This window comes from Neltuma alba, unplaced genomic scaffold (assembly GCF_004799145.2).
Source record: "Neltuma alba isolate B1F8T4 unplaced genomic scaffold, ASM479914v2 tig00005267_pilon, whole genome shotgun sequence".
NCBI lineage: Eukaryota > Viridiplantae > Streptophyta > Magnoliopsida > Fabales > Fabaceae > Neltuma > Neltuma alba.
In genome coordinates this window covers 58,884-130,972 of record NW_021634040.1, presented here as the reverse complement: position 1 = coordinate 130,972, position 72,089 = coordinate 58,884, and the positions used below count along the sequence as shown (strand labels likewise).

General features: G+C 33.1%; 2 protein-coding genes and 2 long non-coding RNA genes across 4 annotated transcripts; 1 reads left to right on the top strand and 3 right to left on the bottom strand.

Moving 5' to 3' along the window:
• Positions 1-920: 920 nt before the first annotated feature.
• LOC114747232 (uncharacterized) lies at positions 921-2,351 on the bottom strand. Its single transcript, XR_003740356.1, has 2 exons — positions 2,265-2,351; positions 921-1,437 (listed from the first exon to the last, which is right to left on the bottom strand). It is a non-coding gene; the product is annotated as an uncharacterized LOC114747232 (long non-coding RNA).
• A 449-nt stretch (positions 2,352-2,800) lies between these two features.
• LOC114747231 (uncharacterized) lies at positions 2,801-4,711 on the bottom strand. The gene is made up of 2 exons (XR_003740355.1): positions 3,046-4,711; positions 2,801-2,944 (listed from the first exon to the last, which is right to left on the bottom strand). It is a non-coding gene; the product is annotated as an uncharacterized LOC114747231 (long non-coding RNA).
• A 19,952-nt stretch (positions 4,712-24,663) lies between these two features.
• LOC114747220 (cellulose synthase-like protein D4) lies at positions 24,664-32,399 on the top strand. The gene is given in 6 exon segments (XM_028935513.1): positions 24,664-25,130; positions 27,047-27,445; positions 28,412-29,216; positions 30,101-30,307; positions 30,309-30,865; positions 31,442-32,399. Coding segments are annotated over 6 exon segments (3,393 nt in total).
• Positions 32,400-52,685: 20,286 nt separating this feature from the next.
• Positions 52,686-54,455, bottom strand: LOC114747223 (uncharacterized). Its single transcript, XM_028935516.1, has 2 exons — positions 54,425-54,455; positions 52,686-52,999 (listed from the first exon to the last, which is right to left on the bottom strand). Exons 1-2 carry the CDS (start codon positions 54,453-54,455, stop codon positions 52,686-52,688), a joined length of 345 nt encoding a protein of 114 aa, XP_028791349.1.
• Positions 54,456-72,089: the final 17,634 nt, after the last annotated feature.

Below are 72,089 nucleotides of genomic sequence, written 5' to 3'. Positions count from 1 at the left end.
CACAAGTAACAATATATTGTATTGAGTATTATGTTTGGTTTACATCTGAAGAAAACGTTAAAACGATATAACTGTGATATTGATGGGTTATAGTTTTTAAGTGATATATGGGAACTTTGTCCCCACAAGTAACAAAAATTAAGTAGTTTTGCATATGTTGCGGAATCTTTTCTTTCCTTGATGAGTCTCCCTATCTTTATCATGTTGTGTAAGGGTCACACATCCGGAAGTTGTAATAATTTGAAACTGAAGATAATGGCCAAAATGCTATAGCTATTAATTCTCCTTTAGGTTCGATCACGTCAGGCCTTTCAGTAAATAGTAAAACATATTCCTCTGGTACAAAACATAAGGCTTATATGTTAGTTAAATTATTTAATATAATGTTTTTCCCCCCTAAAACAATCTAAGTATCGTTCTTAGTTTCTTCTTTCCCTTTCGTACTTGATTATTGCTAATGAAATATCACACTACAAAAAAGCACCCAATTACTGACAGAATTACTAACGGAATTACCTACGAAATACAAAATTATTGACGAAATTTGCGATGGATTTGCAACGGAATGAGATTACCGATAGAATTTCTGACAGAAATCATTCTGTCGGAAATTCTTTCGTCACTAATTTCATTTGCGATGGAATCCGAAATTCTGTTGGTAATTTCTGATGGAAATTCTATCAGAAATTACCAACGAATTTGCGACGGATAGTTTCGATCAGTAGTTTTGTGACGGAATATTCCATGGCAGATTACCTGTGGAATCAGCCACAGAATTTGCCACGAAATTTCCTTGAGTAACTCCGTGGCTAATTCCCATATTGCACCAGTAATTCCCTTTTTTATTAGTTTTCTTATATTATACTATGTTATTTTGATTAATTGTTTAGTTTGTCAAGAGGAAGTAAAAAGCAATTGAATTTGTTGAAAATCAAAAGTATTGTAATTAAAAAATATATAGTCTTTCATAGATCCTGGATACATAAAATGTCAAATGTCAACTAAAAAACATACATAATAACCCAAACTGTCTAATAATAATGACCCTTAACTGTCATTTTCTAACTTTATATTGCTGCTAGATGGCTCAAATAATCTAATTCCCATTTCCTCCAATGCAGACATGATTTTGCTGTAATTTTGTTTCATCTCTTCATGCTCTTGTTTAACTTGTTAATTCTCCTGTGTAAGCTCTGTTATCCTCGTGCGCAATTCAGTTTCAACATTAGGATTTATGCCGGTGCTATTAATGGAAGGAGAAGATCCTTGAGGAGCACAAATATCATCATCTGCCTAAGATCCAAATCCATAGATGCAGCTCTTCTTGCTCTTACCACCTATAACCTCTAACTATATATTAAATTTTTCCTGATTAGATTGCACACTTAGAGAGCCTCTCTCAAAACTTAATTCTGCCTTTCTCTTTATGAACTCATCCTATAAAACAAAAGATAATAGGAGCATATGAGATAAGTGTATGTTTTATTTAAATAAGAATTCACAATCATGCATCACTAAAAAATAAATAATTCATCATGACATAATAAAAATTTAGTAGTTATGTTAAGCAAAACCATAATTAATAACAAAGAAATAAAAATATCCCATTTTTGTATGATGGAATGGGGAAAAAAAAATGAATATGATGCCATGACACATGTTGAAGGTTATCCCAGAACACATTGATTTAGTAACAAATTTCAAGACATGTTCAATTTAAAACTATAAATTTTTCTTCTAGCAAATTGGTGCAGCAAAATATGAATGCCTCATGTGTTTATATATATATATATATATATATATATATTTAAGGCAAGATCCTTTTCAACTTAATCCCAATTTTAAAAAAAATAAATCCAGAACAAGTTAAATCTAAAAGAATAAGAGTGATATTTAAAAAAACTAATTTTCAAAAATAAAATCACACCAAGAATAAGAAAGGATACCATAATTCACTAATTTCTATAGCAGATGATGACATTTACCAATTCTATTAAATTGAACAGTATGCAAATGTAACCCAAATTCAGTAACAAAGCAAAGTAGATTGGAGAATAGAATAGCATGTGTATAAGTTCTATAACTTCTAACAAGTCAGAAACAATAGATTTGAAGCCTAACACTAGTTAGCTTTAGACAGTTAGCACAATCCAAATGATTTAATATGACTAACATTCAATAAGACACATACTACAACTAGTCAGGCCTCTGGCCGTCAGCACTAGTTTAGATCCAATATGACAAACATTAGAACATATACTCACATAAGCTAATTCGCTCGCTGAATCTGCAAATTTTCCGGTTTTACCATTTAAATGGTCTCTTGAATAGTTCAAACACGATAGGATCTCTTCCTAACTCCAGCCTGAAATTATTTACAAGTATGTATTAGACATGCATTAAACAATAATGATTTAATTTGAAGATAATTCTTACTAGCCTCCTCTTATGCTCAGTATTAGGAATACTCCTACTTTTGTGTTGAGTGCCTCCTATGGTTGAGGCTCGATTGGTTTTAGTAATCTCACATTTGACCTTATAATCTTTTGATGCCCATATTCTTTCTAACTCATCCATCACTTGACGTGGAATCCATTTAGCCCTAACTTGTTTTTGATACAAGTCTTGCCTGACAGTATGCATTGTATTTCTTAAAATTTCTGCGCACTTTGTATTTCTAATTTTCTTAATGGCATCATCATACTGTAGCAACCATTTATATTTTCACTGCATAAATGAGTAACAAAAAAAAATTATTAAGTAAACATAATGAGAGGAAAAAAATTGAAAACATAAATAATTAGATATAAAATTTACCGCCCATTCATCAAACCACATTTTCTTGTACTCAAAAGGTGTTGCTTTCTAGCTAGAACATGGATGATCAAATTTTTCTTGAATAACAGGAAGAATATTTCGTACAGTAACAACAGCAACATTAAACCTAATTACAATTTTGTAAAAAAAGTCATTATAAATGTTGTTAGAATGGCTTTAATAAACTAAATGAAGATGTGAAATAATATAACCTTGATAACGACTTACGTTTTCTTTTCAGATATATCCATGTTTGACCATCTGAGAAATCATAACCCGATGGTGAAAAACTAGTAGGAGGGGCCTGTGGAGTAGGGGGATGCGAGTTTTCAATTTCAGGAGATGGGATCTGAGGAGGTGATGCACCATGTGATAATGAGGGTCTACTATCAGATTGAGTCATCATTGGAGATAATGAAGGTTACAATGAAGGTCTGCTACATTCTTCTTCATTTATAATTGGAGGTGAAGTGATCAAGTTTGCTCTATCACGCTTTAAACCACGACCTGGCATCTACATATTGAAGAACCTTGGGTTAGTAATAATAAATAATCATCACAAAATAAATCTCAAGTACAATAGTATCCCCCGGGCCCTAATTGAGTCAACGGCATTCCACTTGAACATTTGAAATAGGCCCTGTTTGACTTGGATTTTAGATCCCTTTTCTGTGATTTTGCTTACCCCTGCTTCACAAGTACAATAGTATCCCCTGGGGATAACGTGTGTGTGAGAGAGAGAAAGTACAAACTAGTTGATATATCTACCAAAAAAAACAAGAGGACGCATGGTAGCTTGAGAACTAACGGCAACAACCAACCAAAAGAGCGAGAGAATAAGAAAAAGTAGAGAAGCAGAGATGAAAGGCCCACCCCCACCGCCTGCCACAGAAAACTTTCTCCGTTCATGCTAGCTTTTGAATTAATCGCCTGTCTTTTAAGTTTGATATCACTGACTAAAAAGAGAATACTCTTATTTATTATTTAATATATAATAAATCCTATAATTATCCAATGTGATGACAACATACGGAACAGTATGGTACATATTCTATGCATTTATTATAAGTAATCTTGATCATAAAAAAAAAATGACTTAACCATCATACTTGTGGTGATTTTGTTTTTCCTGCAAAATATACTGTTAAAATAAAAAAGAAGTTGAAAATAAAACCAGATTAACAAGCTCCAAGTCTCTCTTTAGTTGAGAAGGCAGGTAAACAGTACACATACCCACACTCCGTGTAATATTGCAACCATTGAATTCTGGATATAGACAAGCATACATAGGGGAGCCTCTTTCTTCCAATAAATTAATACTTATAAGAAGACTAACCATGCAAGACAACATATTGGCCTCTTTAGTGAGAAGAGCCAAAGGTCAAATACTGGATATGTCAGGGATATCTGCCAGAGGACAAGTTATTAAAATGCCGAAAACAGAATTGTGCAAATAGCTAAATATAGTTTCTTATTTGAAATCTAGCTGGCTTTTTAATATACAAGTCAAACACTTACGGTTAAAACTATCAGATGTTACACAACACGTCAAAGCTATAAATTATAATAAGAAAGCTTCCCCCCGTCGAATAACCTCAATTATAAACAGTGCATTCATAATAAAATGTTCAAGGAACCAGTTAAATGAAGCAGTTATCTCACCTAAATCAACAGCAGATTATGAAGCAAAAGATCGCTGCATATACGAAAAGCCAAGCCCGGATTCTTATACTATTTTGAACAAGATGGGTCTGTTTCTTATACCATTTTCTTAGTGGTTAGCACGCTATTGTAGTCCAATGAAAGGTGCAAGAAATTAAACATTTAGTTTTAACATTATTGTTCTTATTAGAATTATTATAAAGTATCAGCTTTGATTCCTAAAAGCAGGAAAATAAAACCTTACTTGAAGGCAAAACCACGAAGCAGAGACAAGTCACAGTAACCAAAAATGGCTCGGGAAGAAGCTCAAACCATCAGGACGCACAATTGACCCATGCATGAACACAAGGCCGTGAAGCATAGTGGAGATGACTATGGTAGAGCGAAGACAAAGAGGAGATGCGGTGGCTGTGTGTGAAGCTGGAGAAGAAAGCTCTGACTGACTAATGATGGAGAGACAGTGCTAGATGAAAGCAACAGAGGTAGACGAAGGATGGAGAGACGATGATTTAAAGATGAAGTGAGAGACAAGATCGCCGGGCAAAGGAGGAGTGATGCGAGGCCACTGGTGGCTAGAAGAAGAGAAAGATTTCTTGCGACATATGAGAAGGCAGAACTGGGGGCGGCAACTTGCGTAGGAGAGGGCAGAGAGGAGAGGGATTAAGGCTCAATGGAGGGAAGGTCAAAATTTTTGGAGGGAAATGATTTTTCACGAAAAAAAAAGAAAAAGAAAATCCAAGTCATACTATTTAAGTCTTGCGTGTGTCAATTACATCCAGCTTGCGTATGTCAAAATTTGCTTTTATAAATGATAGGCTGAAATTTAAGTCTTAGTATTTTTCACACACAAGAATAACTATATTATAGAATAATATTATAGTGTTTGGCAACTTTTTTTTAATCAATATCTAGAAAACTTGATATTAATGCTGATATATTTTGTTGATATAATTTGATTTATATTAATTTGTATTTAACTTAAAAAAAACAAGAAGAATCAGCTTTTCAAATTAATATATTATTATATGATTTATTAAATATCAGTTTAATTTTTCCAGTCTAATTTTAAATAATTTGATCTTTTTCAGTTTAAAATATCCATATCTATTTAAAAAAGGATAAGATATGTATACATAATATAACATTGACAAGATCAAATTACTTGAAGATATAGACTAAAAAAGGAGAATAATGTTGTTATGAATATACAAGAGATGATACTTAAGATTTATAAATCTCTCACATTATAATGATTATTGCTGTAAATTACTGTAATGTACAATCAAATCATTAAGCAGTTTGTTTAATTAATAGGAGTTGTAATTTTTTAATCAAGGGAGAATTAGAAAGAAGGACCAATAAGCAGTAATATTTATGAGAGAAGATCATAAAATTATCTAAAAGGAGCAAATATTCAAATATAAATTTAAAAATACCACATTGCCCCTATCCCCAAAGCTCCTATATTTTTTTTATAAACAATTTAAAATTTTCTTCTTAAAACCATCATAGATTTTAATTGAAAATAAAAGTTATATACTTTTATCAAAATTTATATTATTATTTAATTTATTATGCGGATGATTTTAAAAAATTCAAAAAAGCTTGTATAATTTATTTTCTTTATTTAATAAGAAATTTATATCAGATTTTCAATAAAAATATCATGTAATGTTAATAAATTTAAAAAGGGAAAAATTGGGGATAAGCCCCCCATTGAAAATTTAATTAGCAAATAGGACCTAAAGATTTTGTGTAACTTAACTTCTTTTGTGTGTAATTTATCTTCCTTTGTGTGCAATGTATCTTCTTTTTTGTGTAATAATCTTTTTTTATGTGATGTGCAACTCAATTTCTCTTTGTGCAAATGAAATTCTCTTATGTGCAACTAATTTCTCACATCTAAATAATGTTTTGTGCAAACCATCTTCCCTTTATGCAACTTATCTTCCTTTGTGTACAACTAATCTTTTCTTGTGCAATCAATCATTTTAGGTCCCATTTGCCAATTAAATTTTTAATGAGGGATTTATCTCTAATTTTTCCTTTAATGAATTCAGTTAATTTATTATAATGTTATAAGACCCCTCCTCAAAATCATTTAAAAAAAGCCACCTAATTATGTAATAACAAAATTCATGTTACGTTAAGAAATTTGAAGAAATCATTTTCTTTGCATTTTTAAATATTTCTTATATAATGAATTAATAATAATCATGAATTAATAATAATCATTTTAATAAAATATATAATTTTTTATCTTTAATTAAAGTCTATGATGATCTTAAATAATTTAAATTTTTTATAAAATAAAAAAATTTTAATTTTTACATGACTGAACAATGTTTGCATTTTTTTTAATTGATTTTATGTGGTTGTAAATTTTGAGAGAAACTATTTTTAATATAGTTAAATTTATTAGTTTGCATTAGTTTTGAAAATAAAATGCAAGAGGAAATATAGAAAAAAATGTAGGAGGTTCGAATTAGAACAGTATAGTATCTTTAAATTTATATTTGAATATTTGGTCCCTTTAAATAATTTTAATTTTTATTATCCTTTTCTATAAATATCACTCTCTATTGGTCCTTCTCTCTAATTCTCCCTTTAATCAAAGTATCGAATCCAAATCCTGAAAATATAACCATGTTAAATATTTGGTTAGAGAATTTTGTTGTTCCTTACAGTTCTATCAAACTCAATACTAATATGCTAGCAATATTGTTATAAACCATTCTATATAAATTTTTGCCTCGCACTCATTATATTCTTCATATGTCTATTCTTTAAATATTAGTAAAATTCAATTTTGTCTCTCTCATTTATTCTTCTACATTAGGATCAATAATATTCAATTAATTTGACTTAGTCATAATCAACCAATAAGTGAAGAAATAATTTTTTTTCATAGGTAAGTCAATGAAGTGCATAGATTGAATTAGTATAGTTCACCAATGCTTCCACGATTTCACTACGTCTCTTTACCAAATTTTTGTTGGTTTCTTTCTTATATAAAATAGTCTTTTATCTCATGAAAAAATAGAATTACAGCATTTTATAAGAATAAAGTTGTAAAATTTCTAATTACACAGTATGTTGGAGAAAAGAAATTAACAATTGCTGACGGAATTAGCCACGAAAAATATTCCGTCGGTAATTTCTGTCATAAATCCGTCAAAATTGCCGTGGGAAAATTTTCCGGCCAAATTTCCGACAGAATTTGTCATGGATTTTTTATGAATTTTTGCGATGGAACATCTTCCGTCAGTAAATTCGTCGCTAATTCAATGTTTTTGATAGTGTCAATAGGATTAATTTGAGAAAAAATAATAAATATGTAAAATAAGTCTTATATATGAAACTAACATCAACTCTCAATTAGGCCATATATTAAAATCAGAAGATTTTTTTTTTTTTGCCGGAAAAACATTTTTTAATAGCAAACGTGCTATTGGAATGAATTTGCATATGTATATACTCTCTGTTTCTATGATAAAAGACAAATACTATATTAAGATTAAAGAAGCACAATAGCAAAAAGAAAAAAAACATGAGAACAAAATGTAGAGTAAAATAGCGAGCTAAAATTCTGATAATGACCAGTAAAAACTTCTACTCTGTTAAAACTCTTGAACAAATTGAGGAGATGAATTGCTTGTTTGTGCAATAAATCATGGAAATCAGAATTTAATCCTAGCTAAGCCACGCAAAGCAGAGTTAATAAATCTTGGGTCCCAATGTTTGTATGGACTAAAAAGAAATTAAAGTGACAAATATTTTGCAGAAATACCCGAAGCTGAAAGGAAGGAACAAAGGAGAGAAAAGTAGTATATATAACGCAGCATGTCAAATACACTCAACAGACATGTTAATGTTTCTCCCTCTTGAGAACATGATGAGTATTGCGGGGGCTCTAATTTTTTGAGAGAGAGAGAGAGAGAGCGCGCGCGCATATATATATAAACTTGAAGTCAAGAAAGACAAGAAATAATACATGCATAGTCAATATATGAAAATTTATAAATGTTTTTCATTTATAGTTGAAGGTAGGGTGGAGTACATCATCATTAACTAAACAAAAAAATTACGTCAAAAATATTTTTAAAAAAGTTTTTTAAAAGCCTGCCACATCAATCCTTGAGAAAATTATTTACTCCTTCGGTCCTAATTATAAGACCCAATTGACTTATTTGAGGAGATTAAAGAAGTAAGTTAAGTTGGTTATTTAATAAATAAGTGTTGTCATTCCTAAAATATCCTTACTAATTAAGTATATTGGTTAAAACTATCATTATTAGAAGGATTATCTTGGAAAAAATTCATAAATATAAGAGACAAAATGGATTGGGGTCTTATAATTAGGACCAAATAAAAAGTATGGGGTCTTATAATAAGGACCGGAGGAGTATCATAATTAGAGGAGGTAGGGCTAACTAGGTTAGAATTTATTTGAAGCTCATAATGCGTAAGGATGTTTTCCACCTTTCCGGTCATATTTTGGATATTTGTACACAGATCCTTCACGCTTTGGGCAATGCAATTCTCACCACACAAAAAATTTAGTCACTAGTGAAAGTCTCAAAATCACCATTAAAATCTTTTGGCGGCAACAAACAGTTACCACCAAGTTCGTTGCTAAACTAAAGGGGTTTTGGATGAGGCAAAACCATGGTTTGCAGAATAGCTTCTGGAGAATAGATTTTGGAGAGAATAGATTTTCTGGAAAAGTGATTCTGATAAAGTGAGAGTGTTTGGATAATTATTGTCAGAAGTGCTTTTTGATATGTAGAAATTACTAAAAAGGACATAAGTTTAAATGATAATTACATATATATTATTAATAAATTTATTACTACCTCCGGTCCTAATTATAAGACCCAGTTGACTTATTTGAGGAAATTAAGGAAGTAAGTTAAGTTAGTTATTTGTAATAAATAAGTGTTGTCATTCCTAAAATATCCTTGCTAATTAAATGTATTGGCTAGAACTATCATTATTAGAAGGATTATTTTGGAAAAAATGCATAAATATGAGAGACAAATGGATTGGGGTCTTATATTAGGACCAAACAAAAGTCAAACGGGGTCTTATAATAAGGACAGGAGGTAGTACTTCAAATAAACATATATTATGAAATATATATTATATGTAATTATCATTTAAACTTATGTCCCTTTTATATATGGCATAAATAATATAAATAATAAGAAATTAGTGTATATATATATTAATAAAATAAATAAATACTCCTCCGATCCTAATTATAAGACCCAATTGACTTATTTGAGGAGATTAAGGAAGTAAGTTAAGTTGGTTATTTGTAATAAATAAGTGTTGTCATTCCTAAAATATCCTTGCTAATTAAGTATATTGGCTAAAACTATCATTATTAGAAGGATTATTTGGAAAAAAATACATAAATATAAGAGATAAAATGGATTGGGTCTTATAATTAGGACCAAATAAAAAGTCAAATTGGTCTTATAATAAGGACCGGAGGAGTATGTTTTTAAAAAAAATGATTTATTTTGCCAAATAATTGTACCCATGAGCTGAATGAGTACACTCCCCCCCCCAGCGTGCTGCTCCCCCCCACGTGCTTGTTGTTCCCTCCGTAGAATTGTCCCTCCGCCTACTTATCTGAAACCAAGGTTTTGTTGGGCAAAACCTTGGTTTGCCCAAAACCTTGGTTTCTAAAAAAATGGGGGTGTTTGGCAAATTTTTTGCCAAACCATGGTTTGGCAAACCAAACCATGGTTTGGCAAAAAAGCCAAACACCCCCTAAGACTTGTAGCAATAACAAATTATTGTCGCTAAAACTAAAGCTAGTAGATTGCCCAAAAATCATTGCCGTGGAATCATGCTTTGGCGGCAACGCTTGCTAAATCATGCTTTTAGCAGCAACACTTTGCCACCACTAATACGGGTTTTAGCGGTGACATTTTCAGTCACCACAAATTTCTATTTTAAGCAGCGACTTAATGTCGTTGCTAGATATTTTTTCAACTTTTAATTCATAAAATTGTTAAAATTATAATTTATATTTCTGCTAAAGATCATAATAAAACACTAGAAAACTAAAGTGATTACAGGTATAATAGGCAATAATATTTATAATATTCATTAAAATCATCATAGTAGTTTAGTATCTTTAAAGAAGATATATAACAAAATTGTTCAATTAAAAGATATATACATTTTATAATTGGGCAAAGAAACTATGTAGGGGAACCAATATGGAGGACATCAAAAATAGGAGTAGATGTAGAAGCACGTGATTGCATCTTCTGCATAAAGATAGATTTGAACTTGTATTCTTTCCTCCATCATTTGTTCCATCTTTTGCTCAAGTTGTGCATGCTTTGCTTCTATCTTTTCTTACTCTAATCTACTACAATATTTGCTTTTATCTTTTCTCATCTCTCTTTAAATCTTCTATCAAACTCTTCTTGCGATTGAGTGCACATAAGTGAATTATTACTCGATTAAGTGTGAATTCTCTTCTTTGGGGGTTCTACTCCATAGCTCTTCCTTCTAACATATCCACACCTCTCATTGAGAGTAGTAGTCAATATCTTATTAGAGGTCATTTGAGTATCACTCTCTAATTCCAAGCAAGAGAATCGACTGAATGTTTCAATACATCATCATTTGTGTGTTTCTCTCTGTGGCACCTTATTTCTTTAACTGTATATCTTACCATACAAAGCCTTTGTAGCCTAGTCTTATTAGAAACTGCCTCAAGACTTTTTGTGAAACCTTTTTCCCTTTATGTTTGTTTAACTCCCATCTAGGCATCTTGCACTTTAGACATGATTTTGCATTTACATGCTCTACCCAATACAACATGCAATCATTCCTATAAGGACCAATTTTGTTGTAATCTAAACTCAAATCACAAACTATCTTCTTAGCTTCACAGAATGAGTTTTGCAGCAAAACCCCTTTCTGAAGGACATCTTTTAATAGGACTAATAGTGTATTCATGGATTTATTACTCAAATGGTTAAAGTACTTCACTTGAAGCAACTTTCTGATGAAAGAAAATTTTGATATTTTTCTATAGCCTAGATAAAGTTCTATCTTCACATTCCTACTCACTCTCATTAAATTTAATGCTAGTATCATCCATATATGGGACTCTATATGTATCACATGCCATCCTTACAAGGTTCTCTTTCTTATAGGTATCATATTCTACCACTCTACTTGAAGTCCCATAGTTATCTTGAAATCTAGTAATTTTTCCATGCAAGTCTCATATCTTAGAACTATCCCAAAAACCCTTACTCAGCATGTCACATCCTGTAAAATTTAACCCAGATAATGGGAATGAAAAATTAAGTCAAGGGCCCATATTTTTGAGAGTAGACTGGCTGATGAAGCCAGGCATGACATAAAATCCAGATAGGGTCTAGATAGATATTTTTGAAATTATCGGTCCAAAATGAAAAATTTTGAGAAAAATTTCAGAAAATTCCTAAAAAATAGTAAAAAGATAAATTATAGGTTTTGAAACCTTATTTGAGGCCCTAGAAGTGCAAATAGTATAAAAATAACTTATTACAGAACTTCATGAAAACAAAGGTTTTTTTAGAAAAAAATAGTAGAAATTGAATAGAAATAATTATTTTAAATATGTAGAGGCCTCAATAAATCTAAAAAAAATATAAAAAAATTATTTAAGGATTTATTTGAGTTTATAAAATTATTTTCAGGCCCTAAAAGTATAGGAATTAATTTTAGAATGTTTATTACCAAAATCTTATCGGTAAAACCTAATTTTGGAAAAAATTCAAAATAAATAGTTAGAGGTTGAGATAAATTCCAAAAATTTCCAGGGGAGTTTCCTATATTAAAAGGAAGTTTATGATAGAGAGAAATAAATTTTTGGAGGCCCAGAACTATTTTTGAAAATAATAACCAATATAGTAAGTTTTGGCTAGATATTAATAATTTGTGATTGAGCCACACTTTCTTTTCTTTTCTAATCAGTTTTGGGCTTCATTTTAGGCCAAATAAGTCCAAAAATTTTGTGCAGCCATGGTCCATTATGTAAAGAGAGTTTAAGCCCAAGTTAAGCCTAAAATCCAAAAGAAAAATCAAAAAGAAGGGACACTTGGCATGAGTTGAAATTTAAGAGATAAGACAAGAGACACGTCCTCTTAGGTGGCAAAAAAGGAGGCCATTTGGAGGGGGTTAAGATCAAATTATGAGCTCGATAAATACCCCCTCCCTAATATACATAATTCAGCTAAAAATTGACAAAAGAGGAAAAATTCTGTCCAACTAAAATCTCACTCTTAAACAGCACGTAAAACCTTCCAAATCAAGGAAAAATTATCAAGCTTTAAGCAAGGATCCATTAAGGTATGTCTAAGCTTGATTTTGGTTAGATTTGAGGGTTATTTTGGTTGAAATTTCATGACAAATCCTAAACTTTTATGCTGTCCATTTTTGGTCACATTAAAGAAGCATTCGGAAAGGATAGAAACCATGAATATGAACTTAGAATAGCATGTTTAATTGATGTTTGGATTGAGTTTTGGAAGAAAACCAAAGTTAGGGTTTAAGGGAGCATTTTCGGTCATTATGTGTTCTTGAAGTTAGAAGTTGTTTTAATATGATTTGATAATTTTAATGAGTTTAAAAGGTGTTTTTATGTAGGGAAACACCAAGAAAAAGTGTTTAAAATCATTGGAATCAAAAATAAAAATTTTGCACCATAAATTCACCCTATTCGGCCAAAGCAACTTGAGGGGAAAGGAGTGTGATTTTGTTAAATTTGATTTGATATTTGAATTCTACATGAAAAATTGTGTAAAAATGGCCTGAGAGATTGATTGAAACAAAGATGAAATAATTATGTCAAAAATCAAGGAAAAAGAGATTTAAATGAGTTTATTGTTGAGTAAAGGTGTTTATGCTTGAATTATTAGTAATATAGAATGTGTTTATGCTTGGATTGATAGGCATTGTGCAAGAAAACAAAGAAGAGCAACAAATCTTGGAAGAGGCCGAATTATATAGTTAATTAAGAGGCAGAATTGAACTCATAATTTGATTGCTTTCTTACTTGTTTAAATATGTATGTGTTATTTCATTTATATTGCCATGATGTGATTGAGCAAATTATGTGATTAATTGTAGAATTCTCTGTTAAATGTACTTTGGCAATATGTTATGTAGAATGGTATAATGGCTTGATTGGTTGTTCCCTTTCTATGGCAAATGATATGCACATGAAATGTTGCATGATAATGTTAGTTTCATGATAAGATAGCACATTTTTACATAGCATGATTAAAATGATAATTATGACTCATTGCTACTGAGATTTTCTATGAAATCTTATTCCTTTATTTTTAAATATTTACCAATTACGGGTTGGACCAAGCAAGGACAAAGGAAAGGAGATCATTTTGGGAGATAATTAATTATTTTGCCTCTTGAAATAATGTTTTTAATTATTATGAATTGTTGTGAATTATGTTGGATATTTGTAATAATGACCAAAGTGACATGCATATGGATATTTAATTAAGGAATCATTTAAGCATGTGGTATGTGTGTGGAATAGCAATATGAGGTTAGAAGAGGAGAATAATCAAGAAAATACAAGGGGATAAAATAACCCTAAAAATACCTCATTTTGGCACCAATGAAATTATGTGCAATTGGTTGAGTTTTGAGCTAAAACTTGGCAAGCTTATGGAATATATTTTTAAATTTAAAACAAGTGGTATTTTATCAAATTTGGAGTTTTATGCAAAAATTTATGTCTATCCAAAGTTAGGCATAAATCCTAAAAAATTGAAAAGTGACCATATGAACAGTACCACTTTGTGTGAATTTTGGGATTGATTGGTAAAGTCTGGATACCAGTGAGTATTTTTTTTCTCTAAAGATCATATAAAGAGCTTTAAATATAACTTGGAAAAAACTCATTTTGATTTTTCTAAAATTAGTTATGATTTTTCAAAGTTTAGCCTTTATTAGGGTTACATGAATAGTAACCCGAATTTGTGAAATTTTAAAGTTCAAAATTTTCTAACTTAAGGCCATAAGAAATGATTCCAAATGGTTCAAAGTGAGATGTAATATGGCCTAAAAGTAAGGTGTGACATTTTTGGTATTAGAGCAAAAGTTCTGGACTACTGTTTGCTGTATTGGACTATTGTTTGCTGTATGTTTAAGGCTTGAATTGTGTGATAAATATATGTTTTGGATTATGAAATGATTTAAGTGCAGGAATAGAAATGACATGTTATGAGGACAAGTCAGGGGTACTATCAATCAAAGAATTCCAGGAGAAGACTTCCCTCACTGGTGGTTCTTGAGATGGTTAGTACCAGAGGAGGACCTTGTAACTCCTCCAGGTTACTATGACAGGCTCGAGGATAGGATAAAGTCTAGTGCAGCCTCCAACAAGATAAGAGAGGCAGAGCTACAAGATGATGCATAGAGTGCTGTAGGACCTAGGCCCAACCCTAATGAGGCAGGTCCAAGCGGGATCAAGGCCAGACCCAGAGATGAAGCAGGCCCTAGTAACATCAAGGCAAAGGATTTACCCATGAAAAAGAGGCCACTGTTAGTTAAGAAAAAGTTCAAAAGTTATGATGATACATTCAAGTAATTGATAGAGTTGGGGAAACACATTGACAGGTCACAGAACTAGTATGTTTCCATTTATTTGGACTACCTTTATTATGTTAGACTGCTACATAACAAGGTAGTTTGAGGAGCACCCCCTGAACACTGATGAGACCCTCTGGGGACAGGTACTAATAGACTCAGTACCCAGGACCCAGATGTGGCAGATTGAGGTCTAAAGGATTTGTCATAGTCTAGATCTTCATACCTTCAACCAGCTCTTGGATGACCTAGAGATTTTTATTGTCTCCACATTTCTTTTGTCTTTTGTGCCTTCACTGGGATGATTGTATATTATATGGTGGTGACTGGTTGACTAAGACTGTTGTGCTAACTGTGCTAGTTATTGTAAATAGTTAAGTTAATATATAAAGTATCTTTTGCATATCAATAATAATCCTATTCCTTTTGTAGTTAAAGAAGATAAAGAAAAATGGTAAGAATAAGACACAGAGCTCACACAGGGGAAGCATCTACTAGACCCCTTACTGAACTTATTCAAATCATAATAAATAGGCTAGAGGAACAACAACAAACTATGCAAGAGATACAAGCTGCACAAGTCTGCTAGGAACAAGAAGGGGGTGTTGCCATAGCTATAACCGTAGCAGTAGTAATAGCACAATTACAACAACCCTAGAGGGGAGTAGCCAGGGTAGCCCAACTAGTCTAACCCCAACCAGTCTAACAACCCTAGCAACCTCAAGTAGGGGTTGCTAAGCAGGTACAAGCTGCTGCAGAACTTGATAGCCTGTAGCAATAGCTAGTGCATTTTGGCAAGCACTATTCCCCATCTTTTAAGGGAACCCTTGATGTACAGGTGGCTAAGGATTGGATAACTTGACTAGAAAAGATTTTGAAAATTCTTGAATACTCATCATAGAAGAAGGCCCAGATGGCCATATATAAGCTTGAGGGGGAGGCAGATTGGTGGTGGAGGAACACAGAGCTAGTCCTCCAAGTCAACGAGACTCCTGTCACTTGAGAGGTGTTCAAGGAGTAGTTTTTCCTGAAGTATTTTCCCCAATCTGTGAGGGATGAGAAAAAAGCTAAATTCCTCATGATAAAGTAAGCAGCCAACAAATCATTTGATGAGTATTTAGCTAGATATATCAAGTTGTCTTGTTATTCCACATACCTCCTGCACATAAATGATGAATGCTGGTTTACAAAGAAGATGATTAGGGGGCTGAGACTCCAGCCAAGAGAAAAGGTAGCCCCAAAACAGCTTGAGGTGTTCAATAAGATAGTGGAAGTTTACCGGATCATAGAGAGCAGCTAAAATGACCATGAGTTGGCTAGGGCAACCCGAGAGCCAAGAAACCCGCGATAAGGTCGGGTCAGGAAGGAACTTTCTATGGAAAGAATAGGAAGAGGAGAAGGCCTAGATGAGGAGGAGGAATAAGGCAAGGAGGATTTGGTAACGATCACTGAGGAAAGGAATATGAGATATGTAGAAAGAACTATGAAGACTGGCCCTGCATGATAGGTCAGAATATGTGCTTTAAATGTGGGAAGTCAGAACATGTTGTTAAGGAGTGCTCACAAGGTATAGACAGCTCACGACCCCAAGCTTAGGACGGGGTGTTAGCCTTTAATAAGGAAGAGGCAAGTAAGTCACCCGAAATGATACAAGATACGATTAGTGTGAATAATTACCTTGTGCATGTATTGTTTGATGTGGGTACTAGCCACTCCTTCATATCATATGATTGCTCTAGGTGCATATGTCTCATTGTTGACACATTTTTGTATGATCTTTGTGTTTCCACTCCCACTAGTGCTAAAGTTTTAGCTTGTAGTGTCTGTTTAAATTGTATTATCCGGTATGCCTACTCTTGTGCTACGTTGGAGCTTATATGCATGCCCTTCAGTGATATTGATGTTATCTTTGGCTTGAACTGGTTATCCTGTTATAACATACTCCTCAACTGTAAGAATAAAACGTTAATCCTTCCTATCCAAGAGCCAACTCCTTGCATAAAAGTAAAGTTAAACTTGATTACGGAAGCTCAGGCAGGTAGATATATGAGATAGGATTGCTAAGGGTATATAGTGTTTTTCTCCTTGAAAATGAAAATTGAAGAAGGGATTGTAGAAATATCAGTTGTATGTGATTTTCTGAAAGTCTTTCCCATAAAGATCAGTGTGTTAGTAGCAGTCTCACCCAAGAGGGGGTGAATTGGGTGAGTAAAAAAAAATTGCGAAATTAAAACCAGATAATATCGGAGACAGAGAGTTAGAGTTAGGAGGGATTTCACCGCAGAGAGGAAGACACAGGATTTATACTGGTTCAGTCTTAACCACTTGACCTACATCTAGTCCTCAGAACACCTCTGAGTATTTCACTATCTTCTAAGATTAATCAGGCTCTTGGTGCCTCAGTACAGTAATTGAGTCACTCAATCACTCCCCCTTACTCCCATAAGGATACAAGCCCACTCAAGAGTCCACACTCTTGAGTATCACTCAGATGATTAATGAAAGATAGATATTGACTCTCTTACAGAGTAGAATAAGTGATGAACACTGACGCTCAGTAATAATGAAGAAACAGAGTATTGAATGTAGTAGTAAATGATTACAGACGGTAGTTCGAGTATTTAATCCATTCATTAATGCTTCTTCGCGCCTTTTATAGTTGCGGTAGTTAAGTAATCGTTGGACGGATGAGCTTCTAGCCGTTGTGACTCCGTTTGCGTGTTTTCCCAGTTACAATGGTTCTGCCATTAATGCTTCTGCATTTTTGACACAGTAGGTTGGAGGCTACGTAATCCCGTTGAAGAGCCGTTGTAATTTCTCTTAGTAATCTGCAACCATATTTTAAACTTCAACAAGTAAGAGTCTTGCAGTGTAAGCTTTAAAATGAAACAGAAAGAATGATTATTTGATTACTCAATGATTCTAGATGAAATCAATTGTCCGTCAAAAGTGCAGAAAGATATTCTAGACATGGTTGATCGAAGTGGTGATCGATCACTGGTTGATCGATCAGGTTATCGATAAACAGAGTGAGAGTTTTTTGGATCAGTTGAAGAAGTTTATCGATCAGATGATGGAACAATGGTTTATCAATCAGGTGATCGATAAAATGCAATAGGAAACCTTAAGCTGATATGTAAACCAGAGTTCCTTTGAATATAAATCTCTTAGTAAAATAGTCATGAAGATTATGCAAACTAAAGACAGTTTGGAAGTAAGTAGACAGGTAAATATAAGAGATGTTATAGCTCGCTGAAATTAAACTGACAGAGGTTAATGATCGATCTGTTTATCAAGTAAAGGTTGATCAATCAACTTATCGATAATTCAAGTGTTACAGAAATGAAGCTTTGGTACATGTTGATCGAACACATTATCGATAAGGCTGTGATCGATAATGTTATCGATAAAGGTCAAGTGTAAAGCATTCAGTGAGAAACAAGGATAGCAAGAATTATCGAATAGCTGATCGATCAATGCATGTTCGATCAGATTATCGATAAATAGTGAAGTAAAGAATATGTTCTAAAGTTGTTTATCAATCATGTTATCTGAAAAAGTATTATGTAGGAGAGCTTAATTATCGATAAGGTTATCGATAATTTAGTTCTAGGAAAACTAAGTAGAAGCAACTGGGACATAAATTATCGATCATGTTATCAATAACTTGGTGATCGATAAAGTTATTGATCAATAGTCTATAATCAGTACCTGCATTCAAAAGGTTAGAGCTCAATGTTCGATCATATTATCGATAAACAAATGATCGATAATGTGATCGATAAGCAATGACAGAATCAATAGCAAAATAGGTAGAGTGTCTTACCATTTATCAATGTCGTTATCGATAACTTATTTATCGATCACTTGATCGATAAAAGCAGTTCAGATTCACTTCTTTTTATCTGTCACTTGTTCGATCATCTTGGATTATCGATCAATTTATCGATAATCGACAGTTACCTTATATGACTTTTACGTTAGCGATAATCGATCATTTTATCGATCAATGAATTATCAAACAGCTCATCGATTAAAATACTTAACATTTAACTGATTTACACTGAAGAATTATTTGACAGCTTATCGATAATCATTCGATCGATCAGATGATCGATCAACACACTTAACCAATTTAATCTAACTTTGTTATCATCAAAACCATAATCCTAACACAGTGGATTACCACCAGAAAGAGAAGTGGAGTTTGCCATTGATCTAATACTGGGAGCAGGACCAATCACTAAAGCCCTGTACCAAATGGCTTTAAATGAGATGGCAGAGCTAAAGAAGCAATTAGAAGAGTTATTGGAGAAGGGTTTTATTTAACCCAGTGTATCTCTATGGGGTTTATACCAATATTGTTCGTGAAAAAAGAAGGATAATAGTTTGCGATTATGCATAGATTACTAGGAGTTAAATAAAGTGACAGTCAAGAACAAATATCCATTACCTTGAGTTGATGATTTGCTAGATCAGTTAGGTGGTGCCATTATATTTTTTAAGATCGATCTAAGATCAGCTATCACCAGTTGAGAATAAAAGTAGAAGATATATTGAAAACTACTTTCCAAACTCATTATGGACACTACAAGTTTCTAGTGATGCCATTTGGATTGACAAATGTGCTTGCAACTTTCATGGATTATATAAACAGAATCTTCCAGTCGTACTTGGATCAGTTTATCGTGGTCTTTGTTGATGATATCTTAGTGTACTCACATGAAGAACATGAGCAACATTTACGGATAGTCCTGAATATTTTGAAAGAAAAGCAATTGTATGCCAAACTTAGTAGGTGTGAATTCTGGATGAACGAAGTAAGATTCTTGGGTTAAGTAATTACCTGAGAAGGAGTACCTAGAGACCCAAGTAAAGTTGTAGTGGTGCTAAATTGGGAACAGCCTAAGATGGTGACAGAAGTTCAAAACTTTCTAGGACTGGCAGGTTATTATAGAAGATTCATTCAAAACTTTTCTAGAATTGTCCTCCCGTTGACCAAGCTCACTAGGAAGAATCGACCATTCATGTGGGATAGAAAGTATGAGGCTAGCTTTCAGGAGCTAAAGCAAACGCTGAGCTATACTCCTGTGCTGATTATTCTTGATCCTATGCTACTATATGTAGTATACAACAATGCAAGTCAATAAGGATTAGGACGTGTAATAATACGGTAAGGTCAGGTGGTTGCTTATGCCTCACAAAAACTTAAAATACATAAAGAAAATTACCCTACACATGACTTGGAACTGGTAGCGATCGTGCATGCCTTGAAAATCTGGAGGCATTACTTATATAGGGCAATTATTGAGCTGTATTGTGATCACAAAAGTCTTAAGTACCTGTAGGACCAGAAAGAACTGAACATGAGACAGAGAAGATGGATGAAGTTACTCAAAGACTATGACTACCAAATAAAATACCATATAGGGAAGGAAGGCTAATGTAATAGCTGATGCGTTGAACTGGAAGGTGATAAAAGTAGCATCACTAATGATCAAAGAACAGAAACTATTGAAGGCGTTAGGGCTTGGAATCCTATCTATCAGATGCTATTAATGACAGAAAAAGTCGAGGTGGTAAAAGCAGAGGCACAATTGATGAAGCAAATAGAAAAAGCTCATAAGAAAGATCAGTCAACAGACATCTTCAGAGCTAAAGTATTAAGGAACAAAACTCGAGATTTTGAGATCTCTCCAAAAGGAATACTGAAGTACAAAAGGAGAGTGTACTTTCCTTCTGTGTTTGATATTAAGGAACAAATCCTGGAAGAGGTACACAAAAGCAAGTATACTATACATCCAGGCATGACAAAATATACTGAGACATTAGAGAGTTATTTTAGTGGCTTGGTATAAAAAGAAACATCACAGAGTATGTGTTTAAGTGCCTCACTTGTTAGAAAATCAAGATGAAACATCAGAAACCATCAGGACCTCTGCAGCCTTTGAGTATTCTTGAATGGAAATAGGATAGTATCTCTATGAATTTCATCATGGGATTACCTCGCATGTTGTTGGGATATGATGCAATTTGGGTGCAGGAATTAATTTTAGAATATTTATTACTAAAATCTTATCTGTAAAGCTTGATTTTGGAAAAAATTTAAAATAAATAGTTAGAGAATGAGATAAATTCCAAAACTTTAGGGGAGTTCCCTATATTAAAAGGAAGTTTTTGATGGAGAGAAATGAATTTTTGGATGTCCAGAACTATTTTTGAAAACAGTAACCCATATAGTAAGTTTTGGTTAGATATTGGTAATTTGTGATTAGGCCACACTTCATCTTCTTTTCTAATCAGTTTTAAGCTTTATTTTAGGTCAAAAAAGCCCAGAAATTTCGTGCAGCCATGGTCCATTATGTAAAGCGAGCTTAAGCCCAATTTAAGCCCAAAATCTAAAAGAAAAATCAAGAAGAAGGGACATTTGGCATGAGCTGAAACTTGACAGACTTATAGATCATAATTTTAGCTTTAAACTAAGTGGTATTTCATCAAATTTGTAGTTTTTTGTAAAAACTTATGTCTATCCAAAGTTTAGGCATAAATCTAGAGTTGGAAAACGTGTCGAGCTCATCAGGCTGGCCCATTTGGGTCCTAAAATTATGAGGGCTGGGTTTGAAATTTTTCCCCTCAAATGGGAAACAAGCCCTGGAGGGTCGAGGGCTTAAAAGGGCTGGCCCGTTTAGGCCCTTTTATATTTTTTTAATTTTTTTTATGTAATTCTAATGTTATTAATTTTTTACGTTGTTAATAATATTTCAAATATTTAGTTATTATTATCATTTAAAAATTAAATTTTACATAATGATTTGATTTATTTAGTTTTAGACAATAATTTATCCAATTAAATTTTTAAAAAATGGGTTAATTTGGATTTTAATAATGATTTGATTTATATTATATGCGTTGATATTTTTAAACTATGTATATATATTTGATAATAGAGTATTTTTATACTTATATAACTTGTGATTCTATAATTTGAATTAGAAATTTATGAGTTTCAACAATAATGTTTCTCACATTAAAATAAAATAATAGCTAGATTGCAAAATTTAAAAGTAAAATTCCTATGAAGAAGAAAAATTTGATATTTTTGTTATGAAAAAAAAGCATACTTATGAAGAAGAGTAATTGATTATAGTGATGATGAAATTTCAAAAGATTAATAATAATGTTTATTTATTGCACAATTGCACTATAGATAAAACTTTTGGATGTTGTTATCTTGTTAATGAATATTTTAGACATTCTTAGATGTTTATGGATATTTATATATGATGATATTTTGTATTTGTGACTTAATTTTATTCATATTTATGTCTTTTATTAACAATTTCATTGGTTTATTTTTATTTTTTTAATAAAAAATATGAGAAATATAAAAAATAGTATTTTTTCCCTTAAACGGGTCAAAAGCCTGCAGGCTGGTCCTGAGCCCGTTAACTTAAGGGCCGGGCCTAGCAAATTAGGGTATTTTTAAAATTTTAGCCCTAGAGGGCTGGCCCTTTTAGGCCTGCCAGCCCCTGAAGGGCAGGCCCTAATTCCCACCTCTGTATAAATTCTAGTAAATTGAAAAATGACCATATGAATAGTATCACTTTGCATGAATTCTGGGATTGATTGGTAAAGTCTAGATATAATTGAGTATTTTTTTTCTAAAGATCATATTAAGAGCTTTAAATAAAATTTGGAACCATCTCATTTTGATTTTTCTAGAATTAATTATGATTTTTTAAAATTTGACCTTTATTAGGGTTATATGAAATAGTAACCCAGATTTATGAAATTTTAAAGTTCAAAATTTTCTAATCTAAGGGCATAAGAAATGATTCCAAATGGTTCTAAGTGAGATGTAATATGGTCTAAAAGTAAAGTCTGATACAACAAATCTGTCCTAACATCTCTTCTTACTTTGAAAATAACATTTATACATTTCTTACAAGGACAATATATTTTGTTTATCATGCCATGATGAGTAAATGTATCACACCTCCTTTATACATCAATTGGAACGATGACGTGGCGAGGAGGAGTGATGTGGCAATAACATGGAGGTGGCTAGTGATGATGTGGCGGTCGGCGGTGATGATGTGGCCGCCGATGGCGATGACGTGGAGGTCGACGGTGATGACGTGGCGGCCGAAGACGATGACGTGGCACCGACGGCGATGACGTGGCATTGTAAAGCCAATTCTTCTTAGGCATTACTTTCAGCGGCGACAAAAAAGTCGCCGCAGAAAACGCTTTCGGCAGCGACATTTGTCGCCGCTGAAAAGTCTTTCAGTGGCGACAAGAGTGTTGCCGCCGAAAGTGTTTTCTGCGGTGACTTTTTTGTCGCCGCTGAAAGTGTTTTCGGCGGCGACACTAGTCACCGCCGAAACTTCTAAAAGTCGCCGCTGAAAGTATCTTTCAGCGGCGACCTTTTTAGTCTTCATTGAAAGTTTTCAGCCATGGCTACTACGGCAACGACTTTTCAGCGGCGACTTGTCGCCGCAAAAAACTTTCGGCGGCGACTTTTGTACTTTCAAGTCGCCGCTGAAAGTCAATTTTTTTGTAGTGTTAGTAGGTTATGCAAAAAAAGCTCTAGTATTGCAAGAGTAAAGAACCCGAAACTTGGAGATTACTATAAGGCCTCAAGCTATGTTGGTCTATGGGACTTTGGAAGGTGAATGTTATGTCAAATGAATTTGAACTCTGACTTTTAACACCTCTACCCAATTATTACATTTAGTACATTGAATTAAAATTACTCGGTTCTAAATAAAAGAATTAGCAAAATAGCTAATTTTGGTTCTAAATATAAGGCTTTGTCTATCAACTTTATATTTTTAATTATATATATTAAAGATATTTTAATTAATAGGTAGTTTCTTATGCAAATGATTAAAGGGCATTTCAGAAAAATTAACACACATTTTTAAAAATACTAAAATAATTTTTTAAATCTATACGAATTATTGATCTGGGTCTTTTATTTAGGACAAGAGGTAGTACTTTTACGGTCAAGTTATAAAAATGCTACCACGGAATTTTCCATACAAACCGATTAGTTTATCTTAGTCAATAAGAGAACTTCCAAATCAGTATAAAATTTATAGTTATACAAATTAGTATAGTATCATACAAGAGTACCTTATAATTCGTGCCTATAAACGTCTCATAGATTTTCCGTTATTGTAGAGGCTATACAAGTGAGTGGATAAAAAACCGATATTCCTGAGCATATAACTATTCCTCCACACACACACACCTAAAAACCCGAGAATGAGGACTCTAAAAATAGGCCCTTGGTTTTTCTCACCATAGATCCTTAACTTGATCTTAGTCACTCACTTTGGTTTTCCTATTCAATATTATTTGCGCAAATGATTGTTCTCCCACTTTTTCTCCTTGTGTCTTCTTTAGGTGTGATATTACATGATTTCACATAAATGATGGTCAGTTTTCGATAATAAAGTGGCAATGGCACTGATGTGTCAGAGAAGAAACTAATCAAAGAAAGATCATCTAATTAAGAAGAAGAAGAAGAAGAAGAGAGAGAATATGGCGTCATCGAATAATCAGCCTCCAAAGAAGGCTTTACGCAATGCAGGAGGATCATCTAACCAAGGATCGTCCCGTGGGTCGACTGGGCAAACTGTGAAGTTTGCGAGACGAACATCGAGTGGGAGATATGTGAATTTATCGAAGGAAGATATTGACATGTCGGCGGCGGACTCATCGTCCGGCGATTACACGAACTACACAGTTCATATTCCGCCGACCCCAGATAACCAGCCGATGGACACGTCGGTGGCCATGAAAGCCGAAGAACAATACGTTTCAAATTCTTTATTCACAGGCGGATTCAATAGCGTGACCCGAGCTCATCTGATGGATAAGGTTATTGATTCTGAAGTTAGTCACCCTCAAATGGCTGGATCTAAAGGGTCTTCTTGTGCGGTACCTGCCTGTGATGGCAAAGTTATGAAGGATGAGAGAGGGAATGATGTGATTCCATGTGAGTGCAGGTATGTACATAAAAAATATAAAAACAAGTAGAGAAAATTAAGTAAATTATAGTTTTTTCCCAATCTCTTAAAATTCTTTTTCTAAAGAATAGCCATTTTAGTATAATTTTTCACCACTATTTCCCTTATAGTTTTCTGGCACTTTCTTTATGGACATTCTTAGGTTTGGGATTTGAGGCATGACATTACTTCCTCTGGTTTTTAATTACTATAGTTGTTCAAAACTTTTGAATTTTCAGTGCCTAAAAAAAAAAACAATGCCCAGAGATTAAACTGAAAAAAATCAACATTAGGTAGGTGTGTTTGGATTAGCGGTAGAGAAGTAACTTTTTTTGCAATATACAGAAGTCAAATCAGGGGCGGCCGGGGTGTTTGGATGAAAATCAAATCATGGTTTTAGAAGTGATTTTACAGTATATGAAGTAAATATGTGGAGGAGTTTCTCTCGATTTGCAGAAAAATGCTTTTAAAAAGCACTTATGAGGGAATCCAAACACCCTCCGGGTAAAAGTCAGATAGTACGATGTGATTTATGTTTAGATTAGCTTTTACAAAGAAGTTAGTTTGAGTAGCTAAAATTTGTTTGGATGAGTAATGAAAAAGTAAATTTAGGTATAAAATAACTAAAAAAGCATAAATTTTATTAAATGACATATATATAGTATGTACATAATGTGAAAATTGTAAGAGAAATATTAAAATTAACAAATTATAAAAATAAAAATAGTTCTAAAGTACTTAATTAGATACGTTTAATGGATAAAAAATGTATATAAATTTTAAATAATAAAAATAAATACAATAAAAAGATGCAAATATATTTGAATAATCCCTTGAGATTAGAGAGATTTGGGCAAACTTATCTCAATATAAGATTTTAGATAATAAAATAACAAACAAAAAGATATCTTAACAGAAAATAAAGAAGGTTCTGGTGTTTTTTTTTTTAAACTCCAAAATCTCTAATCAATTTACTTCTCACTCCACCTCCTGCCTTCTCTACCCCTCCCCACCTTGCCTTTGTCAATTCGCCCCTGATGGCAGCAACAATAATCATTCACGGCCTCTCCCCACCTTAGCGTCTCAAAATCCCTCTCAAACCACAACGCCCCTGATGCAGGCAACAAGTCTTTAGGATGGTGTAGACCCACCACTGTATCTCCAAGATTCTTTTGCTTCTTCTCCGGTGAAGAAAAACAGAGCGCCACATGGCTTCATGGATTTCAGCTCCACTCAAACTCACTTGAGAATTCTTGGGTTGGTTTGCTTTTTCTATTGGGCAAGTTTTCTTATAAACTGTTACAAAAAAAGATTTGTTAATTTTCATCCTGTTTTTGGGTAGAAGGGCAACTTGGGTAGGTGACAAATTTAAGGAGCTCATAATGTTGCTGCACCGTGATGCACCAGAAAAGCCATTTTTCATGGCTTTTGCTCCATCGTGCAATAGAAGAGAAAAAGACTTCTTAAACAGTCACAAATCCAAACAAGAGAAATGGTCAGAAGTTGTTTTTTGCGGTGTAGAAGTTACTTTTGACACCCATTATAGAGTAATGGATTCAAAGGTCAATCATTTTCTAGGATAAAAATAATTTACCAAGAAAATCAGCTTTTGATTTCATACTCTAAATTGTAAGTATCATATTTTGGTCTTTACTAAATTTCTTTTATTATTTAAATGTATTGAGATCTCATTACCATTGCACAAAAACGGAGATAATTAGATATTTATTATATTATTTTATTTAGTTACTATTTGATTATTATTATTATTAACCAAGAGCACAAATGGCATTTTTATATCCATAAAAAATACTTATTTTATTTAATTAATTTTCAATTCTTTTCTATAATTAGAATTAGCGGAGAATTGGAGTGTGCCTCAAATGAGGATTTTTTTTTTTTCTTGGTGCATTTAGATTCAAGATTTGCAGAGACTGCTTTTTAGATGCACAAAAAGAGACAGGACTATGCCCTGGCTGCAGGGAGCCATACAAAATAGGGGAATATGAAGATGACTCGCCCAATTATTCAGGTGGGGCATTACAATCTTTGCCTGCACCAAACGGGTCAGAAAGGGATCCGAATAATATGTCAGTAATGAAACGGAATCAAAATGGAGAATTTGACCACAACCGGTGGTTGTTCGAGACCAAGGGGACGTACGGAGTCGGAAATGCTTATTGGCCACAAGATGACATGTACGCTGACGACTCTGGCGACGGTCGTGGCGGCGGACTAATGGATTTAGCAGAAAAGCCTTGGAAGCCACTTAGCCGGAAAACGCCCATTCCAAATTCCATCATCAGTCCTTACAGGTGCTTATCCGATTCTAATCTGATCATCTCTTGATGAGATGCGATGGATTTTAATTTTGTTTCCCGAAGTTTGCTTGTTTTTTTTTTTTTTGGAAAAAACTAATGGTAATGTCATCAGTTCAAGCGAACATAATAATTTTGGAAAATTTGGTAAAAAAATTTAATTGGCTAAATGACCTAAATTTGAGTAAGTGCAACGATAATATGTAAGTATAATATATCTTCTGCTGTGTGCAACATATCTTCAACCGTGTACAAATGACTTCTATATTGATGATTGTTGTACATCATTGATGATATGTTACACACAATGAAAAATATGTTATACTCACGTATCATAATTACACTTGCTTAAATTTAAGTTCTTTTAGTCAATTAAATTTTCAAACAGGGACTTTTAATAAAATTTTCCTAATTTTTTCAAATAAGGATTATTACCATCGTTAATTCTTATAGTTTATTGGTTATTAGTTTGATTGAGTTTTAATTTTGATCTTTGTAGTTTTAAATTATTGGTTTTAGTACCTATAATTTCAAATTATTCAAACTGTTGGTTTTGGTACTTATAGTTTCATTTTTTTTTTGTCTAAGTTTAATAAATGGACTCTATACTTCTAATGAATTTTGGTTTTGATTTCTGTCCTTTAAGTTAGACCAAGTGCTTATGAAACTAAGGACTAAAACCAAGGACTTAAATTAAAATTAGATCAAACTGTAAATATCAATAATGATATTAACCTTTTAAACAATATTCCCTTCTATTTTATTTTTTATTTAAACTACAATTTGAGGTTATCTAAATACTATCACTTTTTTACTAAATTTTTGAATTGCATTATCATTGTACCAAACATTGATATTTTATATTTTATTCTCGCTTTTTCTCTTGATTGGTTACATGATCAAAATGTTTGTTTGAGGTATATGGATTTTGCAAATTAACTAAATTATTAGTGATTGATTCAGGTTGATCATTGCAATCCGGTTTGTTGTACTGGGCTTCTTTTTGCACTGGAGAATAATGCATCCAAATGAGGATGCAATTTGGCTGTGGTTAATGTCTGTAATTTGTGAGATATGGTTTGCCTTCTCATGGTTGCTTGACCAAATCCCAAAGCTCATGCCATGTAATAGATCTACCGATCTTCAAGCTCTTCATGACAAATTCGACATGCCGTCGCCGTCCAATCCGACAGGCCGATCCGACCTCCCCGGCGTCGACGTTTACGTGTCCACTGCCGACCCCGAGAAAGAACCAGTTCTAGTCACAGCCAATACCATCCTTTCCATTTTATCAGTTGATTACCCCGTGGAGAAACTTTGCTGTTATATTTCTGATGATGGAGGCGCTTTACTTACTTTTGAAGCAATGGCTGAAGCTGCAAGCTTTGCAGATTTATGGGTTCCTTTTTGCAGAAAACATGATATTGAACCACGCAATCCAGAGACGTATTTCAGCTTAAAAGTTGATCCTACTAAGAACAAAAGTAGGTTGGATTTTGTGAAGGATAGAAGGAGGGTTAAGAGGGAGTATGATGAGTTCAAGGTTCGGATAAATGGTTTGGCAGATTCTATCAGGAGAAGATCTGATGCGTTCAATGCTAGAGAGGAAATGAAGATGATTAAGCATTTAAAGGAGACTGGGGCTGACCCTTCAGAGCCTGTGAAAGTAGTGAAGGCCACGTGGATGGCTGATGGGACCCACTGGCCAGGTACTTGGGCTGTTCCTTCAAGTCAACATGCCAAAGGTGACCACACAGGGATTCTTCAGGTACATATATGTGGTAGATATAATTTTAAGAATTAAACAATGATATTTAAGAAGCTCCTAAAAATATTAATCATATTTATAGACTATAAATTCTTTATATTTAAAAAGATGGACCATAGTTTTTTGAGGTTAATCTAATCTATAATTTAGTTTATAAAATTTGATCTCATTTTGACTTTGGTTTCTGAAATTTGAAACCAATTATTTTGGTTCATGAAATGATCTCATTCTGCTCCTTGTTCTAGAGAAGAAAACATTGTTGCAAGGACTAAAAATCTTTCATGAAACCAAATTGAAGTCAAATTTTGAAGACCAAAACTAAAGCAAAGTCAAATTTTAATGATTGAAGATATTATCAACCCTACTTTTCTTATTGGAATCAGTTTTTTTGGACTAATTTTTTAAGTACTTATTTTTAATATTTCTTTAATATTTTTAATACTTATATTCAAGTTTTTAGTACTAACTTTTAATTTTAATTTTTTTAAGTACTAAAAACATTCAAGATAATACTTTTAACAAAACAAAGTTGAAGTTGAACATGGAAATCATCATTTGGCCAAAATATATAATAAGTACTAAAAATATTATAGATCAGTACTAAATATCAAATAAATTAAATACTGAAAAGATTAAACATGAGTATTGAAAAAAAATAATTCTATCTAAGGACCATTTTTCAAAAAACTTCTTTCAAAATTTGAATTCTTAGAGGGTCTATTTAATTTCACAGTGATAGTTAATGTTCTTGGAGGTCCTATTTGCCTTAACTTTAAACACAACTTTAGAATTGCTCCCCCCCCCCCCCAAAAAAAAGAAAAAAACAACTTTAGGCTCACTGTGACTTGAACTCGTGTAATAAATTTATATGTTTGGATCCATAGGTGATGCTGAAACCTCCAAGTCCGGATCCATTGATGGGAAGTCGAGACGACAAGATTATAGATTTCTCAGATGTGGATACAAGGTTACCAATGTTTGTGTATATGTCCCGAGAGAAGCGACCAGGCTATGATCACAACAAAAAAGCCGGAGCCATGAATGCCTTAGTTAGATCATCAGCAATTCTATCAAACGGCCCATTTATTCTTCAATTTGGATTGTGATCACTACTTCTACAATTGCAAAGCCATTCGTGAAGGAATGTGCTTCATGATGGATCGAGGTGGTGAAGATATTTGTTATATTCAATTCCCACAAAGATTTGAAGGCATCGATCCATCTGATCGCTATGCTAATCACAATACGGTATTCTTTGATGGAAACATGCGAGCCCTTGATGGTGTCCAAGGGCCATTTTATGTGGGAACTGGCTGTATGTTTAGGCGTTTTGCACTGTATGGTTTTGATCCACCAATGGTTGAGAAAATTGATGGTAAATCTCAGAACTCAGATTCTAGCCATGCTGCTGAAGTGCAACCTTTGAATCCCTTTGACTTTGATCCCAACCTGAACGTTAATAACTTACCCAAGCGTTTTGGTAATTCGACCATGCTCGCCGAAAGCATTGCGGTCGCCGAGTACCAAGGCCGCCCTCTCGCCGATCACCCTGCCGTTAAGTACGGTCGTCCTCCCGGTGCACTTAGGGCTCCTCGTGAACCACTTGATGCCCTTACTGTTGCTGAAGCTGTCTCAGTAATTTCTTGTTGGTATGTATCCTAGATAATAATCTCGCTATAACTCATTTATTTCATTTTAATATTTATTGCAAGTTATTACTTCAGCCAGTCCTAAATATAGAAGTTAGATAACTCATTTACAAAGATTAAGAAAATTAATTAAGTAACTAAGGTTTAGTGTAAATAAGCCTATTATTTAACTTTGTGTTTCTTCATCTACATCATTTAAGTTGGGAAGAAACTAGAAAAAAATTATAAATTCAGGACAAACTTAATGCTTTAATTTTCATTCGTTGGTATGTAAGAATTAATTAAGAATGCCTTATAATAAAGACTAGAAAGAACAGTTGTTTGTAAAAGATGTTTGTCGGTTTTTCTAGATGCTCACTTCGTTATTTGAACTGGAAATTATTTCTTTTGTGGAAATCTTCTTAATATGGATAACCAATAGGAATAATTTGGGAAAAAAAGGAATTATAAATTTTGGAAAAATAGCTAATTAAAGTCTTACAGGACTAGTTTATGCATAAAGAATAACATATAAGATGACGATTCTCGGCATGTGTGTGCTGTGGGCATATCAAATGAATTTTTTTTTCTGTATAGGTACGAGGACAAGACTGAATGGGGAGACAGAGTGGGATGGATCTATGGTTCTGTGACTGAGGATGTGGTGACCGGCTACCGAATGCACAACCGTGGATGGCGATCGGTGTATTGCATAACTAAACGAGATGCATTTCGCGGGACGGCTCCGATCAATCTCACAGATCGATTACACCAAGTGTTACGTTGGGCCACAGGTTCTGTGGAAATCTTCTTCTCTAAGAACAACGCCTTCCTTGCTGGTAAAAGGCTCAAGTTCTTGCAACGTCTAGGCTACCTCAACGTCGGAATCTACCCATTCACCTCCATCTTCCTTCTCGTATATTGCTTCCTTCCAGCACTCTCCCTTATGTCAGGATTCTTCATTGTTAAGAATCTTAGCATCGCCTTCTTGGTCTACCTTCTTGCCATTACTCTTTGTCTCATAGCGCTAGCCATTCTTGAGGTGAGATGGGCTAATGTGGGGTTGGAAGAATGGTGGAGGAATGAGCAGTTTTGGGTTATTGCCGGAACTAGTGCGCATTTGGCTGCTGTAATACAAGGGCTCCTAAAAGTGATTGCAGGGATTGAGATATCCTTCACTTTGACATCCAAATCATCTTCTGAAGATAATGATGACATTTATGCAGAATTGTATTTGGTTAAGTGGACTTCATTGATGCTTCCACCAATTATTATTGGAATGGTCAATATTATCGCCATTGTTGTTGCTTTCATGAGGACGGTTTTCTCAGCAATCCCTCAGTGGAATAAATTTATTGGAGGAGCCTTCTTTAGCTTGTGGGTTTTGGTTCATCTCTATCCTTTTGCAAAAGGTTTAATGGGAAGGAGAAGGAAGACGCCCACCATTGTTTATGTTTGGTCAGGTCTCATCGCCATTACTCTTTCCCTTCTATGGCTTGCTGTTTCCCCACCTGCCAGTAGCAACACAACTGGAGGGAATTTCCAATTTCCTTAAATCCTTTTTCTCCCTCATGCATATATATCAACATGATTTTGTATTATACTTTTACACTTAGGAAAAGTTTTCAACTAGGAATATATACACACACGCGCGTCTATATAGTAGCTTACTTATGAAAGGAAAGAAAGGGAAGTCCAGGAGGAGGATAATTATTGCTCATACAACAAAACTTCGAGGTGAAGCTTTAACAAGTGAAGTTTCTTTATGCAGCAAGATCATCTTTCACCAAAACATATAATCATGAGGCTTCATTTGAGAATGCTCCATATCCACACATCCATGGACCTCCCATGTTAACCAAACTCACTAGCACTGTGCATTTTATTCCCTGCCGCTGTATACTAATAGGGTACATCATCTTTCTTCTGTATTTTGTTATATATATATACTTCATTTCTCTGTGTAAAATTGTGACAGAAAACAAATCGTTAGTTACGTTTTTCTAGTATACTGCTTTGAAGTAACTTAACTAGTATGACCCTATTTAATAGGAGTTGTATGACAGTAGTAAATACTATAATACTCATCAAATCTCAACTGTTCAAATTTAATATGAACAACAAAAGTTTAATTTTTTTAATATTTTTTTTTAAAAATTTCTTTTAATAAATAGATAATTCAAAATAAGTGTAATCTTTTAACTATAAGTTTTTTTAAAAATAATTTTTTATTTAAAATTATTGGTTAAAAATTTTAAATCTAGATCATTAAAATTGAATATGAATCATTATGATGATGAGTATCATAGTGCTCATTACTGCGATGAGCACTGAAACTAGTTCTGTCAAGTATTGGTACCATTAAATTTGATTTATCTTGGAAAATTCCATTAGCTCAGGGACAAAAAAAGTTGTACGGTCAAATAATTTCGTTCCAAGCATGAAATATATGAAAGTAATTCTAATATGTAATAATTAGTAGGCAGTATTATTATTATCCAAAAAAAAAAAATCTCAACCAATTCCTTACGTTGAAATAAAAGACCAGAGGATAATTACGTCAATTATCCTGTGTGACATTCAACATTCAAGAGACACATATGAAAAAACAATAAATAAAAAAAATCTATTTAAGAGGGATCTCAATTAAATCATTTTATTTTAATTTTATATGTAACTAGAATGTGTTACCCAGGTAATGCGAGGGAAGATTGTAATTAAAGAGATGTGTTATATTTTATTTTATTAAGTCATGATAACATAAACTATAAAACTCTAACCCTGTTGCCCAAAAAAAAAAAAAGGAAATAAAATTCTATTTTCTACTATGTTCCAAACATGCTCATATTTAATTTAAGTCTTCTTAATATCACTTCCATTATTAGGCACAAAAATCTTCAATCCATCTATGCATTTCAATCTCGACAGTGCAAAATGCATGATAAATCATGTGTGAAAACTGGCTTCAGTAAATGGATCCCAATATGAATTTTGTTGATAGTCATAGCAAAACATGGATTGATTGAGAATTTCCTCCTTCACATATGAAATTGCCATCTGCTTTCTAAAAAATTCATGGCCATCCGATTAACACTTGAATTTGGTCTCATTTCATTCATATGCGAAGGGTGCCAATATTTGGTACCTAAAAACAGTATCATAAAAAAAGGTTTTCAATTCATTTAAATAGTCTATGACTTGTAATAAAAGTTGATATCAAAGGTTCCTAAAAATGACCAAGAAACAACTGTTCACATCTGCCAATGTCAAAATGTTTCATAACATTCAGTAAAGATAATACTACCTCTAGTCCTAATTATAAGAGCTAGTTGACTAATTTGAGAAAATTAAGAAAATAAGTTAAGTTAGTTATTTGTAATAAATGTGTTGTATTTTCTAAAATATCTTTACTAATCAAATTTATTGGCTAGAACTATCATTATTAGAAAAACTACTTTGGAAAAAATATATAAATATGAGAGACAAAATGGATTGGAATCTTATAATTAGGATCAAAATAAAAATCAAAAGAAGTCTTATATTAAGGATCAGAGGTAGTACTTGCATTAAAGAAAGAAACTCGACAATATAAAGTAGATGGCTTGAGTACTGTTGTTTGCTCTCACTCAATAACAAATAACTTATGCAAGATTTCTCGATCAGAAAAAGACGAACTTCTGCAATATATATACATAAATGTATTAAAATACTAAGCTTCAGCTCTTTCAAAAAGTAATTAAAAGACTTCGTTGACCAATGCTCCTACATTCAGTTCCATGAAAAGGTCTTATTATGATCCTGCATAGCTAAGCAAGCTCAGTATGTAATAAAAAATTAATGGATTTAAAAACAAAGCCTCAGAGTATGTATTAAAATTTTATAATAATATAATCGCTTCGTGGAAATAGATCAAAAGAACAATACCACAGTGCTATTATTATCAAATTTATTCTCGCTTGTCTTCGAGTTTATGGATGTAATACTTTATTCTCCCTCGTCACCTAATTTTTTATATAACCACGCATAGGACATTTCATAACTTACTTCATGGATATTTTAACACCAACTTTAATAATATTTAAGGAACACTACTAAGAACTGATATATATGTCTACTGTGACTTTCGCCGTTGGATATGGAAGCCTTTTACATAAAGTTTCTGAGAGAAAGTTGACTGAAAAATGTGTCTCAGACATGTTAAATTTAAAGAATCCTTGCCACACAAGTTGAAATTGAAAAGACCATGAGTTCTATTATATTTCGGTGACATTCACAATGTTTGCTTAAACATGTATCACTTAGGGTAGCTTGCTAAACATGTTCATTAAGCAGTGTACAGGTCAAAGTTCAATGCAAACAAAATTGAGAAACACATTCCTAGCACATTATAAAGAGTGTCAAAATTCCATAAAATGAGAAAGAAAGAAATTGAACACTTTAAAATACATTCCAAAAGAAAATATTACCTCCACAACATCAATTTCCAGAGGCAAAAGCTTTCCAAATATGTCTTGAGATGGAGGGAGCAATATAGGGTAAGAGGAAGCTGAAATTATATGAGATGCACATGTCTTCTAATCTTTTCATTTTTAATGGAAATCAACATCAGTCAGATGATTTTGTTAGTCGCTAGTAAGATCTTAAGAACAACTTGTAAGGAAAATGAAGTCTACTAATGAAGCTCTGATTCATACTAACTAAATGAAAATTATATCAGACTTGACTTTAGCCTCACAAATTGACAACTTTCACGCCAAGTACCTGAATAATGGGAGCAAAAATTATCGGTGACCCATTTTGAAAGGAATCGAGGTGTTTTCACATTGAAAAGCCTAACGTCCAGTCCAGTTTAATAATATAATATAAAGAAGATGAAAACTATAAATTTGATCGTCAATTGTATTGACATCAATTAGTGAATTTATTTGACACCAGACACTAAATCAAAGAAAATAAAAGTAGATCAATTAAACTGGGAAGATCACCTCATAAGACAATCTTAGTCTGTTATAATGACCTTCAATCTTGAAGAAGATAGTAAAAGGCACCGAGGTGATAATGAAAGTCCTTATGATTGGAGCATTAGCCATAACAAACACAAACGATTAAGTATTGATTCATGAATCTAAGAGAAAATACTTCCAATAAGGACAGCCAAATGATTATTGGGTTAGAGAGAGATATTACGTACTAAAAACAATGGGCTTTGCCATGTGATTTGCTTGAGTCTATGCCTTGCTCTCTATTTCCAACTCTATTGATTGTTTTTCTTGCACCTTTTCATATGATTTGATCTCTCCCTTTCAGTAACCCATGAAACCCCACTCCTAGTGTATCCCCCAAGCAACATCAGAGGGTTTCTTTTGGTTGAAACAGTGATCTGGTAAAGTTCCCAGTCATCACTGACAATAGTTGAACTCAAAAAATTGCCAAAATGCGTTCTTTGAAATGCAATTCCAAAGTGAAAACATAAGGAAAATAAAGAAGGGGAGAGAGCAGGAAGGAAGGGAAGTACGCCAGAATATTACAACCCCTTTTCATATTGTGGGACCAGGAAATGGAAGCAACAGTGACTCAGAGGGAATGAAACATGATTACCGACGACGATGCGAGGAAGGAAAAATAAATAACTCATAATGAAAAGTAGAAAAGAAAATTTTTGTACAAAAAAATTGAAGAGGAAAAGAAATGCCCGAGATGTGGGGTTGGTTTACCTTGTCATTCCATTGCTTTTTTGCCGCCACCATGGATGGCATATCTCCACACTATCCACACACTTCCCGGCACCAAGCCACCAATTTACATCACCTTCTAATACTTGGCCAGAGAGATTTTGAATTTGAGGTGAGTAGAATGGAGACAGAGGGAGATTGTGATTTATAAGAGAGGAAAATAAAGGTCTCGGAGAAGAGAAAAGAAGAAGCATAAAGACACTAGAAGAGCAATTTGAAAGGGTTTTTTTTTAATTGTTAATTTTACTTGCATGACTAAGGGGGTGTTTGGATAGAAACCAAATCATGGTTTCAGAAGTGCTTTTACGATTTACGAAGTAAATATGTGGAGGAGTTTGTCTCGTTTTGCGGAAAAGTGCTTCTGAAACCATGGTTTTCATATTACCAAACACTCCCTAAGAGATCCTCCCGCAAGACAAATATTTGTGGCGGGAGGTTTAAAATTTAAATTTTGAAAGTCTCAAACTAAGCCATGCACAAAATCACATGCATGCATTGAATGAAGTTAGCTAAATGGAAGCCCAAGATTTATATTATTTTAATCAGATTGGCTTGTGAACAGTGATATGTGTCTTAAACCAATGGTAAGTTGTTTTAAGAATTGGCTTGGTGGAAGAGATTTCAACAATATATTGAATTGATGATTTTATTATTTAAAAGGATTATTTTATATTTAATGGATTATTAGGAAGATTTGATTTATCTTTTAGATATTTTGAATGATTTTAAAGATCTTTTAAATTTATCAGTAGTTTATCTTATTTAGAACTATGAAATATTATTTTAGATATATTTGCCAAATATAAAAATGCCAATGATATCATTGACTTAAGATAAATAGGTCTCACTGCCAGTTGCCACGTTACTCCTGATTGGTCACTATATCATTGCCACCTCAACATTCTTAGCCATATCATTACCACGTTGCCACCTTTTTGCCAAATGATCATCCAAATATTATCAACTTAAGTGGGTTTTCTTTAAGGTTCAAGTTGTGACCATCTCCTTTTTTGTCCAATCTTCTTGCCATTGAATTGGAATGAATTGGTTAATTATTATTGTAAAATAAAATATATTATTAAACTATACTTTTACTAATAACATTTTAGATTTGCTAATAAATGTACGCCCTTTAAAGATTCCCTTTAGTGGCAATAACTCATTCAACTGTATCTCTAGAAAGTCGCTGCTGAATGTATGCACTTTAAAGACTTTTAATGGCAACACTACAAGTAGTCACTGAAAGTATTTTTTTTTTTGTAGTGTTATTTTATAGCCCCTTTTATATTATAGATATGAAAAATAGCAAAAAGTAGAAGAAAAATGACAACAGAAAATGCAAAAGTAAAAAAACTAAGTGTTCTTAGTGTTATTGCCGTCCTTATCATCATCAAATGAAGGATAGGGATTCATTTTTAGCTCCAACTTTCTTAAGCACTTTGTTCATCTTCTTGTTCAAAGAGTAAACAAAAAGGTAATGAGTTTCTTCAAGGTGGCATTCATGCCTGCTTGGTCACACATGAATTGATAGACAATTTGATGGAGCTCCTGGGGGTGGTCAAAAAAACTTCAAGTGGTGGAGTAGTAGGAGGTGCAGCAAATGAATAGCTAGGCTAATTATCAGTTGATCTCCTTAGCATTTTAACATGGGGTGATTGAATAACAGAAAATTATTCACACAAAATAATGGAGAATTCAGGTTGAGGGTCATAGCTTCATTAGAGTAGAAGTAACATAACGGTTTCCAAAATTTGAAAGCACAAAAGTTTAAATTAGAGACATGACGGTATTATGATTTAAATTATACTTTTTACACTAAGAACTATCAAGTATCTGTTTCATTTTTTAGTATTAAATTATGTCAATAACAAGTGACAATTAGTTTTGTTAACCATCAAATGTAGGTTAAACATACTTGATAATTTATGTTTTAACTCTCAAATATTAGTTTAGGGGATCTCTACCTCATCCTATTTGACTGTGCTTCTTGTTAATTGTCATGTATTGAGCATCAAATATTTAAAAATTTGCAGTAGCAAAACTTTGACTCATGTTAAACAAAGGGTATGGAATGAAAATATCTTTCATCCTTTGTAGGAAACAAGGTTATAGCAAAGACAGTTGTTAATGGTATTCCCATATTGCTATGTCTTGTTTCAGGTTCCTAAAAAACTTGTAAACAATTAGATAGCATTGTATCAAATATAAAACATCCTTCCATTTACCCACTTTTAGTATGCATCTAGAAGGGTTACAGTTTAAGCGGATTATGAAACAAACTCGTAGATTGAAAAGTTGCATTTAATTTCTTGAGTTATTATTCACAGGTAAATTCTAGTTTTTTAGTCCAACTTTAAAATTTTGTAACTGATTATTAAAAAAATCATATCAAGGTGATCTAAGTCTTTATTTAAATATCTTTCAATTCTCCATAAGTGAAAAATATAAATCTTAACTTAACTCTTATCAATCTATACAGTTAATTTGTGAAAATTTACTGTTTATTTAGTAAAAACTATACTTTCTAGTTTCTCTGTCCTAAATTTGAGCAATCATAAGTCTTAGCACACATATTCATTTTAAATGATCTATCACTATTTTTCAAAGTTCAAGACGTGTACTTTAAACATACCAAATTTCATGGATAGATTCTATCGTTTGCTTCACTTCTACTTTATCACAAATTTGTGGCTCATTTAAAGATAATTTATCCCCCTTACTTGTATTAATAATTCATAATTATACATTTCTTTGCATGCAACTATTCTAACATACCATTGATTATTTTCATGCATCACTAAGCGCATTCATACATGCCATTATCATTATTCATCATTGCATTACATTATAAGCATGTTCATAGATACATCAACATAAAAGAGAAATATTACATTACAATACATAAACACATTTCTCCTATCTCTTCTCTTCTTTCTTTGATCTTCATCAATACATTCCTCTTCCATAAGCATATTACCTATTGTGGTTAGTTAAGAGAAGGTGAAATTCATGAGAATATTAGTAGCAAGCATTATCATAATGCATGCAAGATAAATGCAAGTGTATGACATACTCAGTTATATATACTTTCACATTTATAAAATGTCATGCTCAATGCTCAAAATTTCATACACACATGGCCATGGATTAAACAAGAAATGGAGCAAACATTTAGCCATTCGTACTTTCATTCATCATCAAACAACAATAACACACAAGCATACACATCAAGTATACAAAATAGGTAAGTTCACTACCTTGAAACCTTTAGGCTTCCTCCTTATTCCCTTTGCTTCCAACCACCAAGATTGCTTGGATAGTCTTGCCATTTATCTCTCTCAGTGTCCCATGGCCCTAAATTCATATTACACATTAATAGCCAATCCATCAAAATCATGAAACCCACTAACAACCCTTAATTCTCAAACTTGTTTCTTTTTAACTTAAATTTTTCCTTTCTTATTCTTAACTTCTAAAATCATTCGCTTGGCCATTTCTCACTCAATTTTTCATGAGAAATCAAAATATGAGCTTGGATTTAATAAAGTCTAACTAACTCCTTTCCTTTGAATTCTACTTGGCTGAGAGGTTAGGGTTTAGGATCCAAAATTTTTATTTTCAATTCTAATGCTTCCAAACACATTTCCACAACATAACCCTACACAATTTTATATTCTAAACTCATTGGAAGTATCAAAATCCAACTCTAGCCTTGAGAACAAGCCTTGGTCAAAATATTTGCCTAGGTATACAACCATGAAATCTTTCACAAATCATCTTAAAATCACTTGATTCTTATTCATTTTAAACCCCTAAATGTGATTCTACCATATATTAATTGATCTTTTTCATGGTTTAACCATAATTGAACAAAATTTCAACCTAGGGTTTCAAGCTTTCAAAATCCATCAAAACTATGGCTAAGCTCAACAAAACAAATAGCAAGATAAACTACATCAAAAACCATAAACATATCTTGTCTTGGAGCTTGATCTTATATAGTTTTCCTTGCTCTTTCTCTTCTCCTTCTTCCCTTCAAATTTTTGGCCTTCTCTCCTTTTTCTCTTGTGTTGGCCGAAACCTCATACAAATGGGAGGGGGTATTTACAATACCCTAATTATAACTTTGCCCTTGAAATTGATCAAAATTACAATAGGTGCGTGGCTTCCAATTTCACCATTTATTTCAACCTCTTGCAAGATGTACAAATCCTAGACCATCTTGCTTAAACACTTGCCATGTGTTATGCCACCGAATCACACATATGATTATAAATAATATTTTATTACATAATTTCATTTCTTCCAAACATGCCCCTTAATAATTTGTATTATTCCATCCATGTTCCCTCATTAAATCTGCATTAAGATCGGGAAGAAAATAGGGAGAGATTCATGCTCTTACATATTGTTGACTATTCCTCCACCTATTTCATAATTTTATGCTGTATTAGGTACTTTTTCAAGCCCAGACTTATCTAGTAACTTTAGGACATAATCTAGCCCCTTTTTTCCATCACAAATGACTTTATATGGCATTATATAATATGCATATGAAGGGAGGGATGCTCTTGCTTTTGTTCTTTCATTGAAACATTTAATAATATTTATTTTGAAGTAAACTTGATTGAATTCTTTCTATTGATCTATGACTTCAACAATCTGTCTTTGGATACCAATACTACCTTTCATCATGTGGAATTTTTTTAATTTTTCTTAGGTCAAAAGTCAACCCATATACAATTTATTTTGACTTTCTTTGGATAGTATATAAATAGGCTTTAAATTTTTTTAAAACTGACATCTTTGCTTTCTAAGTACGAAATCATTTTTAAAACCTGTGATAATTCCTCAAGTATTTATTCTCCTTTTTTGTTTCAATTATTTGAGATGTCCTTATATTTTAAATAATTTAATTTTGGCTAATATTCATAATTAGCCAAAACCTTGGGAATTTTATCAATTTGCTCTAAGAGTATTTTTATCATTTTCAGCCTCAAAACCTCATTTCCCATTTTTCTAAATTTTTTTTGAAATTTTGGGAGTACTTTTCATCATTACCCTTTCTAGCCCGAAACTTTCTAAATCTATGATTAGATCCCTGCTTGGGCTTATCCTAAGGAATCATCTCACTGAGGTTCCTAGTACAATCTTATTCGAGCTCTCGAGACTTCATCATAGTTGCTAACTTGCTTGTCTCGCGGTTCCATAAAATTCTTACTTTATAATTTAATCCTTGAGAATCCTCTTACTGTTTTAGGGAACTTTTAGAACTTTTGCCAAAAAGAGTCTAGTAGCCTACTCATTTCAGACTAATTCTAGTATTTCTAGGCCTAAAATTTGGGATGTTACAAAATATCTGGTGGGATGGATCGAGTAATAGTGATAAAACACATTGGAAGGCTTGAGGACAATTAACTCGATGAAAGAAGGAGGAAGGTTTGGGTTTTAGGGAATTTTGAATTAATGAATGATGTTGTGTTGGCAAAGACAATATTGAGATTGATTCAAGTTGAAGATAGTTGATGGTGTAAAGTTATTAAGAGCATTTACTTCCTTAAAGGTTGTTTTCTAGATGCGAGTATAAGGGTTACAAAGCCTCTTGGGCCTGGTCTAATATTTTAAGGGTGTGTTTGTTTTAACGCTTAAAAGAGAAAACATGTTGTGGGAAATGTGAAAAGTGTGTTTGGGGGAAATATGGTGAGTGAGCTTTGTTTAGATTAGTGATAGGTTAGAATAACTTTTAAGTGAAAATTCCTTAACATGAAAGCTATTTTGAGGAGCTTCTGGAAAAAATCACTTCTATATTGAAACATCCTTCCTTTAACCCCTTAGAGTACATATTTAGAAGTGTTACAGTTCAAGCAATTCACCAAACAAGCTTGCAGATTGAAATTTGCAATTGGTTCTTGGGTTATTGTTTATCAGTTAAATTCCAAATTTTCAGTCCAACTTTGAAAATTCATAAGTAATTATAGAAAAATCGTATTAAGGTGGTTTAAAATTTTATTTGAAGATCTTTGAGTTCTCTACATGGGAAAAAAATTAGACTTAATCTTACTAATTCATATAGTTTATTCATTGAAGTTTACTATTTATTTGGTCAAAACTATACTTTTTAGTTTCTCTGCCCCAACTTTGATCAAGCATAACTCTTAGCACACACATCCATTTTAAGTGATATATGACTTGTTTTAAAGCTTAGGATGTGCACTTTAAGTATACCAAATTACACAAGAAGAATCAATTATTTGGCTTACTTACACTTTATCACCATTTCGTGACTCATTTAAGCATAACTTATGCCCCTTACTTGCATTAACAAATTATAATTAATTCTTTGATGCATAATACCAATCCATCTATGCATTAACCATTCTCATACAGTATCACAGCCAACTATACATGCTGTCATCATTTATCATCACATACCATGAATGGCACATCTATACAATACATTAGTATACACATTATACAATGTAATATGATAACTTTCTTCAATTTTTTTCCTATTTTCTTGCTTCCACTTCATGCATCATTTGCTTGATCATTATCACCTATTATGGTTGGTTAAGATAGAGTGAGATTTGAGAGAATCTTAGTAGCAAACATTACCGTTTATGCATGCAAGATGGATGCAAGTGTACGACATGCTTACTTGATCTAACTCATACTTATGTATAACATATTCACATGTTCAATGTTTCATATTAACATGCGTGGGCATGGAAAAAATTAATAAAACATAGCATCATGCTAGCATTAGCATCTCATATCATCATCAAACAATCAACACACAAGCATACACATGAAGCACACAAGAAAGGTAAGTTCACTATCTTGTATCCTTAAGCTTTCTTCTTGCTCCCTTTTTGCTTCCAACCATTAAAGTTGCTTGCTCAACTTTTGCTATTCCTTTTTCTTGATGTCTCATAGTCCTAAATGCATCAACACATCATTTTCATTCATTCATTAGAGCTATGGCAATCAACAACATCAACACTATTTTTTTTTTAACTATATTAACTTCTAACTTTTGACCTTAATTTCTAACTTTTCTAAAATTAATTTCACATGTTATTCCCATAAAATTTTGTATGTAGAATCCATTTCCAAGCTCAAAATAATCAAAATCAAACTCATTTCCCATGAACCATCCTTGACCGAATAGTATGTACTTGGGGTCTAAAATTTTTTATTTTCAATTCTAATGCTTCCAAACTTGTTTACTCACCTTTACCCAACACAATTTTTCATTTTAAACATATTGAAAGTATCAAAATTATCAAAATCCAATCCTAGCCCCAAGAACCAGCTTTGGCCGAAATATTAATTAAGTTACATAATCATGAAATTCAACCAATTTTAACATAAAACCACTTGATTCTTGTTCCTTTCAAGCCTTTAAACATTATTTTAACATCAAGTTCATCTTCTCTCACACTTAAAATTTTTGTGCAGCATGTCCTCTTAGGGTTTCAAGCTCCAAAAACTATTAAAATCTATAATTAAGTTCAACAACAACAAAGGTAGTGAAAACTACATAAAAAACCATGAACATATCTTGTTTTAGAGTTTAATCTTACCATTCATTTTTTTTCCTCTGTGTTACGGTAACAAGTGTCTATGACATCATGCTTACCTCATCATGCTTACATCATCAAGCCACATGTTTTTAATTTGACTATACACGTGTTTCGCATCCGACAGTACAAGTGTCTTACATCCAACCGTACAAGTATTTTTTATCTAGCCGTATAAATAATCCCTTACATGTCCCCTCATCATTTTGGCATTAAGATAAGGAGAAAATTAATATAAAATTCGTACAAAATATAACCCCTAGTCATTTCTCCACCTATTTTGCCATTCTATATTGTTTTGGGTATTTTTTCGAGTCCTGACTTACCCAGGACTACTGAGACATGTTCTGACACTATTTTCTCACCTCAAATAAATTCACCTGACATTATATAACATTCTTAAAGAGGAAGTGACGCTCTTCCCTTGTTCTTATATTAAAATAATTAATAATATTTATTTTAAAGTAAACTTGATTGAATTCTTTTTACTAGTTCACAACTCTGAGAATCTATCTCTGGGTACCTGTATTATTTATTCATCACAAGAAATTTTTCTAATTTTTCTTAAGTTAAAAGTCAACCCCTAGATAGTTTCCTTTGACTTCTCCAAATAGTGTATAAATAGGCTTTAAATTCTATTAAAGCCAACCTTTTCGCTTTCTGGGGACGGAATTATTTTTAAAACTGGTGATAATTTCTCAAGTATTTTCTCCCATTTTTGTCCAATTATCTAAGGCCTACCTATATTTTAAATAATTCAATTTCCGCTAATATTCAAAATTAGCCGAAACCCTAAGAATTTCACAAATTCCTTCCAGGGGTATTTTCATCATTTTTAGCCTTATATTGGCCTCTAGATCTTATTCTTATTTTTTTGAAATTTTTCTAAAATATTTAGGCCTACTTTTCATCACTATCCCTTTTCAACCTGAAACTTTCCAAATTTGCATTTTAGGTCCTTGCTCGAGTTTAGCTTCAAGAATCCTCTTGTTGAGGTCCTAGCACAAATTTTGGTTCTTAATTATCTCAACTTCTTATACTAGATCTCAAATTTCATATACAGGATTTAACATATCATTTCTCATTTTTTGAGAATTTTCTGGGATTTTTGGACATAATCTCTATTTTTACCCTTACCAGCCTGAAATTTTAAAAAATTATGATTTTTTTCCTGGTTTGGCTTAACCTCATAATTCACCTCATTGAGACCTCTAACATAACCTTTGGCTTACATTTATCTCTATTTCTCATTCTTGGCCTCAGGACTTCACTAGTGTCTCTAACTTTCTCTTTTTTCGGTTTTGGAAAATTTTTGTTTTGTAATTTGGTCCCTGAGAATCCTCTATCCTTTCAGGGAACTTCCAGAACTCCTGCAATAAGGGGTCTTGTAGCTTGCCTATTTCAGGCTAATTTCGGTATTTCTAAGCCCAAAATTCAGGATGTCACATCTATCGTGGGGAGAGAAGGAAAAAGACAATGAGGAAGGAAGGAGAGAGAAAGGAAAAAAGGGGAAGAGAAAGAAAAAGACAAAAAGGAAGGAAGCAGAGAGAAGGAAAAAGATCAAGGAAGAGATTTTTTTAAAAAAAATGATGACATTAAATATATAAATTAAATAATACTATTTCTTCTAATTTCTAATATAAGAGCCAGTTAATTAATTTAAAAAATTAAAAAAATTTAAAATTAATTATAGCATATGTTATATGATATTGCTAAAATACTTATATATATATTATTGGATTATATATCATCCTGTAAGTCACACAAATTGGTTTTCAATAACAAATTTATATTTACATATATTTTTATTTTTATTTAATATGTCTGATTTTTAATACTTACAATTTTTTAATTATATATTAATTTTTAATTTTTATTAAATTTATTAAATTGTATATATGATCTATATATATATATATATTATAAAACTCATGTTCTTTTTTATTATTTTATATCTAAACTTACCTTTTCATTAGCTATCCATGCATATTTAAATTTGTCAAACTAACTTTTTAATAAATGTCAATCTAAACATAAATCACATTATACTAACTGACTTCTGTAAAAGTTAGATTGCAAAAAATTACTTCTATCACCGTAATCCAAACACACTCTAAATGGAAGGGAATTTGTTATAAACGATTACAGCTAGAATGTGGAAAGATGGATGGCTGACTTGGAGGGCAAAACAGTACTAAATCAGATTACTGGTGAAATATTTAGTAGTGGTGACAAATAAGGTGGCTTGCTTGATCAAAAATTGTAATTGGGACTTGTCTCCTCTGATTAAAAAAGAAGATGAGAATATATTGAATCCAATCAGAAAAATTAGAGGGGGACATTCAAATAGAAATGATGGAGTTTTTTGGAAGGAGCAAGAAGTGGGGAATACAATGTCTGAAAGAGGGATATCCATTCAATAATAAAAACGGATATTGGAGTGACAGCGTCTAATGCGAGTCCCTCTCTAGTTATTACTAAGCCTTTTTGAAACTGTATGTGGAAAACTAAAGTAATCCCAAGGAATCACCATTTTATAAAACGTTGTATGTCGAATGCTTTACCTTTTCTTATTACTATACACACCGTAGACTAAATACCTACTAATGCTTTGCTTTTTAAAAGAAAATGCACAAACTATCCCATTTGCCAGCTTTGCAAGAAAATTTGAATGTTCGCCGTTGAAATTTTAATAAAACTCATATTTGGCACAGACGCAACGTCTTTTCTCATGGAAAATGTTTCATTATATTATTATATTATTAACCTTTTTTTTTTCTCATGGTTATATAATCACAACTAACACTTATATGTCATTAATAGCATGAAATGCATTTTTTTTTATATCAAATACATTTGTCATCATAAATTGACCTAGACAATTTTGTGCATTTCATAGGTCTGGTGCCAAGTTTTTTCCAAGCTAAAAAAAGAAAAAGAATTGAACGTATTATTTATGCTGTCCAATATTGTTCAAAAGATAGCGCTAGATTATCCTTTTCATTTGAAATTCGTATTAAAATGATGATCTACAATTCAAATTTTGGGTAACTTAAATTCATTCTTAAAATGGTTCAAATATTGATTAAAAAAAATATCTGCGCACCTAAATACGCCCTAGTTCAGGCATAGCAATGCATGCTAACACTGTCTTATAGATAACATGCGAACGCATCATAAATTACAAGTGAGAAAGTTAACGTAAAGAAAGAGAAATTAATACATTAGGTATAGCAAAAGAGGCCTGTGCATTGCAAATAGACAGTTTCCATTAACATCCTCCATCGCCACCGCATCCTCCACCATCACCACAGTCCCTGCAGACACCTCCTCAATGCCTTCTCCGACACTTGGTGGACGTGTCATGGCCACAAAAAAACATGAGCATTGAAATAAGTGAGATAGACATAACAAACATGACAACCAGCATCAAGGCAGCAGAACAAAATCGATTCATAATGCTCATCATTTCTTCATTTTCACCACTATCCAAATCTCCAGCCATTCCTATATCTCTTTACTGCTTCTACAGAACCTCTCTTGTATTTTAAATTACTAGAAATTTATCTTCAAAATGTTAGTCTATGTCTATGTCTTTATATATGCATAGAAAACAGAGAGAGGCGCGCATGCACAGGCGCGTGTGGATTTAGGTTAACAGATTCTTCATTCTATTCTAATTATATTATGAAGAAGTTTCAGGAGGGATATTAAAAGGTTGCTGATAGTATAATTTGTATGCTTTGATCGGCTAGAAACAAAAAGAGTATTGTAAGTTTAGGAAAAGGATGAAACTTAAACCAAATTACTTGTATTCATGAAATCAAGTTCTCTCTAATCACATCACTTGGTAAAAGAAAAGTTCTCTAATCACACTGGTCATTTTATTATTATTAGTCATTAAAATGTATATGAGCACTTGTAGATTGACCTTGAATATAATCTAATAGATAATCCTTCGATCCTTAATGTACATTACAAAATATATCTTATATTTATGACTGAAGAAGTATAAGCAACTTACCTAATTTTTATACTTAGAAAATATACATATAGCTTTCCAAATTATTGAGAAATTAAACCTAAAAAATACAAAAACAAATTAAGGGATTTTTTATTTATATTATAATTTTAATTTCAAGAAGTTATTTTTATTTTATTTTATCCTTTATTTTAACTAATTGCATTTCATTTTTATCCTTTATATATAGGGCGAGTGATAACCTCACATCTTCTCTCTTAACCAAAGTTAGAATGTCCGGATAGAGTGATTAAATTTCCACTTATAAAATAGTCATAAAGAGGGCATGTGGGTGTGTATTATGTTTAAGAAAGAGTACATGGCCCAGGTCTTATTTTCTCTTGTTATTGACAATTTTCTGGGGAAAAAAATCACTACTACAAAAAGTTTATTTTTGTCTGTTCTAAAAGCCTTTTTTTGTTTGTTTACAGGGAGACATTGATAAAGGAGATGTAGATAGTATGTATTTATTTGTCTGTTTTTAATAGACAAAAAATAGTCACCATTTTCATCTGTTCATCGGGAACAAACGAATACGAGGCACCTATTTTCGTCTGTTCTGTTCCAAGCAGAAAGGACAAAAATAAGGCACTATTTTCATCTGTTCAGGCTAAAGCAAACAAAAATAGTGTAGTATTTTCATATATTCCAACTAGAACAGGAAGAAAATAATGCCCTATTTTCGTTTGTTTTATCTAGAACAGACCAAAATAGTATTTATTTTTTAAATGAAGTGTGAAGTATTTGTATTGTCAGTTTTTTTTTTTGTAACTTGCAATTATAGAAAGTGCATATAGACCCAAAACAAACAGCAATCCAGGAACAGTGACAACAATTCAATAGAACCAAATCATCATATCACTTTCCATACAAATAATCCACAATTTTAAGGGTTGAAAACAATGACAACAAGTTTAATTTATGTAACACCCTACAACAACATCCTAATTAAATATCCTAACACAGGAAAGTTTAAAATCAGAAAATCATTAACATACTAACTTATTTAAATAGATATTTTAATCATTTGGACCTCATGCATCATTGAGAATAATACTGTTGATGAAATTGTTGTGCCAAATGATCTCAATACCATCAATCTCTTCATCAGTATATGAGCTTTCATCATTAAAAATCTGTAAGTTTATCAATAAGAAAATTTAAGTTCATCAAGAGAATTAAAAGCTGAAAATCAATGAAATTTAATCAAAACTTCAAAAGCCAAACAAACCAAAGTTTAGAGGTAATCCACAAATCCCCACGCTTCACCACACCCCCCTCAAACAGCTTTTTAAGTACTGAACCAATCTGCAGTGGCAGGATCGAATCATTTGCAGTTGAATCATGATGCTAAAATTTTCAAAAATTTGGCGTTAAGTCAATTTTTCTAATTACCTCCTTTTCATTTCCATATACATGAGCACAATCAATTTCTCGGCAACCAGCCTATAATTTCCACACAAAGCTATTTAGTTCAGTGCCAAAACACCAATCGGAAGTTTAAATTAACAAAGAAGCAAAAGAGAATTGTATACCCAATCACTCTGTCATTTTCTTTCTTTCATTTTTATGCTCATTCATCTCATGCGACCCGAAGTACATCGCCCGCCCACCCAACCTCCCCACTGCATTGGTCTTTTATTAAAAAAAAAAAAAAATTTAAAGCACAAATAGATGCCATCAACCTACTTTATTCCTTGGGCCAGGAAAAAAACCATATTCATCCGCAACTTTTCAATCCAATCCTTTTTCTATTATTCAGTCCTATAATTTTTAACACATTGTGACATCTTCATTGCAAGTTTTTAAGATAGAACTGAAAATTTTACAAGCAGAAAATATTTATATTAATTTCTCATACAAATTTTTTACCTTCCCGCAATTCACATTATCCACTTGTTCTAAAACAGACTGTAGCCCCTTGCATAGCTTCTCAACCACTCCACTTTTCATATTCTGTATCCCTTGCTCTCTCAAGCGTCTCCCCCCCCCCCCTTTTTTTTTTTTTTCTGTCTCATATTTTCCCGACTCCACACACTTCACATTAGTCTCAAAGTTGGTTTCCTTTCTCCGCCCATAACCATCAGAATGTTAAGAATACAAACCGAAAATCTTTGTTCAATTTAGGGGTGTTTGGATGAAGCCAAACCATAGTTTAGAGAATAGCTTCTGGAGAATAGATTTTGAAAGAATAGATTTTCTGAAAAAATGAGATTGTTTGGATAATTGTTGTTAGAAGTACTTTTTTATATGTGGAAATTACTAAAAAGGACATAAGTTTAAATGATAATTATATATAAGATATATTTAATATATGTTTATTTGAAGTAATAAATTTGTTAATAATATATATTTTGGCAACATAATAAATAAGACATAAATAATATAAATAATAAATAATTAATGTGTATATATATTAATAAAATAATTAAATATGTTTTTAGGGAAATGATTTATTTTGCCAACAAAAAATATTATTATTTCTTAAAGATTTTAAAGATGAAATCCCATAATTTTTTTTTCACAAAATTAAATAACCACACAAAAAAATTCTATATTAATTGTCTTAATAATAAAGGTTGCAACAAAATGTATTTGTCCAAGTAGTTTTTTTTAACAACACATTACATTATCTGAAAAGAAAAAAAGAAACAAAAAGGACATGACTATTCTTGTATATAGTGAACAATTTGATCTCTTATGGAGTCACGAAGCTGAGCCATGTGAGATGAAGATTCTATTGATGAAGGTATATGGGAAGATCCAACTCCATCATCATCATTATTTTCTTCTGCATAAGAACTTTCTTGTTTAAACTGAATCAAACTAGGATCAGAAATGGATGTTGATCTAATGAAGTTATGTATGGCCATTGTTGGACAAACAATTTAAACTTGTGTTGGAAAGTCATAGCTCGGCATGTTTCCTAAAATTGCCAACTTACTCTTCTAAACTCCAAAAGTTCTTTCAATAGTGCTCTATAGACTTGAGTGCAAATAATTGAACGCCTCATTCTCATTTTCAAGTGTAGATGACCTTCAAAAATTAGGGAGATGGTAGTGTTTGCGTCTGTAGAGACAAGGTATCCCATGGGGTCGGATAGCCAGCATGCACCAAATAATATTTGCCTACATCAAATATATGATTGGTGTCAATAAACTTTGTTTTCTAACAGTTCAGCATAAATAAATTGTAGCAATTTAAAATATACCTTGAGGCGGATAGGGAAAGTTCATGGAAGGAGTTCTGAAGGCGTAGTCAAATATATGAGCATCATGCCCACTACCTTCCCATCTAGCCAATACAAAAGTGAAGCACATGTCCCAATCGCAAACCGCCATTACATTTTGCCTCACTCTTCCTTTTCAGTTAATAAATTTTGTTTGCTTAGTTGCATTAACAATGCATGAAATGTGTGTTCCATCAATTGCTCCAATAGTATGTTTGAAAAAGGGCTAGTATCGACCACCGGGCCGGATTTTTGTATGCAAATGCTGAAATGTTAGATCTTTTGGTTTGATATTGGACATAGCAAGTCTACAGCATGCTAGTAAGACACTATCGAAATGTCTACTAATTGTCTCCCCTGAATGCTGAAATCTTTCTTGCTGCATCCTACTATTAAGTGCATGGCCAACGGTATTTAAAAATATTGCAACCATTTCATGTATCCCAATATTTCTAGTTTCCCTTAGACCATGTTGTTGCAAATCCGTGCAAAGACTGAAGAACATTTCCCTTTCCATCCTAAACATATTATAACAACAGGTGGAATGGCCTTGTAAAACATCCCTTACCAATGCCCCGCCTGTATAAATACTTGTATGTTGGGGTCCTTTACACAAATGAAGAGAAGCGTATCCACCAATCACTGCTGCAACTTGATTAACCTGTTTGTTTTGTCGTTTACAATACTCTTTGGCAATTTTTTCATCAGCCATTTTTTGTCTTATCTTGTGTACATAGACATAAAATTCAGAAACCCTAATATGAAATTACCAAACATTTAATAAGGAAATATGTTGTTTAATTCCTACAGAAATTTAGTAGTCACATAATACAATAGTGTTGGTTACATCATTCTCAAAAGTATATGCAAATTATCACAGTCATCTTCTAAGCAACACAAACGAAGTCTCAATCCTTAGTTGCATGCTTCAAGAAGATCAGAAGTTTTTCCTCTTATTCTTCAGAGCCATATACATCTCCCTTGCAACTGGCTTGTCCATAAGGAGTGTTGTGCACCGGCCAAATAGATCAGGATCATCAACAACTTCATCAACTTCATTAAGGTGCTCCATGACTCCCGCAATTGATGTCTCATAAGCATGTGCTTCTTCTTTTAACTTCCTAGCACGTGCTTCTGAAATCTCTTTATGTTCATGTTGAGAATTAATTTCATTTCCTTGAGCTATCTTGCTTAGTGCATCTGTTATTTTCTTAGTGGAAGTGGGTTTCTTCTTCATGGATTCAGCCTTTTTTCTAACCCCTAATGAGCTATTAGGTCAACCGCCACCTGTGCTTCTACCACCACTAATGGCTTCTTGTCTCATCCTAGCATTGCCTCCACTTTCTCCACTATTATCATTGAATGTGACCGAATTAAACTCCCCACTTATGCCAGTTGGTGCCCCCAAAATTTCCTCACTATCTCCAGACCCTTCTTCCATATCATCTGCAGGAACTCCTTCACTTGGAAGTGTCATGGAAGAAGGTGCCCATGACTGTGGTCTAGTTACAGCTACAGACCCAAAGAGTTGAGTCAATTCAGCCCTACGTTGAACCCTACTTTCTCTAAATTTCTCGTAGCCTGGAACTTCTGCACATTCAACACCAAAAATATTATACATTATACAAAAAATGTTAACATGGGAGAAAATGCAAGCTCAAGTAATGTTAAATGATTATCACTATTTTTTCTCCAACCAATCATCAGGGGCACTAACAGTATTCCTTTAAGCATCCCACCCCAAACTTGTCTCACGGAGCAGCGTATCCCATAACTGCCACTCCTTTCATAGAGAGTCAAATTTGTTTTTTAATTGAATTTTCGTATAGACTCTCCCAGTCTTTGTAGTGAAGCTGTCCCCAAGACTTGCCCAAGCAGGCTTTGTCAAGCTAGTTCCTTTTCTTCCCCCTTTTTCAACTTCTTCAATGCACAAGACAATAAAGACCTTTGTGGTCCTTATATCCCATGAAGCTTTTCCATTTTGTTTACTTATTATGCTATAGACCAATTACAACACTTCAGTCATCACAAGTTCAACCCAAAAAGCATGCCATTCAGTCCAGGAGATATGATATAATAGGTATAATATTTAACCATTTCCAAGACATTAGAGAAAGAATAAAGTAACCTAGTAATTAAATGTGCTAGACGGATAAATACATCGCCATAAATTGCATTTTCTACAAGGTTCATAATAGCACTTTATAAACTGGCCAACAACCAACCAAGACAAGTTCTGGAAAGACAAATTCACAATAAGAATATTTTAGGATAGAAATCAATCTAATTGACTGCTTGTTCCAACTTTTATTGCTGCTTCTACTTGCTCAATACTAATTTCTTTCATGCAAACATGTAATATCTCAAGAGTGGTGTTAATTACTTTTAGAATAGAGACAGTATTTCTTATATAGCTACCTTATTTTCAAATAGAGAGGAGAAACAAAATATCTTTGACCATAAAAATAATCCTCATGTTCTCATTTCAAAAATATCATTACAAAAGGTAAAGAGACAATTTCAAGGTTGAGTATTGATCATCATAAATGACTTCATGTTAATGCTGGAGATGTACTGACCATTTCCTACTTCAAAAGTAATAACAAATTAGATATAATTAGACTAAAGCACTGCCTCTGTTGATCATGAGGGATAGCAGGAGTAAGTTTTCTTCAAAACAACTTTGCTATGGCAAGTTCAATTCCAACTGGTTCATTCATTTCAAAATTTCTAGCTAAATATAGTCAAACAATAAAATCATTTTTCATAGATTGTAAACAAAATTCCCCTGTTTTCCCTTATTTCGTTTGCTATAAACAACATTTCTAGCTCTGCCCTCATCTAAAATCGTGTATTAGCTAGTTATAACACAAGCATGATTGCATCAAGAAATTAAGTAGTTATAACACAAGAATGCTTGTCTCTCATTCTCATTTGATCAACAGACTACCATAAAACAAAAGCAACCAACAACCAGCCATAACTAGAATTTCAAAATGAAACACAGGTATATACCACAATTAGCCACAACATTGATCTTTGCCATAGTCGTATACACACACACGATTGCTCTGTCTCTCATTCTCATTTGATCAACAGACTACCATAAAACAAAAGCAACCAACAACCAGCCATAACTAGAATTTCAAAATGAAACACAGGTATATACCACAATTAGCCACAACATTGATCTTTGCCATAGTCGTATACACACACACGATTGCTCTGTCTCTCATTCTCATTTGCTCAACAGATTACCATGAAACAAAAGCAACTAGTGAACAAAATGAACAGATGAAGGTAGGAGGAAAATAAAATAAAGTCAATAGAAGTGAATATATCATAACCAACTAGTGAAACCAACCTCTGTCTAAAAAAAAATCAACGCTGGGAGGGAATTTGAAAACACAACAGATTCGGACGTTTACATCAGTGAAGAAATTGATTAACCAGACGTTCACAAATGAGAGGAGACAGCTTACCTGAGTTCTGGATCTAGGTGATGGAATCGAACACCACCACCTAAGACGAAGTCAACAGCAAAGATATCAGAAATAGAAGGCTTAGATCGGGCAACCTAATGCACGATCTTGTTCTGGCAAGCTGAGAAACACCTTGCCGGTGCTGAAACTCCTAACTAGTGAATGATCTCACCGATGGGAAGAAGATGCGATAACACGGGAGAAGAGAAATCTTCAGAAGGGGCGACGGCACAAGAGGAATGGGAGGAGAGGCTTTCGTTCCGGGTAGAATGGGAGAAGAGGTTCATGCGTTTTCAATATTGGGAGCTATTAAAAGGAGTAATAATTACTCCAACGATTATTTTTCACTCTTTAGAAGCGATCCCCATGATGCTTATTCGCAAACCATGGTTTGGGGCCCAGAAGCACTTCTGGAGCAATTGCAAAACACCCCTTTAATATCACAATATAACTTACCTTTTGTTAGGAATATCCATAAGATATAATTGTGTTTTACCTTGGTAGCCGAGATACTTGGTTATTATTGTAGAGAGTCAAACTTGTTCATATCTGATATGATTTGGTGTTATTATAGTCATTATAATATATCCCATATTTGAAGGGATACATGTGTCCTCTGATTGCGTTAGTACATGTATATGTAAACCTCAAGCTGTGAATAATATGCACCACCTTTTGCTAAAACATTCTCGATCCTATTCCTCTCTATTACTTTGTTTTGACATCAGAGCCCACACCCATGGCCTCTTCCAGTACCTCTTTCAATGGCACCTCTAACTCCTCTTCGGTCCCTTTCTCATTCCCTAACAAACCACTAACTATTGGTTCTAGTACTACCCCTAACTCTGTCAAGTTGGACAGAGGTAATTATCTACTTTGGAAATCCACCGTGCTGCCCATCATAAGAGGCTACAAGCTTGACAGCCATTTTCTTGGCACTATGCATTGCCTTGATGAGTATATTAACATCAATGATGACGTCACTCCCAACCCAGCATAAAATGAATGGTTGGCCGCCGATCAACTGCTCTTAGGATGGTTATACACTACCATCAATCCTGAAGTGGCAATGAACATGCTGAATTGTAGCACTGCTCATGAACTATGGAAGATGGCTAAGGACTTTTTTGGAGCAAGCACTCACTCACGAATTGTGATGTTCAGAAATGATTTGCAGCACACCCATAAAGGGTCTATGAAGATGGAAGACTACCTACCTCGCATGAAAGCGCTATCTGACCAACTCCTCCTTGCTGGAAGCCCGATCTCTTTGACTAATCTGATCACACAAGTACTTGTCAGGCTTGATGGAGAGTACAATCCCATTGCCTGTCAACTACTTGACAAAGAACCAACTAGTTGGGTTGATTTTCAAATCACCCTCCTCACCTATGAAAGCAGGTTGGAACAAATTAATCGATTTAGTACTCTTACCATTATCCCTCCAGTTGCGCATGTTATGCAGGTTTGCTTAGCTCACCGATCTAATCGAGGACGAGGACCACCTCGTGGTTGTGGCAATTGTGGGGGACGAGGACGTGAATACACTAATGTAAGGATCAACTGTCACATCCAACATTATGGTAAATAGAAATAAGAAATATTCTCAAATTATTGAGGATTAAAAATGATAAGAAGAAATAGAAGAATTTCAGTAGAAAATAATTACCATAATTTTCCAAGCCAAAAATAGGAATTTGACTAATTAAGGAAAAATTAGTCAAATGTAAATAAGGAAAAGTATTTCCAAGCCTTGAAAAATTAAGAAAAAATAAGGATAATATCTTTTGAGAGTTATATGAAATTATAAAGTTGGTTTTATGACCAAATTACCTTAGAAAAATTACAAGAGAATTTAAGGGTGATTTAGGCTAATTAAGGGATTTTATTTGGAAAATTCTAAATAAATATTTTTAAGGAGAATAAAATTTCAAGAAAATTCCTATGAGACCCCAAGGAATTATAAGAAATTATGGAATTAAATGAAGACCCTCAAGTATCCAAGATTTTTCTAAATACTTGTGAAAAGTGGAAAAATCCCTAAAGAGGAGGAAATTAATTTTTCCTTTTATTTAATTATTAGCAAAATTAATTTTGAGGCAAAGAGGCCAAACTACTATAATTATAAAAGAAAGTTAAACTCAGAGTCAAAGTATACTGATAAAGCAAGACTAGTGTCTTGCAAATCAAATGGATCACATTGAGCCATGTGTCAAGCTCTTGATGGAGAGGATTTGAATTTGCCAAGTGTCACTCCTCAAGTGGAGAGGATCTTGACTTTGGTAATTAATTTCTTTTAGATTTTGTTAATTAAGAAAGAGAAAACAAGATTAAAGAGGGTAATGACACTTGGACTCTCATTAATGACAGTAGTTGAGATATTTTGGACCATTAAACAAGCTCATCTTCCCCCATTTTTACATGCATGTTTCGTCCAAGGGAGGAAAGGAGAGAAAAGAGAGATTTTTGAGGAAGAAACAAGAGAAAGCTTGCAGCTTTGACCATACAACCAAGGATTTAAGGTTAGTTCTTGGTTCTAGATAAGTTCTTGCTTTGTTTTCTTTCTTTCTATGGTTAAAAAAATCTGTTTTTCCTCTCCTTTGAGTGTTGACCGAACTAATTAGTTTGAGGGGAATGGAGTTTTGTTGATCACATTTGCTAAGACACATCAAAACATGTTAGCTCGTAGTGGTTGCAAGTGAGTATAGGTTGTTTCGAAGCATTTTTCTTGGTTGTTTCGAAGCATTTTTCTTGGTTGTTTCTTTGAATGTTCGTTTCGGCCAAGATGATGACTGAACCCTAGGATGAGATTTTCAATGTTTTAAGGCTTCCATGATGCTTAAAATGAGAAATGGTGTAATGTAAACTAAAAGGAACAAGTGTTGGAAGCATTAAAACAAAGTTGTAGTTTTTGGTTCTAGTACCCCTAGTGAAAAACCATGTAGAAATAAGTAAAGAAACAAATTTTAGGGTTAAAAGAAAACAGTTCAAAAATAGTGAACAAAGATGGAAGCTTTAAGGAGCAAGAGTCATTTTTGATTGTGTTCTTGCTTTTTCTTGATTGGTTAATGATTTTGCTGCCCCTTTTGATGGATTGCATTACTAGGGTTTGATATTTGTGAGGGGAAAGAAGAGAAAGAAAGAAAGCTCAAGCTTTTGGAGCAAGGTAGCAAGTTAAACCTAGCTACTAACACTAATTTGGCATTATTGATTATTGCATGATTAATTGCTATTATGTGGTTGAACTTTCTTGATTATAAGGTGGCTGCTCTTTGTACTTTCTTGCTTTGGCCTTTACATGATTGAGTTTTCCAAATGATAAGCATGCTAGTTCACCAATAGTAGTTAATGTAGTTATGCATGTTGATGATGCTTGTTGGTGATATAGTTGGTTAATTTGCTATTGGGATTTCAATGAAATCTCATTCCACAAATGCAATCTAACATTTTAGGGCCTGAATCCTCCAAGGGAAAGCTGCAAATTGAAGGTTAAATTTGTGGTGTCTTGCCACAAAATTTCGTGGATCTTTTTGGCTATGTATATATTATACTAATAGTGTTGTAACACACTGACACTGCCTTATTCATGTGACTTTTTGATTAAGTTCTCAAACGATTTTAGTCACGAAATTTGGCATGGTTATAAATAATTTCTTCAGCTTCAATTAGATAGCTAACACATTAAAAATGACCAAGTATACGATTTTTAATGATTTTTCAAAGTTAAAGGTCAGAATCTGGAAAGAAGGGTTTTTGGCAAATGGATAGTGTTACCTTTCACAAAAGCCTAATGCTTTTTCCTAAGGAATTGGATCACAAGATTATTTTTTCTTCAAATATAACTTAAATATCTTTAAATAGAATTTTGAACTACATCATTTCGATTTTTTTGGAATAAGTTATGGATTTTTGAAGTTGGGCCAGAAAAACTGGATTTTTACTTGATAAACAGTAAAAATCTGAAATTTAGCATTTTTCAGATAAAAAGTGAGCTCAAGACCATCCAATGTGGTCTAAAATGGTTTTAAATGGAACCTAAGTTGATAAAATAGTAAGGTGTGACATCAACTGCCGAGTCTGTGGTTGTAATGGACACTCTATTGTCATATGCTATTATAGGTTTGATCACAATTACATGGTCCCTATGAAATTACATGGCCTCAAAATGCATATCACTTTGCTTTCATGGCAGCGACACCCCATATGTCAAATGAACTGGAATGGTATATTGATAGTAGGGCCATTGCTCATATAACCCATGATCCTACTCAACTTGGTAACCCCTCACAATATCCAGGTAACAAAAATATAATCATTGGCAATAATGATTTGATTCTAATTGAGCATAGTAGTGATGTGACCTTACAAACACACAATGGTAGAAATGTGAAATTAAAAAATGTGCTATATAGTCCTGACATTGTGAAAAATCTTATTAGTGCCTCTAAACTTGCCTTTGATAATGATGCCTACATTGAACTTCATTTACAAGTTCTCTTTGTGAAGGATAAGAAAACTGGGACAATTCTACTGAAGGGAACAATCGTTAATGGGCTTTGTTGAGTTGACAACTTGAAGCTCTCTCCCTTATGTGTGATAGTTCGTGTGAAGAATAAATCCTCAAGTGATGAGCTTGAATTGTGGCATCGACACCTTCATCATCCGTCTTTAAGAGTTTTGAGTCAAGTTCTGAGTTTTTATAGTTTGAATTTTGGAAATAAAACTTTATTTTGTGAAGCATGCCAATTTGGCAAAATGCATAAGTTGCCTTTCAGTAATTATGAATCTCATACTGAAAGACCACTTGATTTGATTCACAATGATGTTTGGGGTCCTTCTCCAGTTCAATCTTTAAATAGGTTTCACTATTATATTCACTTTGTTGATGATTATAGCTGTTTTACCTAGATATTTCCACTTAAACATAAAAGTGAAGTGAGGGGACCTTTCATTCAGTTCAAAAACCAAGTTGAAAATCTCTAATAAAAAAATTAAGGTTATGCAAAGTGATTGGGGAGTTGAGTATGGAAATTTACAAGACATAATTCAATCATCTAGAATTATTTTTAGACATTCATGTCGCATACTTCAGAACAAAATGGGAGAGCAGAACGCAAGCATCATCATATTGTTGAACTTGGTCTTACCCTTCTCGCACAAGTAAAAATGCCTATTAAGTATTGGTGGGAAGGATTTCATATAGCTGTTCATTTGATTAACTTATTGCCCATATCTATACTTGCAGGATAACTCACCTTATAAAACATTATTCAATAAAGATCCAGGTTACACATGACTCAAGGTGTTTGGATGTCCATGCTATCCATGTTTAAGGCCTTACAATCAACATAAATTGCAATTTTGAAGTGTTCGATGTGTCTTTATGGGGTATAGTAGTGAGCATAAATGTTTTAAGTGCAGGAATTCTGACGAGCATCTATTCATTTCTCGACATGTAACCTTCAATGAAGAAGAGTTCCCTTTTGCTCATGGGTTTCTATGTTATGAGCAATTGCAAATTCAATAGGATGCTGTAGATCTTGAGCCATTCCCATTGTCACTACACCAATCACGACCTAATCATGCAAATACAGACTGCCAGGGCCAAAATAACATTGCACAACCTATGAGTCCTGAAAGGTCCAATCACATCAGCTCCCTAGAGCAAGATAATTCTAGTGCATAAAGTGACTCTACTGCTAGTAGCTTTGAGTCTCTTCGGCTCATGAATAATGCTAATGTTGAACCAGCTCCACTTCTTATCATTGAAATGAGAATGGTGATTTGCTCCCAAAGAGGAATCTTTAAACCTAAGTACCCTTTTGTTGGATCCATCTTAACACCAACTGAAGTAGAACCTACCATAGTTGCTGATGCATTACAACCCCCTCATTGGAGAAATGCCATGCAAAGGAAATACCAAGCACTCATGACAAAACTAGACATGGCCTCTTGTCCTACCACATCCTGCTCAATTTGTTGTTGATTGTCAGTGGGTGTTCAAAACCAAGTACAATACCAATAGCACTCTTAATTATCATAAGACTTGTTATGTACAGCACTAGTGCCCACTCCTATGGTTATGGGGAAATTACTTTGACTTGATGAAGGCGAAGTTCTCACTAATCCATTAAAATATAGAAGCGCAACTGGCGCTTTCCAATACTTGACCAACACTCGCCCGGATATAGCTTTCTTAGTGAATCATCTTAGTCGATTTCTAAGTAATCACACAACAGCCCATTGGCAAGCTGTAAAGCGAATCTTGTGTTATCTCAAAGAAACAGCTACACGCAGATTGTTCATTCCTAAAATTAACCGACTTCAACTCTCTGCATACACTGATGCAAACTGGGCAGCATGCATTGTTGATAAAAAATCTATCTCTGGATATTGCATATACCTTGGTCACACACTAGTCTCATGGTCATCTCAAAAATAAAGGGTCATGGCAAGGTCAAGCACAGAATTTGAGTATAGAGGATTAGCTAATGTAGTTGCAGAAATTGTATGAGTGACGTCTATACTGAAAGAACTTAAACTTTCCTTATGACACACACCCATAATATGGTGTGATAATCTTAGAGCTAGTGCCTTGGCTGAAAATCCAGTATACTATGCTCGCACTAAACATATTGAAATAGATGTACACTTTATCCATAACAAGGTGTTAAATCATGAGCTCATTGTTGGTTATGTTCCCACCATAGAGCAAACAACTGACTTACTCACTAAACCATTAGGCCATACACATTTCAATCATCTTTGTTGTAAACTTGGAGTCAACCCTGCACCCTCTCATTTGAAAGGGGTGTTATGAATATCCATAAGATATAATTGTGATTTACATTGATAGTCGAGATACTTGGTCATTATTGTAGATAGTCAAACTTGTCCATATCTGATATGATTTGGTGTTATTATAGTCATTATAATATATCCCATATTTGTAGGGATGCACACGTCCTCTGATTATGTCAATACATGCATATAGGTAACCTCAAGCTGTGAATAACACACACCGCCTTCTGCTAAAACATTCTCGATCCTATTCCTCTCTATTACTTTGTTTGCTTTCAACACAATATAACAACCACACACAAAATAACTTACCTAGCTCAAGTCGTGCTGTGCATGCAAGCTGAAAATGGGGAGGGACTGTCATGTACAAGTTGATAATGGACAAAACTAGTAAGTCAAGCTGAGAATGAAGAGATTGTCTCATGCGACGCTAAGAAAGGAGAAGAGAAGAGGAGAAAGTTGATGCTGAGAATGGACAATGATCTATAATGCAGTGAAAGGAGAAGAGAAGAGAAGAGAAGAGGAAGAGAAGCTTTGTTTGATTATGCATTGCTACTATGTGTGTTATGAGAGCAAGCTATGGTACTGCAGAGAAACTTTTAAAAAATGATGAGCTCATACTTGTTTGTTTTGCTATAATAGAAGAATATAAGCACTCATACTCGTCTATCAGGATCAAAAGATGAGTATGAGGGCTTCATACTCGTTTGTTGAAGTAAAACAGATGAGCATGAAGCCCTCATACTTGTTTGGTGAGCCCAACAAGTATGATTACTTATACTCGTTTGTTGGCTTTAAAATAGACAAGCATGAGTGAAAAAGATGAGTATGAAGCCCTCATACTCATCTGTTGAGCCCAACAAACAAGTATGAGTGCTCATACTCATGTGTTGGCTTTAAAATAGATTAGTATGAGTGATCATACTCATCTATTTCTTATACCAAACGTGTATATTTAGTATTTTTTTCTTTGTTTTTTTTACACCAGACAAATATTGGTGACGTAAATAATCCATTTTGTAGTAGTGAGTCAATTTGCAATTTGCAAGTATTTATAATCCTTTTAATTTTTAATTTAGTATTTATATATTTTTCTTTCTTAATAAAATCTTTTCATTTTGCTTTTTTAACAAGTAGTACTGTAATTGTCTGTATAGGGAGTAGTAGTGCTAATAAATTGAAGTTACCAGGGCTAACTGTGTAATGGCGCAAAGTTTTAATTAGAAAAAAATAGAGCTACATGCAAAATACTTTTCCCTTTTGATTATGCACTTTCAATTTGCTTACCGTTAATGTATACAAGGTATTACAATACACCTAATTTGAGAAATTACTTTTTGGTGCACAAAAAAATGGTTTGACCCACAGCGCATATGATTTTTTTTTTTGAATAAAGACAATTTTATTTGAACTAAGTAAAAAGATTACACATTAAAGGTGGCTATCACACATAGTTAATTTGAGCAAAGACTAAATAAATTAGAAGAGAAGACCGACTCGTCACTAAATAAGAAAACAAAACAACATAATATAGAAGAAAGAATAAAAGAAAAACAAACATGGTGGTCAGCGTTTCGAAGACTAGCCAAAGCTTCAGTCATATCTTGAACCAACAACAACGCCACCGAGCCTGACACTGCTTGAAGTCCCAAAGAGGAACAGTAGGTACTACTCGGTGACATTGATAAAATCACTACTACAAAAATACAAATACTTGATTGTTATTTTTGCCCATATTTAACTATTATAAGCCATCAAATATGCAGACATCATAGATTCGCATAGCAAATATTTGACAATTTTAACTATAAAAGTGTCAAGTATTGTAACCTGCATTAGTCGTCTTCTGTTACCCAATACTTAATGGTTATTAAGAATAACCATCCATTAATCATTTGTTGTTGTCCAATACTTAATAGTTATTAAGAATAACCATCAAGTATTAATAACAGGATTGTGAAAGCTGGATCGGACCGGACGATTGGTGGGGAGGGTGGATCAATTTACAAGATTTAACTGCTTAAGGAGTTAGGCCGGATTGGAGTCGAAATGAATATCTAAAAATCAGAAGGTTTAAGCACAAAAACGGCAAAGAAGAACAAAGATGACAGAGGTGAACGAGTAGCGAAGGAAGAAGAGAAGGAGCCGGAGCAAACTCACTTATGCATGCCTGCAGGTAAAAAGGAATCGAAGAAAATGGGAGTTTCCAATAAGAAGAAAGCTGAATGGAGTCTGGTCCTCAAAATGAAGCAAGTGAAGGAAAATCAGATGGTGGCAGCAGAACAAAGGGCGGACTTCGCAATAATGGAGAATTGAAGCGTGTTCTATACGCTTAGGAATATATATGATATAAAAATATTAATTTTTTTTAAATTTCTTACACTAAAATAGTGAAAATAGTACCTTTTAAAAAGAAAAAAAGACACTAAAATAATCTCAAAATTACTAAATGACAAATGAGGGTATCTGAATTTCAAAATATCAATTCAAACCCCAGATACTTTTTTGAAAATTTAAAATCTTGTAAAATTACACAAATGCCCTTCACTTTTTTTTAACTTTTTTTCCCTAAATACTACCACTTCAGCAATTCTTACTGTCGGAGCTCCAGCGACCAGTCACTGGAACTCCAGTGACTACTCTTTCTTATGTATTGTCTACTCTTTTTAAGCTATTGACTATATTTATTTTTAAACTCTGTGACATGTTATCAGAGCTCCGACGACTACTCTTTCTTATGTATTGACTATTTTTTTTAGCTATTGACTACACTTACTTTTAAACTATGATGACTATTCTTGTTAAGCAACCAGCTACTCTAGTAATGCGATTTACTACTCTTGTGTAGTCAATAGCTATATAAAAGTAGTCACCAGAATTTTGAAAACAAAAGTAGTCAATAGTTAAAATAGAGTAGTCAATAGCTATATGGAAGTAGTCACCGACAGTAAGGACAATGTTATCATTTTACAAGATTTGAAAATTTTAAAATGGTACTTGGAACCTGAATTGAGATTTTGAAATTCACCTACCCTAATTTGTCATTTAGTAATTTTGAGGGTATTTTGCAGCATTTTTCCCTTTTAAAAATATAGATAATTTGAATTTAAATTCAAAATCAGTTTGAAACATTATGAATTTATGATCAAAATTAAGTTAATAGTAGGATAAAATTGTATCTATTCGCCATTTAGTACAAAATGTCAAAAATTTACTTCCTTTTTCCAAGATTTACTATATTACAAAAATAATAAAATATTATGCCTTTAATTATATTTATATTATATGGTTGTCAATATATTGTATTTATTGTCAATATCTATAAGTGAATTAAAATCTTACTTAAAATTGATTAAAAATAATAAATATGTAAAGATTGGGAAATAAAAATTTATTATAATTAATAACCTCTAACACACTCTAATGCAATAACCCTTTAAGATTTGGATATTTTTGTACTTTTATTAAAAATTATATGGTGTTTGGTGAATATTTAGTATATTGATCTCTTTTTAAACTTCAATTGGTAGATTTGAACCCAAAGAAAGTTCATGGTATTGGGTAAACTTTTGGTATATTTTCATGAGTATTTTTTACTCTTAACCCTAGAAAGATATAGATATAATAAATAGATAGTTAAATGTAAAACTATAATATTTCTTATATTATCACTCTTAATCTATCTCAAATTTTATTTTTCCTCCCATTTTTCTCACACCTTTTTAGGTCATTTTCCATACTAAATACGTTTTCTGAAGTCTCCACTAGCGGTGTTCACAGAACGGGACAGGACTGAGATAGGCTCATCTCGGTCCTGTCCTGGTGAACAGGGACAGTACAAGACTTTTGTCCTGTATCTTGTCCCATCCCATAATTCCCCTTTTTTTTCCCCTTTCAGCTTCAATTCAATTTTATTGGACCAGTCTTAAATAATTTCTTCTTGTTTCTTTTTCTTTTTTGGGCCTAACAGATTACTTTGAGCCAAAACAATAAAGTCAAGTTTGGGCCTTTGAAAATGGACTTTCAAATGGTAAACAAATTGCACTTTCAGATAAAGAATTTTAAGTCTGCTGCCATTAACCTGACGCCACAGATGGAGATGCAAAGAAAATGTTTTAGACTAAGCATCTGTCCATCCTTCCCTGTATATAACCTCTTCATTTAAATAATTTCCTGATTGCTTCATTCGATTATGTAGGAACACTAACATCACAAATTTAATATTTTAATAACCACAACACTTGATTAATGACCCAAGCCTAGATCATGAATTAAAAAAAGGAAAAAAAAAAACATGGAATGTGACTTGAACAGAGACAGACGGTTTACCAGTGAGCCTCGATGAATTGATTCAGGTCTTAGGCGAAGTGGGGACAGTTCAGATCAGAGGCAAGAAGGAATCACGGTGACGGGCTGATAGGGAGTTCAGAGTTGGTGATTGCGAGGAGAGACAGGGTGTGAAACTGCGACGCAATCAGAGATTTAGAGTCACAACACAGCAAAGGCAACAAGGCATGAGCTTACAGTGATGCGACAAGAAGGGGAGAGAGAGCAGCCATTCATGATGGGGAGCTAAATATCCTAGGCAAGAATAAACAAGGAATGAGCTAACGGCGGGGAGGCATGCGAGAATAAATGGCAACCCAATAAGAGCAGAGGCAAGAAAGATAATGACCAGCTAATAGCAAAGTAGTCTCACAGCGATTGTCAGCGAGGAGACTGACAATAAACAAAGCGAAGGTGAGAAGGAGGAGGCCACTGGGGGCTGGAGAGAGAGAGGCCAAGAGGGAGATTATTCAGGAATGGTAATAATAGGGCATCTATTTTTTTTTAAAGTATATTTAAGATTTGCAATTTTTTTTAATATATCCTGAGACCACACGGGGACGGGACAACCCCGTCCCATATCCCGTCCCATCTTGTTTAATATTTTGTCCTATCCCGGAATTGTCTCATCCTAAAAAATTTTTTGTCCTGTTTTAGAAATTTTTTTGTCCCATCCCGTCCCATCCCAAAGTGATCAGAACCGGGAAAGACCTACTGAGACAAGACAATTTAAACACCCTCCACTTCCCTCAACACCTTCATTCTTTTTTCTCTTTCTTCATAGTTCACTATTTCACTCCTCCCTCTCTTTCTTCTTTCTCCATCTCCTTTCCTCTTTCTTTGTTTACGTTCCATTTCTAGTCTCTTCTTTCATCCTCTATTTTCACACCTTCACAACTCTTAAACTTGCTTTCAGACCAACTCGTGGAGGCAGAGAGAAGATAATAGATGGAGGTCATTGGAGTTGTAGTTATAGAGCTAAAGCAATGAACTCGCACAGGCCAGATGGAAGGAAAAAGATGAATATTTTGAGGATGTGTTTGAGATATCCGGTTCTTGAAAACCCGCTACGGTTTTTGGCTCAAAAGCGGGTTCAAGGCGGCTCAATTTGGTCCAACATGTGAACGGTTTAAACACTCAGAATGAGCCACTTTTGTTTCCAGTCAACGGTTCAACTCGTCCGATATCCATGTGTTAGAAAACGAAAGTTATTGATTAATAACGCAAAAACTTGCTTTAAGTGAGATAAATGCTTGCAGGAAGTGGAATCACGTGTTATTTTTCTTGCCCCTATAAGAAGGCTAACGTCATTCAAAGAACTGTAAAATCGAAAGAATGCACATAAGAAAAGTGATTGTTGCATGATTGAGAGGAATTAAAACCTATTAATTTCATGAAAAAGGAAAGAAAACGGTCAAAGAGAACCAGTGAATCTAAAAGTTCCAGTTGAAAACGAACATAAAAGGCTTCAGTATGAAGAACAAACATAACAAGAGAAGAAACATACTGTTTGATAAATGAGTAAGGTACGTTGATCAACTAAACATAACAGGGAAGAAACATACTGTCTAATCGACTTTTATTATTTTTTTACTATTTTTTATTTTTAGTTGATCAACTGTTTAATAAAAAAATACTTAAAAATAATAAAAGTTATGTTGATCAACTAAAACCCTAGAGAAACTTGTCTCTAGATCCTTAGCAGTGAAAAGACTCCACAACAAGTTGATCAGAATCTCGCACCCTAATTGTATTTTGCCACCAATACAAAGGCATAAGTAACTATCTGTCAAAGAAATTCTCATTTATGACTTAAAAATAACTGAACACAACTGGTTCTTTAAATAGACAAAATATTTTACTCTAATGAGGCTCTAAATATTATAATTAATCTAAAAATATAAAAATATTTTAAGGATAAGATTGTCATCTATTTAAATTTGAATCAAGGATATAATAATAAGATATCAGATAATATCCTTGAAATTCCTGTTTGGCAACTCATATTTCTAAAATAATATATCTAATGGATAATCCACAAGATTTATTTGAAAATTCTCAAATACTCAAATGTAAAAAAAAAATCCTAAATAAATAAAACAAAAAATAATTAAAAATAAACTAATTGGTAGATTTTAAGCATCTTAATTCTTGGTGGTTCCCTTTTGGTCATTAGATCGATCTCCATCATTTACCTATCTATTTATACAAACACATGAATTTACAACTATTGTTGTCAATTGTGAAACTTTTATTTGTTATTTTTAAATGATAACTTGGAATTTTATTAGGATTAAATGCATGACATTATTCTGTTATATCTCCTCTTCACTTATCAGGACTACTTTTGTCATTTTACATCAAAAATTAATTGCCCTTCAATTCACAGGCCTGCAAAAGAATTTGAAATCCTTTGGGCCTTAGATGTTATGATATTGCTTGTGAGAGTCTTTAATGAAGATCTCCAAAGCCGTATGGCCCATAGAGAACAGCCCACATGCCAGACTGGCGAGTTCCCTTGCCCGTGATATAACGGGGGAATATTGTTGGAATAAAAGTTAAAAAAGATATACAATGGCTCTCATAACAAATGCACACTGTTCCTTGCGTAATGCAGAAAACACTATGGCACGTACATGATTTGGGCTCTGCATTTAGCTGCTAAAATGTATGGAGCTGTTAAAACCTTGGAAAACAATTCATTTACTTATTCCTTAAGAATGTTTCTTAGCAAAACATGAACAAAATAATGATTATCTGAACAATAAGATCATTTAGATTCATCAAAGTGGATTTTATTTCCTACTACTTTAATATTTCATTATTATCAAGTTAGATATAAACATTATACGCTCAATATATGGATATTTTTTCCAAAGGCATTTTTCACAGATCAAACACAAAACCTCGTGCATAAACAAATTAAATTAAATCATGAACCTTTTGATAAAACCAACTCCTATTTATCATCAAAATGAAATTTTACTATGGCGAATTTTTTGTTGTTGCTGTGTACAGGTTCTATTAGAGGCAATCCTATTCAAATGCGAGCCTCTTATTAATCAGTTTGTGAAAATATAAAAGATCTACAGAGTGGGCAGGTGAAGTAGTTCCTGAGCAGCCATCCTTCAATGCAGTTAACATGGTACACATGCCCACATCTAGGCAGCTTGCTCACTATATCTTCACCATCAAACTCCAACAAGCAAACGGAGCAAACCTCGTCCTCCATGTCTCCATCTAAGGAAGAAGAAGAATAGTATCTCTGCACATCCTCGTACCTTGACACCGGAAGTACCGGAACTTCAGGCCACTCTTCTCGTATGGATTCTCTACTTTTGTCGTTACAATTAGACAAAAAACTCAACAGAGTCCTCTTTAGTTGGAGCAGTGGGATCCATAAACATGTGTAAAACACAATGGTGGGCATCCACAAGCGAGACTGACAAACCCAAAGGCAATTCATATTTGTTGGTCACTGATCTCTCTGAAGCAAAGAGTTTAAACACTACAACTTTGTTTTGCTTTACATGTATGTATATATATATAGTGTTGGAGAAGATGAGTTCTATAATGTGTACACACCGGCCTTCTTGATAAAATATGTACTAAATATCAATCTGTATCTTGGTTTATAGAATAAGATATTAGTTAGTATACATTGCTTGTCTGACTTTGGGAATCGTCAATGCCAATTTATTAATATTGAATCCAAATGGTCTGCTGCATTTATTACTTTTTAATTAGTGTATATCATATTGAGATGTGCAAAGAAAACATAAATAAATTTTGGTCTGTTGATTATCTTTTCGTTGACAAATTAACACGTCCCACATTCTCCCGCGCTTTATAATAGACTAGTATATTCCATGCCGGAACTTTGGGTCCAACTCATACACATTGGCACCCCGCAATTTTATATTATTCTTATTATATATAAAATGGAGATAATTCAGCTTTCAACACCATGATAAATTTCTGTTTTTAATGTCACATCATGTCGACAATCAATAGTAATTTTAAACAATATATTCATGTATTTATTTTACTTTACAGTATATGATCACCAATTGCCATCCGTACTGTTCTTCTTAAGAAACTTGTATGGCTGGCCGGTAGGATTTCATGCATGAGGAATAAGGTTTCGAACATTATTTATTATGCTCAGGAATTGTTGTATCAGTCTTGTTGACAAATTTTCATCAAGAAAATTAATCAATTCTTGCAATATGAAATATCCTCCCATTTACCTCCTTTAGAAAGTATGGGAGTGTTACGATTTAAGGAGATAATGAAAAAAATCCATAGATTGAAATTTTAAAATTTGTTTCTCAGGTTACTATTCACTAGTAAATTCTATATTTTTGGTTCAATTGTGAAAATTCATAACTAATTATAAAAAAAATCGTATTGAGGTGATTCAAGTCTTTATTTAAAGTTCTTTTAATTTTCTATAGGAAAAAATATAAATCTTGACTTAGACCTTTTTTATTTGTACAGTTAGTTTGTCGAAATTTGCTCTTCATTTGGTAAAAATTATACCTTCCAGTTTTTCTGTCCTAAATTTGAGCAATCATAACTCTTAGCACACATATCCATTTTAAGTGATTTACTATTCTTTTTAAAGTTCAGGATCTGTACTTTAAGCATATCGAATTTAATGAGCAGATTTAATCGTTTGCCTTACTTTCACTTTATCACAAATTCATGGCTCATTTGGAGATACTTTATCCCCCCTACTTGTATTAATAATGTATAAATATGTTTTTTTTTTTTGCATGCAGTCATTCCAACATTGCATAATTCATTCTCATGCATTAACTTGTTTCATCATCTATGCCATTATTATTATTTAACTTTACATAATATCATTAGTACTATCTATATATACATTGACATAGAAATTACATAATGTAATATAATACATTATTTCTTCAATTCTTCTCTTCATTCTTGCATTTCCACATCTTGCAACCTTATTTCTTTGCATATCATACCTCTTATGGTTGGTTAAGGAAGAGTGAGATTTGGGAGAATCTTAGTAACAAACAATAACTACCTAAACATATATGGCAAACTTGGCATTCATAACATGCTTGCAACTTAATATTTTTATAACATAATGACATGTTTGCAAATCATCATGCATTTATCATAAAATACATAAGCCTGTGGCCTACTTTAAACATATTCACGTTCATAATGCGTAAGTTAATAAAATCACATAAACATACAAGCATGCCATACATGCAAGCAAATATCATGCACATAAGAGTAGAGTAAAGTCTGCTATCTTTAGCCTTTTACATTCAATCTTTCTTTTTGCTCATTTTGCTTCTAACCATCAAAGTTGCTTGATCAACCTTTCCCTTTCATCTTTCTTGATGTCACATGACCCTAATCACATTAACACATCATTGCTATTCATTTGTTAGAGCCATAGAACTAAAGACTTTTACAGATGTGATAGTTGGGGAAGTGTGTGTGAGAGAGAGATAGAGAGAGAGGAATCATTCTTTAAATGGAACAGCTCTAATTAAGCCACCTTTTTTTCCGTGATATAGAATATCAATTCTCCAATTTCATTCTTAGTTCACTTTGAGGCTTTTTTTTTCTTTTTAGAATTAATGCTTTCTGAGCTATAAAATGTTATCAAGGATGACAAGGCAAGCATCATTGAACTCCCACAAATTCCTTGCAAAATTTGTAGAATTTATATTTGAAACATATGAAACTTAGGACATTTATACCTGGGTCTCTAGCTATTTTGGTAAAGTAGACTATCCTTGAACTCAAACATAATTTGATCATTTGAAAGATTGGATTATCATGTATTTTATTTTATTTGTGTTTGTTTTTTTAAACTAAGGTATGCACGGTCTTAATCTGTCAAAATTAAAACTGTCTTAATCATTGAATGGGATCTCCCTCCATTTTTAACATTCACTATGTTTTTTGTTTTTGTAATTAAAGTTTGAAGCTTATTGCCTGTACTCCTAGATCTTTTGTGAGGTAATTCTTAAAACTTATTTAGGTTTTGATTTCTAGTTGAATGGCATTATTTTGTTTCT

Bases quoted from the DNA above. Each gene is read 5' to 3' on its own strand.
- LOC114747223 (XM_028935516.1), bottom strand. From the start codon at position 54,455: ATGGCAAAGATCAATGTTGTGGCTAATTGTG. The intron at 53,000-54,424 runs GTATATACCTGT...TTGAATGTGCAG, and splicing joins CAATGTTGTGGCTAATTGTG to AAGTTCCAGGCTACGAGAAA.